This window comes from Rhinopithecus bieti, unplaced genomic scaffold (assembly GCF_001698545.2).
Source record: "Rhinopithecus bieti isolate Rb0 unplaced genomic scaffold, ASM169854v2 scaffold_19482, whole genome shotgun sequence".
Classification (NCBI taxonomy): domain Eukaryota; kingdom Metazoa; phylum Chordata; class Mammalia; order Primates; family Cercopithecidae; genus Rhinopithecus; species Rhinopithecus bieti.
In genome coordinates, this window is record NW_016809768.1 from 3,922,523 (window position 1) to 3,994,611 (window position 72,089).

The following is a 72,089-nucleotide window of genomic DNA, read 5'->3' on the forward strand; positions in this document are numbered from 1 at the left end:
GTCCCATTGAGGAGGCTTTGACACAATGAGGACATGGTTCAGTGTGTCATTGTCCAACAGAGCTTTCTAAGGTATGGTAAGGTCTTGCTACTGGGCTGGGATTCGAGTAAAAGTCCACGTTCTCTTGGGGGAGGAGTTGGGAGGAGCAGGGGAAAGCCAAACAATGCAAAGCAGAATCCCAGGCCAGGAAGTTGAGGCCCAGAGAGACCAATGAGACTACAACATGGGAAATGAGTGGCTCTGAAGATGAGAAGGCATCCAGGACTGAACCACCACAGACCAGCTGCTGAGACTTAGATGCCATCTGAACCACTCTGGATCCAAGGTAAGGGCAGAACTCAGAGAAGGAAGCCATGGAGATCTAGTGAGGCTCACAGGGATGAAAAACCACAGGCTCACTGTGGACATCATTGGATATGAAAAGTCCCCCCAAGAACCTCTTCCTTTCACAAATGCACACCAACATAACAAGGTTTCCTTGTAGAAGGATCACTCGAATGCTTGTTGCTGGAAAAATGCCAACCCTAAGACAGAATGCTCCCTTTCCTTTCCTTTTTCTTCTTATCCTTTTTTCTGACTGTGTGAGAGAACAACTCCTCTCCACCCCCATTAGTTGTGATTGAGATAATACAAAACTGTACACATCTTTTGGCTTCTAGCTGAAAGACAGTGAAGCTTCAACTGTTGGCTCATCCTTTTCATGATATTTTTAAATACATTATTTATTTCTTGAATAGATAATAAGTGCCTGTGGGCCAAAATTCAGAAAATAGCAAATATTAAACAAGGGAAAACATCTCTCTCCTTTACCTTCTCCAATACACAGGTTTTTTGTCTCCTGGTTTTCATCAGCTGCATAATTTCGACATGCCAGTAACCAGATCACTTTGGTCTTAATCCTACACCTTAATGGAGTCAGTCAGTACTCCCTGGTGGTCTTTTTACCATATTTTTTTCCAGTAAAAAATTGCCTGAATGTCATCCTCTAGTAGTTTCTTCGAAAGTGACTCATGGGAACCACACTCCCTAAGCTCTTGCATGTTCAAAGATGCTTTTCTGCTGTCTTATTTATGATGCATGGTACAGCCGGCTATAAAATACACGTTTTCTCTTTAGGACTTTATAGACTTTGCTCTACTGACTTCAAGGGTCGATTGAGGCTGTGAAGTGCTTTGAGCCAGGCTGATATTTTCCCGTTAAGAGGTAATTTGATCTCTTGATCTACCTGACCAAAAGATTCTTTCTTTCTGTCTGACGTTCAGTAACTTCACTCAGATGAGGCTCCATATCAATGGTTCTGTAAATATTTCCCTCTAAGACACACTGTTATGATCTTTCAAGTTGAAGAGCCAAGTCTTTCTTTATTTTTAGTAACTGTACTTGGATTACATCTTTATTTTTTATTTTTTGGTCGGAAGGTTGAATTTGTTTATGTGTTAATGATAGATAAAATTTACATATTAACTGTGTATGACATATGGTTGAAGTATGTACACATTGTGGAGTGACTGACTCTGGCTAATGATTCTATGCATTACCTCACATAGTTTTATCATGTTTGTGGTGAGAACACTTGACACTCTCAGCATTTTTCAAGAATACAATATATTGTTAACTACAGTCACCATTGTATATCTAGTGTATAATACAATAGATCTCTTGAACTACTTCTCTAATGAACCAGAATTCTACATCCTTTGAACAACATCTCCCCAATTTCTACCCTTAACCTTCTTAAAATATGCAGTAACATATTTGGTTATCTTCTTTGGAGACATCAATTATGGGTGTGTTTGAACTTCTTTGTCTGTCTTGCTTATTTCTCACTTTCTCTGCAATCCTCTTATGACTCTTGGCTCATATGAATTTTATTTTTCCCATCTTTCTCCATCTTATCATCCATTACCTTTGGCATTTTTGACATCAGCTCTCTGCACTGCTTCCCATCTGGCTTTCCTTCCTATAGTTGTTTTATTTCTCATCCACCCCTTTCAAGACCTCTCCCAATTCATGCTTTATCTTGTTCTCTTATCTGACCATGTCATCCCTGAGCTCCTATCTTTGGGCTCTGGTTTTCTAAAGAATTCTGTTTTTTGTTTGTTTGTTTGTTTGTTTGTTTATTAAGGCAAGATCTTGATCTGTTGCTCAGGATAGAGTGCAGTGGCGCAGTCACAGCTCACTGCAGCCTTGACCTCCTGGGCTCAAGTGATCCTCCTGCCTCAGCCTCCCAAGTAGCTAGGACTACAGGCACACACCACCACGCCTGCATATTTCTGTGTTTGTTGCAGAGATGGGGTTTTGCCATTTTGCCCAGGCTAGTCTTGAACTCCTAGGCTCAAGCAATCTGCCTACCTCAGCCTCCCGAAGTGCTGGGATTACAGGTGTGAGCCACTGTGCCTGACTTATTGTTTATAAAACTCTCTATTTCTTCACTAAGATTTTAGAAAATTCGCAGTGATTGGTTTAATCACAATGTTCATCTGACCCATGGTAACGTTTCTTCTGTGAGGCTTGCCTATCTGCTATATATGTTTCCTGTTTCTTTTCTCATTGTCTATATATTGCTGTTGTATAGATTCTGTGCTGATTCCTTCTTCATTCAGATTCATTGTTAGTGAGCTAAGCTCCTGGACAAACTATAGGGAAAGGCTGCTGGGGCCTATGGACCAGGGCCTTCTCCCAGCCTAAGGGACTTTTTCCTGGTGTCCAGTGAAGTTACTCATGATGCAGGTTTATGTGTGAGATTTTTGTTTTGTTTTAGGTTTAGTTTCCAATTTCCTTAGTCAAGAGAGATCAGCAGTTGCAAAGGAGGTCTCCATTCAGTCTTTGAACACACCTGGACATACACATAGACTGATTTTTACACAGTGCCTATCTGGCCCTCTCTCAGTCCCTTGGTTCCAGACTGGCCTTAGGGAAGATCATGTTGCTTCTCTGCATATTCCTTTCCACATTTCTAAACAGAAGTTTCGGGTTTTGCCTTTTATTGATTTAAGAGCGAAGTGTGGATAGAGTGAGGATAGGAAGGCTATCCTCAAAACAAGAGGTGAAGCCAGGATTGGTGCATTTTCTCTGTGAATGAGTTAGTTCATTTATTATTCTTTTCCCTGGAACTATGAGAACAGTTATACTTGACTGATTTTTTTTTCTTTCTACATTGTAATTCCTTCTTGCTATTCAGAAGAGTTTGCCAGACCCTGATAGGTAGGAAGATGGATGGATAGATAGATAGATGACAGATAGATCCTGAAGTTACTGGTTTATTGGGAAAATTCAGGGAAGAGACAGGAAAGTGAAGGGTAGCCTTCTTTCCACCAGAGCTCCAGGAGGAAACTGTCAAGACAGGAAGCAGCGGCCCAGGCCCTGGCTTAGAGAGGCAGGGGAGACCTTGGAAAGTATTTGCTGCCCATCCTTGTCCCAGGAAGGGCAATGAGACTCTTGTTTCTTACTTATATTTTGGTAGATTGAATAATACCTCCCTAGCCCTACACTATGAATGTGTACTTTATATGGCCAAGGGCCCCTGCAGGCGGGATTAACTTAAAGTGGAGGAAGGTAACTCTGGACAGCAACAGAGAGAGTTGATGCTGGGATTGCGTAGACACCAAAATCAAAATCATGCTATTTATGGAGCACAGTTTTAGAAATTCTCCCATGTGACTCTCTCAAAAACACTATGAAGTAATAAAGGCTCAGAGAAGTCAAATTTTTTGCTCAGAGAAATCCAGCTAAAAAGTAGCGTTGAACTGTAATTGAAATGTATGTCTGACTGTACACAAGGTCTCCCCTAGTAACTCAGCCATTTCACATCAGAGGTGGCTGACAGGAAGCAACCACCTGCAGTACTCTCTTTAATACAAAGGAGTCTCTGTAGTCCAGTGGTTTGGTGTGCGCAGAACTCGCCCGACCTGCTTCTCCCTCCTGGAGTCTGCAGGATGATAAGGACCTGTGCAGGGCATTGGGTACTCCTGCCTCCACCTTTCAACCTCTGTGTGACCTCCTGACACTGATATCTCCAAGTCTATGGTCCCATTCTCTCTTCTCACCCCATCCCTTGACAAGTCGTGGAAAACTCCAAAGTGCAATAAACTTGGTGCCAAAAGAACCTCTTACTCTTTCCCCTACCTCCACTAAACCTTTCAAAACTTCAGAAGAAATTTGAGCTTACTCCTTCTCAGAATGGAAGGAATATTAGAAGGAAACAATAAGAATGGAAAGGGGATGGAAAAACCAGCCTTGAAGAAGGGAGAACAGGAAGCCAACATTCGCTGTACATATCACATGTCATGGTTGGCGTGTGTTCATTGTTAATCCTCCCAACCCACTATGGTAGGTAGTAACATCCCACCCTACAGGTAGGCAACCTGAGGTTCAGTGAAGGTAAATAATACAACTGAAGTCAAAAGACTCTTATATAGCAAAACCACTTTCAACTCTCAATCTCCTTGGCCCACGCTCTTTGCCCCAGAGCCAGCTAACAAGTGGCGCTGTAGGTGAATCAAGCAGAAGCCCCTCTCCTCAAAAATATCTCACAGAGAGCCACATCTCTGATTGGGTGTTAACCAAGAGCCAGATTGCTAACAGCCCCCTATGTTGGCCATGCCCACTGTGCCTGCTCCCTGGAGGATAAAAGGGAAGAGACTTTGAACAAGACTGTGTGTATGTGTGTGTGTGCGTGTGTGTGTGTCTGCCTTTCTCTCTTCCTCTGTCTCCCTCTTTCCCTCTGTCTCTTTCTGTCTCTGTTCCTTTCTCTTTCTGTCTGCCTGTCCCTCTGTCTCTGTCTCTCTGTCTCTCATCACCCTCCCTCTACCCACAGACCACAAAGGTTTTCCCCTCCACTTTACCATGGGCAGAAGCATTCACGGGGTCTCTACCATACATGCATGGAGAAGTAGGAAGTCAATTTTGGACTTTGAATCATACTATAGTTTCTAATCCATCAGTCACAAAGCAGTTTTTATCCATACTTGATACTTAGGTTTCTAAATGACACAATTTAGAACTCTGAGAACAAGAGATTTAATTATTTATCCCTTTAAATCTTAACCACAAAACATGTCTTGTTATCTGCCTTATCTCCAGTGCCAAGCATAGTCCCTGGCATATAGAGCAGGCTCAATATATATGTAAAATGGTAGATATGTATATTAACACGCATGTTCCAGAAAAGTAATTGAATATGTAAATACAAGTATTGGGCACAAAATTTTATGTTAAATGTCAGCTGTGCTGCTGTTGCTTTTGCTTTCACCTACAGTCCCAGCATTTCAGAGGACTGAGATCTTACCACAGATTTCCCTAAAATATCACAAAAGGAAATGATAAGAAGCCTTCATTTCTTCAATTGTCAATCTGTCTTATTTTGACATGGTCAAAAATATTACATTTCCAAAAATATATGAACCACAGAAAAGATAACCGAACATGGAGTCTTAGTTTAAGCAACAGTTTACCTACATTAAATATACTCTGCTCTTTTGTCCCTACAGATTTTTCTTTTTTTGAGACAGAGTCTCACTCTGTCACTCAGGCTGGAGTGCAGTGGTCCAGTCTTGCCTCACTGCAGCCTCTGCCTCCCAGGTTCGAGCAATTCTCCCTGCCTGAGTCTTCTGAGTACCTGGGATTACAGACACCCACCTCCATGCCCAGCTAATTTTTGTGTTTTTAGTAGAGATGGGGTTTCACCACGTTGGCCAGGCTGATCTTGAACTCCTGACCTCAGGTGATCCGCCCACCTCGGCCTCCCAAAGTTCTTGGATTATGGACGTGAGCCTCCATGCCCAGCCATCCCTGCAGATTTTAACCTATTAGATTAAGATAAGCTATCCTTTCTCTTAGTATCTGAAGATAGATGAGCCTCTATTGCTGACTTTAAGAGCCTACCCAAGGGTCCCCTCTGTCACCTGCACACTAACTACAACTGGGACTAGACCCCACCACCAGTTTATAATAAACTGTATCCCAATTGAGCCTTCAGATGAGACACCAGCCCTGGCCAACACTTTGACTGTAGCCTATGTGAGACTTTGAAAGAGAAGATGGAAAGTTATGCTCAGGTTCCTTACCTATAGAAATTGTGAAATGGATGTGGTTTTAAGTGACTAAGTTTGTAGTGATTTGTTATATAGCAATAGATAGCTAAATACAGCACCATTTGGAAAACCTCCTTTTCTCAAACTTCTTCTATACTGTATTAGTCTCACAGAGCTTCTATAACAAAGTATCCCCAGCCCTCTATTTCTGTGGGCTCTGTATCTATGGACCTGACCAACTATGGATCAAAAATATTTGAAAGAAAAGAATGAATGCCTGCATCTGTGCTGAAGCATATACATAGTTTTTTCTTGTCATTATTCCCTGGGAAATACAGTAGAACAACTCTTTACACAGCATTTTCATTGTATTAGGTACTATTACAAGTAACCTGGAGATGATTTAAAGTATATGAGAAGATGTACCTAGGTCATATGCAAATTATACATTACTTTATATAAAAGACTTGAACATGTGTGGATGTTGGTATCCACGTGGGGTCCTGGAACCAATCCTCCAGGGATACTAAGGGATGACTGTGCCACAAACTGGGTGGCTTAAAACAACAGAGATTTATTGCTTCACAGTTTTGGAAGCTAGAAATCTGAAATGGATGTGTTGGCAGGACTGTGATTCCTCTGAAACCTGTAGAGAATACTTCCCTTTTCTGTGGTTGCTTCAGTCCTCGACAGCTCTTGGCTTACAGTTGCATTAACTCTCATCTTGCCCCTGTTGTCACATGGTTTTTCCCTGTGCAGCTCTGTCTTCACAGACCCTCTTTCCACAAAGACACCAGTCATATTGGATTAGGGGCCCACCTTAGTCCAGAATGACCTCATCTCAATTTAACCAGTCACATCTGCAGTGACCCTATTTCCAAACAAAATGACATTCTGAAGTACTAAAGGTTAGAAACTTACATATCTCTTTTTTTAGTGGGGCAATGGGAGGCAGTGAAAATTCAATTCATAGCCTCTACCAAGGATGCTTTTTACTAGCATGCTACCGTAGCCTGAGTTAAACAAGCTTAATCTGTTTTGACTACAATGTTTTCACAGGGAGTAAAGGTTTGTGTTTTTCCTGATCCATGTGAGACTGATTAAATAAAAAACGAAAAGTGAGAAGTGGCAGGGACATCCATCACTTAAAATATTTAGCCAGCACTCTCAAAACCCAATGGTGCACAACTGCAGAGTCAACGCTTCACCGGATGACCTTTCTAATATCGCCGGTCAACATGGTTATTGCTCAGTGGAGAAAGGTGACAGAGCATGAAAAAGATGGCATTTTGTTTTTCTCTCTAATGTGAGTAATAGAAGAGCTGGGAAGTTTATGGAGGTGGACGAGGACCAGTAGTTGAAGAAGAAATACAATGTTTTATATAGTTTCCAGATGAGTGTTTTATTAATGGTGACAAGACCTTACATTTAGATAATGCTCCACAATTTACACTGATCTTTCCTCCCTAGCAATGTGCCTTTTACATAGTGGTTGCCCAAAACGTGTTGGAAAACTGATCATCACAATGAGGTTGGGGTGTAGAGCAGCTCAGGTGAGAAATGTGTTGGGCAGATGTTGTTATTTTCATATTCAGATGTGTGAGTAGAACCTGGAGATATTAAGTTACTCTGTTCAAAGTCATTTCCAGATGTTATAGCAGGTTGTCTGATTTGCCGTCTAGTAACCTTTGTTTTCAGTATATTGCCTGGAACAACAACAACAATAAAAGGTGTGTTAATGAGGGAAGGAGTCTGGGGAAGAATAATGTAACCACGAAGAGGAGAGAGATAAAAGTGGATTCACCCACTCTGAAAAATGTCCCAGCCTGTGGGAGGAAGGGATGTCCACAGGCTTCCCTGGTCCTCTCCTTTCCCTGAGGAGGCACAGGCTAGAGCAGGCATGTGAGGAAGATGTCCTCAGGAGGTCAAGGCCCTTTCTGAGCGTTTCAACAGCAGTGGGCAGGAACATTCCAATCCAAAAGCAAGAACTAATTGGAGAACCAGACTCTCAATTAGCATGCCTGCCCATATCAAAACGCTAAAATGTTATTGGCCAGGCACAGGCAGGCACCTTGGTGCTTCTGCAAGCCTCAAGAAAGGTGTCAGTTTGGGCGAGGGGGCTCAAGCCTGTAATCCAAGTGCTTTGGGAGGCAAAGGACGGAGGATCACTTGAGGTCAGGAGTTTGAGACCAGCCTGGGTAACATAGCAAGACCCTATCTCTACAAAAAATTTTAAAAATTGGGTGGGCATGGTGGCAGGCGCTGTAATTCCATCTACCCTGAGGCTGAGGTGGGAGGATCATTTGAACCTAGGAGTTCCAGGCTGCGGTGAACTATGATCACGCCACAGCACCCTGGCACCCTGTCTCAAACAACAACAACAACAACAACAAACAAAATAAAACAAATAAAAAACAGAAAAACCTCATTAAGTTGGGTTATGAAGATATCATGTCCCAAACAAATGCTGCCTCCCTGACTTTACCCATTTTCCCTGAACATTAAAGATGTCTCCGAGAAGCCTGTTTATCCACCAAAGCGTTTAGAAAGGTGTGTGGAAGACCTGCTCCAGCTCGTAAGGACTGTGGACGGTGAGATGGAAAGAACTGTAGACTGTTATCAGGAGACGGGGTCCTGGTTTCCGATCTTGCTCTAAACAACCAGTGATCTTGGACAAGTCCTTCAACTTTGGCCTGTTGGACTCTGGTTTCTTGCATAAAATGAAATGTATTGAACATGATAGTATATCATACTTATGACCCTTTTGCAATAACAGGCAGCCCAAAATGACTTAAACAGTAAAGAATGCGTTGGCTCTAGAAGTGCAGGATGGGTTTGAGGCTCAATTGAACCCTGTGGCTCTGGCTCCATGTCTCTGATTCTCTCAGCTCTGCCCTCTGCCAGGCGGCAACTTCATATTCAGCTTTGTAGAGGAAGGAGAGACCCGTAAAGCAGGAAAATGTATCCAGCAGGCTCCAGCAAACTCACTCTTGCTCAACCTGGGTCTGCATGATGGACTCCTGGGCCCATTTCTGAACCAGTCACTGGAAGGAGCTGGTGTTCCCAGTGCTGGCTGAGATCCCACCACTGGCTGTGACCACATTGGCCCAGACTGTGAAAGAGACAGAAAGGATGTTGGAACAGACTTTGTGCATCTGCTGTCGAAGGTCTCTAAAGTTTCATCTAACTAAAGAGTCAACAAGTTTTGTGAAACAATTTAAAAAATTAAAACTTAGAAAAATCAAGGAAACCAGACTAGAGGCATACTATTAAAGAAACCTAATTCCAAATAATTTAGCTAAATTGTCCCAGGCCTTCTCGTGATACTGTGTGCAATTTAAGGATCAACGTCTTTTAGTTTTTCATGTACTTCAAAAGGGATGTTATATCATCCTAGCCATGACAATTTTACTAAGACAGCCTCTCTTCATGCTATATGGTGGTGTTATCTCTTCCTAAAGAAGAGACACTGGGAAGAAGATGCTAGAAGAGGAAGGCGAAGAGTTACAGTGCATCTGCTTTGCCCTTTTAGTGTGTGTGCACGTGTGCATGGGTTCATATGCATGTGTATGTACATGTGTGTATGAATGGGTGCATGTGTGCTTGTGTTTCTTTTTTAGAACCAAGGAGTGTTATTTAATAGTTATTGGCCAAAGTAAGAATGATTTTCTTATTTGATTGTACTAATCACTAATCAACTTCTTTCTAGACTAATTTTTTTTTTTTTTTTTTTGAGATGGAGTTTCGCTCTTGTTGCCCAGGCTGGAGTGCAGTGGCACAATCTCGGCTCACTGCAACCTCGCCTCCCAGGTTCAAGCGATTCTCCTGCCTCAGCCTCCTGAGTAGCTGAGTACAGGCATGCACCACCATGCCCGGCTACTTTTGTATTTTCAGTAGAGACAGAGTTTCTCCATGTTGGTCACGTTGGTCGCGAACTCCCGACCTCACGTGATCCGCGCGCCTCGGCCTCCCAAAGTGCTGGTATTACAGGCATGAAACACCGTGCCCGGCCTCTAGACTGAATTTTTAATGTCATTTTAAAAGTCTGTGTAATTTTGACCCTGAGTTAAAATTACACAGACTTTTTCTTTTATATAAGCTCATAAGAGGTCACAGGGCGCCTATAAACTTGCAATTAGTATTTGTGCCTCAGCACAATAGCTGGTTAGGTAATAATTTTGTGATTTATTATGTTGTTTCTAATTATAACCTTGAGTATCAAGATAATTGTTTATATAACAATCAAATGTTTTATTCAACTGAGAAAAGCAACGAGCTCAGCTCCTGGTACAATTGCATCTGTTTAATATAATTATGACCTTTATGATGGTTATTTTAGCGAGGGCTTAACTTATGAATACTGTCTTTGAGCACAGCACATGGAATGACTTGCCCAGGTGATGTGGTTCAGACACATTTGCCTCAGTACTTGGGAATGGATGTGCAAGTGGCCTTCACATGGGTCATTTAAACGTTAGCAGGAGGATCAAATCTTGGAAGTCTTAGAGTTTACTTAGCCCACTGTCCTTGCCCAGAATGTGTCACCAAGTTTAAGTGACTCGCAAACACTCCCAAGGAAAAAATAATTAAAAGTTAGCAAAATACAAGTGGAATCCCAGATCCCTTGACTTTGGATGGACACAGTTTTCAGTAGCTTTTCTAGGCCAACTTCTTCAAAACAAAGATGCTCAAAGCCTTCTTGAGCTAACTTTACTGCCGCAGCTGGTGGATTTATTTTATTAGGCATTAAAGAATAAGGACGGAGCTGACCCAAACCGCTTTTGTTCGTGGTACTTAAGAATAGTTTGCTCTATTTCAGAATTTGCTTTTAGAGTTGAGACCAATAAAAGAAAAGCCACAAATAAGCACATTTTTAAATACATATCTGACACCAAATTTAAGGGATGTGAGCTAATTGTGACTAAAATATATTAAATGGGTAACCCAGACAGCCTAAGTACTGGGTTGTGCCTGGTTTTCAGATGGTCGTTTTTCATGCTCACAAGGACTCATTTGAAATCATTGTTATATAAATGAATCATAGTTATTACATGTCTTGTACCAACTAGCAGAAAATAATATTTATGGAAATTATAGGCTTTGAGCAATAGGCTTCAGGCAAGAGAGGCACGTATGGTGCAAATGCAGAGGGTGTATCCCTTGACCCAGTAATTCCATCTCCAGGAAAATTTCCTAAGGAAATTGTCAGATACTCAAAATGTATGTTCAAGTGTAGTTAATTTCTTATTAGTTACTGTAGTTCAATTTTCAAATATTAAACATTTTATGATAAAGAATAGATTGGCTTCCTCATACCACAGAATAATGTTCTGCCATTAGGAAAAATGTTTGTATATTTTTTGGTGGTATTAGTTTTCTGTGACTGCCATAACAAAGTACTATGAACTGGATGGCTTAAAACAACAGACATGTATTCTCTCACAATTACGAAGGCCAGAAGTCCAAAATCAAGGTGTTGATAGGGACATGCTCCCTCCCGAGACTCTAGGAAAGGATGCTCCATGTCTTCCCCAGCTTCCGGTGGCTCCAGGTGTTCCTTGGCTTGTGGTAGTATCACTGCTACCTTTGCTTTTGTGATCACATTGCCTTCTTCTCTCTGTGTCTCTGTGCCTTCCTCTCTTATAAAGACACCTGTCCCCCAGTTAGGGCTTATCCTAAACCCAGGATGATCTCATCTCAAGATCCTTGACTGAATTATATCTGCAACGACCCTTTTCCCATCTGAGGTCACATTCACAGACTCTGTTTGAACACGTTTTTTGGGGAAGGGGAATGAAGGGACCACAAGCCAACCCACTACCATGAGTCAGAAAGGCAGTAGAAATATATTTATATATATATAACTATACACGGTCCACCTCTGCTCTGGTCCCTCCATCTCCTGGTGGCAGTTGGATCCCAGGCCTCTGTCCGTTTTCTCCATCTCAGTTTTGGATTGAACACCAATATAGTATACATTACTATACACGGTCCTCCCTCCACGGTGGAAGAACATAGAAATGTAACAGGATGCTAGGATGGGCCTGGAGAACCAAAATCACCAAAAGGACCCTGCTGCTAAGCCCATATGCAGATTTTTCAAAGGGAATGGAGGAGAACTTGTGGCCCATGGCAAGGAGCTCTTGGCAGGACCACAGATTTGCCAAGGGGTCAAAGGGAGGGAGGCTTTGGATAACAGACTGTGAAGAGATCTCTGGAGAGAATAGTTTCCTTGCTGTGGAAGCCCACCCTTGGGAAAAAGGAAGGGGATGCTAGTGCTAAGCCATAGCCTTGGAGGGAGCTTCAAGGGGACCATTGGAAGTTAGTGATACCTGGTGTTCAATCCAAAACTGAGATGGAGAAAACGGACAGAGGCCTGGGATCCAACTGGCACCAGGAGGTGAAGGGACCAGAGCAGAGCTGTACAAGGGCTTTGGAGGAAGGGCCAGGAGAGGACTGTGCTTGGAGGACCAGCCTGGCCTCCAGGGTTTATGAGGACAAACGATGCATGGGTGCTTCCTGGGACTACATGTGGGCAAGTGGGGAGCAAGCCAGTGTATTCTCTTCCGGGGGCTGCCATAACACATTATCTCAAATGCAGGCGTTTATACCAACACGTATTAATTTTTTCACAGTGCTGGAGGTCGAAAGTCTGAAATCTGGTTGCTGGCACGGTTGCTTCCTTTGGAAGTTCTGCAGGGCAATCTCTTCCATGCCTCCCTCCTAGCTCTCGGTGGCTCCAACACCCCTTGGCGTTTTCTGGCTTGTGGGCGTGCACCCCCAGTCCTGCCTCCATCATCACATGGCCTTCTTTCCTCTGCCTCGGCATCTCTGTTTTCTCTTCTTATAAGGACACCCATTATTGGATTAGAAACCACTCTAATCTAGTATGATTTCATCTTAAACAAATTTAACTAATTTAAACTTCATTAATTTCATTACAAAGACCCTATTACCAAATAATGTCACCTTCTGGGGTTCTGCATGCACATGAATTTTGGGGTGACACTATTTAACCTAGGATGAGATGGGGTCACCCTGAGTCAGTTCGCATGAGGTGTGGAGGGGTAAGAGACCCAGGGAAGGAGGGCAGGTGTGTTGCAGGTTGGCCTGGGGCTGAGCGAGGAGCTGCAGGTAATATTTGGAATGGAGCTGGGTCCACTCTGAGCCCAGGGGAAAAAACTCCAGGCAGAAGGGAGCACAGGGCATTTCTTAGGAGCCCGGAGTGGAAGGACCAGATTACCAATTGCCAGGGCCAGGGCACCAAGCTACCCAGTCCCCTGCAAACTGTCCAGTCCCCAGCCTGTGCTTGCAGGGTGAGGGTGGATAACAGAACCACCTCCTTTTCCCCTTCGCAGGTTCAGCTGCAACTGCAACTGAAAGGAAGAGGCAAGAAATGTGACAGTTGGCTTAGAGTGCTGGCTGTATCGAAGACATATGCTAACGCATTTGTACTGATATGCACTATGCCCATGTATCCTGCAACATGGCATCATCCTAATTAAAGACGTGGGTCTATTTTAGCACTGGAATTGACCACAGAGCTTTTAATTATCTGAGAGTAGCCACAGTCAGCCAGCATTCCCATTCTTGGTCAGGGGAGGATTTCCCCAACAGATTTTAAAGGGAGCACAAAAGACACAAAATGTATGTGGTGGGATTCTTGGTGAATTGATTTTTTGTTGTTGTTGTTGTTGTTTGAATCTGAAGGATCCTTTTACAATGCAATGCATTTTCTTGGAAATCTGAGTTTTGCCCCCACAGAAGCAAACCAGTGAAGAGATGAAAATGAAATGTTCCTAATACCAGGTGTGGTTTGGAATGGAAAACAGTGACCTCACCCATCCTCTGAGACACCAGGGTGGTAGACTGGGTGATGTCCCAGCAGGCCCCAGTCCGAGCGAGGGGAAGCAGGCGAGGGGAGATGGCACGTCAGGAAGAAAGGAGAGGAAGAGCAGGTTGAGAGACGCAGGAAAACGTCAGCAGCTGTAGCAGCCTGGAGAGCTCTATTTTGGAAGAAGCTGCGGCAGCTCCTGCAATTCTGTCCACAGAAGGACATGCATGTTCCAATTTAACCGTGATAATTGACTGGAACCTGGAGAAAATACCAAGCCTTGCTCTCGTAGTCACAAGCCTGGGGCCCTGGGAGCCCACGGAGCCACGGTGCTTAGCAAACTCTGCCACCGAGTGCCCCCTAGCTCAACACGCCCGGAGCAGCTGGGGAACCAACCTTGGAAACCCAGCTTTGTTTCTCTCTCCCTCCTCCTCCAGTTTATTCACAAAGCCATTAACTCCCCCGTATCCTACTTCAGAGAAAAATAAGTCTCAGATTTCCTGTCTGTTCATTAATTTTGTTTTCACTTTTGAGGTAGGTTTTATTTGGCTTTTCAGGATGCCAATTTTCTGTTGAGTGGAAGCCAAGGGAGTGTCTGTTTGGATGTCAAAAGAAAGAATGCCAGGGTCACGGGCAAAGGGAAACTTGGAATGAACCCCAGCTCCTTGTCTAATTTCATGAGCTGAAAACTTCACGCCTTCGGTCTAGGATTTAGGCAAAAGTGTGAGTGTTTAACAGGGTCCTTTAGGGTAAAATAATTCCACACTCACATCTCCACAGTTTCTGTAGCTGCATCAGACTCAGAGAACCAAGTTCTCTGGATTTCCTTATGCAGCCACTCAATGCACGTTTTTCAGAAAGGCAGGCAGGACGGCAAGGGGGGCTTGCAATCGCTGTGTAAGAAGCAAACACTGGCAACATCTGATAGCCAGAGAGGTACATCAGGCCTGCAGTGTGGCTGTCATCCCCTTTGCTTCATATCTATCCAGAGAACTGCAATTCCAATGTTTTTTTCTTTTTTTTTTTCTTTTAATAGAAGGGAGAAGACAGAAACCAGAGAGCTAAAATGTAAGTCTTGCTTTTGCCTCTTACTAGCAATGCAACAAGTTTTCTCTAAGCTATCTTTTCCTTATTGGTAAAATTGGGATAGTGATGGTAGCTACCCAGTAGGGTTGTTTTAAGAATTAAATACTATAATACATGTAAGGTTCCTGCCTGGCCTGCAACATTCAACACGTGGCAGCCATTTGGATGGTTTGTGGTGGTTGTGGTAGATTGAAAAATGCCCTCCCCACCCACAAAGATGTTCACATCCTCATCCCCAGAATCTGTGAATATGTTACTTCCGTTTTGTTTGGGCTGCCATAACCAAATACCACCGGCTGGGTGACTTAAACAGTAGAAAATTATTTTCTTACAGTTCTGGAGGCTAGAAGTCTGAGATCAAAGTGTCATCAAGTTTGGATTGTCCTGAGGCCTGTCTTCCTGGCTTGTCGATGGCTGTCTTCTCCCTGTATCTTTGCATCATGTTTCCTCTGTGTGTCTGTGTCCTAATCTCATCTTCTTATAAGGACACTGCTCATGTTGACCCACCTCTGTGAACTCGTTTTATTTTAATTTCCTCTTTAAAGGCCTTCTCTCCAAATACAGCCACATTCTGAGAAACCGGAGATTAGGACTTAAACATACGGGTTTTGGGAGACACAATTCAGTCCATAACAGTTCCGTTACATGGTAAAAGGGAAAGGTGTTATTAGGTTAAGGATCTTGAGATGAGGAGATTATTCTGGATTACCCAGGTGGACCCAATGTAACCACAAGAGCTCTTCTAAAAAGGAGAGAAGAGAGTCAGAGTCTGAGAGAAAGCTGGCCATATGATGATGGAAACCAAGGCTGGAGTTTCATATGGGGAAGACAGAGGAAGAGACCACGAGCCAAGGAATGCAGGTGGCCTCTAGAAGCTGGAAAGAACATGGAAACATTCTCCCCTGGAGCCCCCGCAGGAACCAGCCCTGCCAACACCTTGATTTTAGCCCAATGAGACCCATTGCAGATGTCTGTCTTCCAGGACTGTAAGGTAATACATTTGAATTGTGTTAATCTACTAAGTTTGTGGCAATTTGTTTAGCAGCAATAGGAAACCAATACAAGTATAACTACCAAACCCCCAACCCCAAATGTGTTACATGAATCATGACATTGGGTCAGGCTCCTTCTTTGAAAATTAATAAACTTTAATTTTCAGAGAAGTTTTAGGTTCACGGTCAAACTGAGTAGAAAGGACAGAGTTCCCGTATACTCCCTGCTACCACACATGCTCAGCCTCTCTCATGATCAGCATCCCACACCACAGTGCTGCATTTGTTACAACTGATGAACATGCATTGACACATCGTCACCCCAAATCTATAGTTTCATTAGGGTTTACTCTTAATATTGTGCATTTTGTGGGTTTGGACAAATGTATAATGACATTTTCCCACCAATATAGTATCATACAGAATAGTTTCACTGCCCTAAAAATTCCCAGTGCTCCAACTATCCATCCCTTCCTATCCCCAACCCTTCACAACCACCAATCTTTCGACTGTCTCCATAGCTTTGCATTTTCCAAAATGTCATATAGTTGGAATTGTACAGTGTGTAGTCTTTTCAGATTAGCTTCTTTCGCTTAGTAACATACATTTAAGTTTTTTTCCATGTCTTCATGACTTCATAGTCCATTTCTTTTCAGCACTGAATAATACTCCATTGTCTGGATATGCCACAGTTTATCCATTTATCTACTGAAGGACATCTTGGTTGCTTCCAGGCTTTGGCAATTATAAATAAAGCTGTTGTAAATATCCAAGTGTACATTTTCAAATCATTTGGGTAAACACCATGGAACATGATTGCTTGATCTTAGGGTACAAGTATGTTCAGCTTTGTAAGAAACCACCAAACTGTCTTCCAAAGTGGCTGTACCATTTTGCATTCCCACGGTAATGAATGAGTGTTCTTGTTATTACACATCCTCAGGAGCATTTGGAATTGTCTGTGTTTTGGTTTTTGGCCATCCTAGTAGATGTATAGTTGTATCACATTGTTGTTTTAATTTGCAATTCCTTAATGGCATGTGATGTTTAGCATTTTTTTATATGCATGTTTGCCATTTGTACACCTTTGCCATTTGTATACCTTCTTTGATGAGTTCTACTTACATCTTAAAGTTGAGTAGTATCACTCTTCTGGCTTTCTTATTGTTCTTGATTTCTGTATTTGGGGTTTTCAACATCTTTATATACACTTTAGAATCAGTATTGATATCACAAAATACCTTCCTTGGATCTTTATTGGGATGGTTTTGAATAATTCTGATTATACATTATTATATTTGATTTGTTAATATTTTGTTGAGAATTTTTGCATCTATGATCAAGAGCGATATTGGTCTATATATTTTTTATTTTCTTGTAACCTCTTTGTTTGGTTTTGGTTTTAAGTTAATGTTGGCCTCATAGAATTAGGAAGCATTTTCTTTGCTTCTAACTTCTAGAACAGACTGTAGAGAACTGGTATAATTTCTTCCTTAAATGTTTGGTAGAATTCACCAGTGAACCCGTCTGGGCTTTGAGCATTCTCTTTGGAAGGTTATTCATTACTGATTCTATTTCTTTAAAGGTATAGGCTTATTCCAATTGTCTATTTTTTAATGTGTAAGTTTTGGCAAATTGTATCCTCTAAGGAATTAGTTTGTTTCATCTAGGTTATCAAATTTGTGGACTTAGATTTATTCATAGCGTTCCTTTATTGTTCTTTTAGTGTCCATGAGATCTGTAGCGATGTTCCTTCTTTTATTGTGATATTAGTAATTTGTGTTACCTCTTTTCTGTTTTTTTTCTTTTCTTTCTTTTCTTTTTTGTTTTCTTTGTTATCCTGGCTAGAGGCTGATAAATTTTATTAATCTTTTCAAAGAACCAGCTTCTGGTTTTATTGGCTTTTCTCTGTTGAGTTCCTATCTTCAGTTTCACTGATTTCTGTGCCAATATTTATTATATTTCTTCTGCTTACTTTGGAATTAATTTTCTCTTCTTTTACTAGTTTCCTAAAGTGTAAACTTAGACTATTGATTTCAGATCTTCTTTCCTCTTTTTCACATGCATTCAATGCTAAAAAAAATTCCCCTAAGCACTGCTTTTCTAGCACACCACAAATTAAGTTGTATTTTCATTTTAATTCAGTTCAATTTTTTTTTGTAATTTCCCTTAAGATTTTCTTTGACCCATTTGTGACTTTAAAGTATGTTGTTTAATCTCTAAGTATTGGGGAATTTTTCAACTATCTTTCTGTACTAATTTCTAACTTAATTCCCCTGTGGTATGAAAGCAGACATTGTATGATTTCTATCCTTTCAAATTTGTTAAGGTGTGTTACGGCTCACAATGTGCTACATCTTGGTGAATATTCCATATGAGCTTGAGAAGAATGTGTAATATGCTGTTGTTAGATGAAGTAGTCTGTAGATGTGAATTACATCCAGTTGATTGATGGTGCTATTGAGTGCAACTATGTCCTTCGTGATTTTCTGCCTGCTGCATCTGTCATCTCTGATAGAAGAATGTTAAAATCTCCAACTATAATAGTGGATTCATCTATTTCTCCAAGCAGTATTATTGGTTTTTCTCTCACATATTTTGATGCTCTTTTATTAGGCACATACACGTTAATGATTGTTGTTTTCTTGGAGTATTAACTCCTTCATCATTATATAATCATCCTCTTTAACTCTGATAACTTTCCTCGCTCTGAATTCTGCTCTGTCTGAAATGAATACAACTATTCCTCCTTTCTTTTGATTAGTGTTAGTATGATATATCCTTTTCCATAGCTTTACTTTTATGTGTCTTTATATTTCAAGTGGGCTTTTTTAAGACAAGATGTTGGGTCATATTTTGATCCATTGAAACAACCTCTGTCTTTAATCGATGTATTAGGTTGGTGTAAAAGTAATTGCAGTTTTTGCAATTAAAAGTAATAGCAGGCCAGGCGCGGTGGCTCACACCTGTAATCCCAACACTTTGGGAGGCTGAGGTGGGCAGATCACAAGGTCAGGAGATCGAGACCAACCTGGTCAACATGGTGAAACCCCATCTCTACTAAAAATACAAAAATTAGCTGGGCATGGTGGTGCATGCCTATAATCCCAGCTACTCAGGAGGCTGAGGCAGGAGAATTGCTTGAACCCGGGAGTCGGAGGTTGCAGTGAGTTGAGATCACGCCACTACACTCCAGCCTGGCGACAGAGTGAGACTCCAGCTCAAAAAAAAAAAAAAAAAAAAAAAAAAAAAAAAAAAAGTAACAGCAAAACCCACAATTACTTTTGCATCAATCTAATATTTAGGAAATTGATGTTTAAAGTGATTATTGAGATCATTGGACTAATATCTACCAAACTTGTTACTATTTTGTTTGTTGCACTTGTTCTTTGCTCTTATTTTTGTCTTCTACACTGTTTCTGCCTTTTATTTCAATTGAGCGTTTTATATGATGCTATTTTCTCTTCATTGTTAGTATATTTTTTTTTTTCTTTCTGTACTCTTTTTAGTGACTACCTCAGAGTTTCCAACACACATTACAACTAATCCAAGTCCACTTTTAAATAACACTTTGCCATTTCATGGGTAGTGCAAGTACCTTACAATAACAAAATATTCCTAATTTATCCCTCTTCTTCCTTGTATCATTGTTGCCATTTATTTCATTTATGCATAAACATATTATATATATAAGAACACAATGTAGCTATTGTTATTCTGAACAAACTATTATCTGTTAGATCAAATAAGAATAAGAACAATAACACTTATTCCTTCTCCAATGCTCTTCATTTCTTAATGTTGATACAAGTTTCTGACCTATAACATTTTCCTTCTCATCAAACAACTTCTCTTAACACTTCTTTCAAAGGCAGGCCTACTGGCAACAAATTCTCTCAATTTTTGTCTAAGAATGTTCTTATTTCTCCTTCAGGTAAGAAGGATAATTACATGCAGCGCAAAGAAGTGGGTTTCTTCTCTCAACATTGCAGATATTTCACTCCACTCCCTCCCTGCTTGCGTGGTTTCTGAGAAAACGTCACATGTCATTGTTATCTTTGCCTCTCTATAAGTAAGTTGTTTTCTTCTTCTGGCTTCTTTCAGGACATTCTCTTTATCTTTGATTTTTCTGAAGTTTGAATATGATGTGCCTGGCCCAGGTGTATTTCTTTTGGGCGTTTATCCTGCTTGGTGTTTTTTGGGCTTCCTGGATCTGTAGTTTGGGCGTCTGACATTAGTTTGGGGAAACTATCAGTCATTGTTGCTTCAAACATTGCTTTGTTTCTTCCCCTCTTTCTTTGCCTTCTAGTATCCCCATTACACATATGTTATGCTTTTTATAGTCATCTCACAGTTTTGGGATATTCTGCTCTGTTATTTGTTTGGTTTTGTTTTTGGTTGGGGATGGGGGGTGGGATTGGTCATTTTTTTCTTTGCTTTCCAGTTTTGGAAATTTCTATTGACATATCCTCAAGCTTGGAGATTCTTTCCGTGTCTATGTCCAGTCTACTAACGAGCCCATCAACAGCATTCTTCATTTCTCTTTCAATATTTTTAATCTCTAGCCTTTCTTTTAAATTTTGTCTTAGAATATGTATCTCTCTGCTTACATTATCCATCTGCTCTTGGATATTGTCTATTTTTTTCATTAAAGCCCTTAGCATATTAATCATAGTTTTGGAGTTCGAAAATTATTCCTATACTGAAAATTCCAAAATTCCTGTCATATCTGACTCTGGTTCTGATATTTGTTCAGTCTCTTCAAACTGTAAGGTTTTTTCCCTTTTAGTATGTTTTGTAATTTTTTTATTGAAAGGTAAACATGATTCCTGGGGGTTTTTTTCTCCAATGTTCACGGTGAGGATGGTAGAGCATCTCAGGGTGAAACATAAATGTGTGGAGACTTCCTTTGAGTGCATCCCCTGGAGTTTTTCAAACTCAGACCTGTCCATCCTGAGCCTTCAGCAATTCATCAATTACAGCTCAGCTTTCCCTACCCTGGCCTTGTTTCCCCAGAGGCTTATGCTTGTAGATTTCTGCTCTGGAAAGTTGTGACTCTCTGTATTCACCCGTCTATCTCTCCAACTTTAAGATCAGCAGTTTGTCCTGTGACCTAACTTCTCTGACAAGCCTAAGAATGTAAGAATCTAAAAATCTTGATTTTTCAGTTTGTTCAGCTTTTACTTTCTGTTAAGACAGACTGGAGACTTCTAAGCATCTTATGTGATGGATAAGAAAATTCAAGATTTTTATTTTTATGAAAGGGATTTCCTCCCAGTCAATAGTCCAAGGGTTCAGTCAGGGTGAGCCTATTAGCAAGTAAAATATTGATTGAGAAACTGACCATTAAATATATTAATATAGTCACGTTCAAATAGGATGTAGAAATGAGTAGACAGCATTTGAAATAAAGGTCTGCACAACAAATAGCACAAAACAATAATGGACAGTGAAGGGAGATATTCAGCTCATTTTATTACTAACTTAAGAAAGTTAAGAAAATAAATGCTTGACACTTTGCATAAATTGGATCATAAAAGAATAATAGCCAAAGCAATCTACTACCAAGGAAGGAAAACATGGGAATCCATCACAGACATTTGGGACCCAAACCACGTCCTACATTATAAGGGCACAAAAATACCAGGAGGGAGATGTACAGACTTGAGCTGGGCAAGGAAGAGGTCAGCTCTGGGGCCCCACTCAGGGGTGGTACAGAATATCCTGGTGTGGTGGAGGGCACAGGTGAAGGTGGAATCGAAAGAGGGAACAAGAAAAGGTGGGTTTGGGGGTACTTATGCAAACTCATATATGTGCGTTTGAGAAATCTGTAGGTCTCAGACTGTGGCTTCTGTCACTGACCTATTGCTGTTCTGTGGAAATAAACGTGGTTGGAAAATCAATAAGAATGAGCAGGTTGAGGAGGTTTCTCTTTCTCTGCCTGTTGGTACCTCCAGGAAGACTGGTTCTTACCCTGGGGAGTCCTTTGGCAGGGTGATCTTGGGGGGCTGAACTGGGACTGTAGCAACTGTGAGAGTCCAGAGATGCAGCAGACACACTCCTGCTGATCTGGGGAATTGGCTAGCACTGGATCAGGAAAGTGGGGGTGAAGTTGGTCAGCAGCTAAATATGTGACCCCAGCTCTCAGAGCTCCCGTGGTCAGTGGAGTGTGTAACAGCTCTGGTGTGTCTGATGCTCCATGACTGTTATGGACTGAATTTTTGTCTCCCCCTCAAAATTCATATGTTGAAGCTCTAATCCCCGATAGGATGGGGATTATTTGGAGATGAGGTTTAGGTGAAGTCCTGAGGGTGTGGCTCCATGATGGGATTGGTGGGTATCCTTATAAGAAGAGGAAGAGGGGTCAGAGTTCATTCTCTCTCCACTGCGAGTGCACAGTGAGAAGTCAGCCACTAGCCAGAAAGAAGGCACTCACCAGGAACCAAATCTGCTGGCACCTTGGTGCTGGATTTCCTGGCCTCTAGGACTGTGAGAGCCATAAATGTCTGTTGTTTAAGCATCCCAGTCTATAGTATCTTGTGATTGCTGCCCAAGCAGACTAAGACCCTGCCATTGTTCCCTTGTCCCTGTCTAATCCTGGACGCTCCCTACAGCTCACCCCAGTTAGAGATTTCATGTGTTCCTTGGACCAGCGGCCCCAGCTACTCCCACAGCAACTGTAGCTGGGCCCCTAACTATGCAGTGCCACTCGCAGCCTGTGTTTAGACATCAGGCCTCAGCTTGGTCTGCTAAATATCTGGAAGCACCACTTTCTCACTCAAATTCTTCCTCTTGCCAAGCAGTCTGATCTGACAGGGGTCTTGAGCAAGAAAGAAAGATAGAATTTGTCATATTTGCAGTACATAACATTCTATAGAGTAATTCATAACCTGCCCCTTTCCCTCTTCTCTTACATACATCCTTTTGTGTCTACTAACATTCCAAAATCACTGAAGAAATGAAACAACATATTATGAAATGCAATATAAAATTATTCTCATGATCAAAATTAAATCCCTTGTCGCAACCTGGAAAGAAAAATAACATGGATCAGAATAGCCCTAGGAAGCTGCCTCCAAACTTGAGGAGGGCACCAGCTGACTTTCAGGCTGACACATCACCAAAGGTGACAAGAACTGACTGTCCAGCTTCTCATACACGCGGTAACCTGGGCAAGGGAGGAACAATGTGGTGTACGTGTTGGCAACAAGTCAGGCGACACTGAAACATTCCAAGGGTAGAAAACAAGACAGAACATTAAATATTTGAACTCTGGCAATTTTTAATCCCAGCTGTGAAGGGACAGGAGGGTAAACACAGTCCACTTATAAAAGGTGTGCACATTCACAGGGGCTCTAAATAATGCAACATTGTTTTGCTCGTCCGTGCTGCTGATAGTTTCATAGTGAAAAAGTCACTCCAGACAAGTTGGCTCCGGTCACACCCGCCTCTGGAGAGAGGCCAAAATTGTTCTGCTGCAAGCCTTGCAGTGGCACCCAGACATTTTAAAAGAGGGGCTTTCCACTGTTTTGTGCTGGGATTTCTACAGAGGTGAGAGCTGAGAGGGAATCCTGGCAGTGACCACATTCTGCAATCCCACATGTGGGGACAGGTGTGCTCCACTCAAAAAAAGCCACAGTTCTCTTTGTTTAACAGAAAATTAATGACGCACATGGATTCCAGTCTGAAGGAAGTAGATCATGTTTGTTTTCAGAAACAGGCTCAGCTGAGTGTGCAGAGTATGTGGGTCCCACAGCCTCCATCTGCATCTTCCATGACGTCTCTGTTGCTGCCGACAGCCATGTTCCCCACTATGTGTATTTCTATTCCTACTGGTCTGCTAATGCCCAAGGAAAGGCAGTGTTCTGAGAAGGCATACACTGAGCTGGGGCCTGGTAGCCAGGTTAATGATGGAATTGCCTGTCACAATCCCAAAGGACACCTTTCTAAAACACATGAGACAGTTCCGATGCCAGTACCCCTTACACACCCCAGCACTCTCCTGGGCCAATGACTGTGGCTAAGCAAGGATCTAACATTCCATGCCTAGTATTTGTTTGCTACTATCCTCTCTCTCCAGAAGAAAGTGAAATAAAAATGAAGAGTATTTTGCCAACTTTCCAGAAGAAAGTGGAAGAAAAGACTTGGGAAAGGTTGCTGAATTCAAAGATTGACAGATTACAAAAATATGTAAATTAATATATATTACTTTATATACAGTTAATATTCTATTCAGACCATAAAGAAAAATCACACCTGCCCTCCGTGGATGTTTAAAGATAGGTCCTTTACTAGACCAGAGTGTTGGAGGTTGTTGGGACAGGAGGCGATGCCGTGGAGAGACCATAGAGATGGAACGGACTTCACAACCCGGACACCAAAACCAAACAAAGACAGCATAGAATAAACTACAGTCGGTTCCCACTTAGGGAGCTTAGTATAAACAACCTGAATGAAACAGCGGCGTATTTACAGAGTGGTAAACCATGACCAAGTGAGGTTGTCTCAAGAAAGCAAAGATGGTTCGATAAAGTGATTTGTTAACAATTCATTCTACTTTTTTTTAATCAAGGAAGAACAAAATGAGATTATTTCAAGACATTTAGTAAAGTTAAATATACATTTATGTTGTAAGCTTTTAATAGTGGAAGAACAGATGCAACTTTAATGTGCTTAAAAATATAGACCCTCTTACACCGAAACTGACGTCAGCATTGTCCACGGTGAAACACTAAAGTGCTTTTTAGAATGCTGTCAAAGTAAGGAAGGGGACGCAGAGGAGTCTATCATCACTCTGGCATTTAGTCCTGTTGAAATAGACTCATCAAAGAAAATAGGAAAAAGAAAGAACGTTTAAAAAATGAAAAGAAGGCAAAATTAATATGATTTGAAAAAGTTATGGCTGTAATACATGGAATATTCAAGAGTGTCAGCTGAAAATCTATTAGTAACAATATGAAAAGTCAGCAGGAAGAGAGGCCAAAATCTTAATATATGTTAGTCAATTTTATATTATGAAATATGACAAAAGATCCCATTTATAACAGCAATGAAAAGAATTATAGCAATAAATAAATCTTAAGGGAAATATGCAGAACACATATGAGAAAATTCTTAATCTCCAGAGGGGCATAAAGGAAGACTTTAGCACATGGAAACGTATATTTTAGTCTTATGGAGCAAAACTCAAAAATCCAAAGATGTCATGTTTTTCTAACTTAATTTGTAAATTTGATGTAATTAATTTGATTTGAAATGCTATCAGAGTTTTCTTCATAACCTGACAAGTTGATCCTACAGTTGAAATAAAATAAGCATATGAAAATATTCAGGAAAGTTCTGGAAAAATTATAGAAGAATTTGGGTGAGATAGGGACTAGCCTTATCAGACATTTAAAAGCTGTAATGAGTAAAGCAGTTTGCTATGGAGCAGAATTAAATAGCCACATCTACACCCAGGCACAAATGACTGATAATGGCTTAGTGTGTCATGCATCCTCCAGGAAATAGTTTTCAAGGGTTCATGATGTTTTCAAGGGTTCAGCCACTGCCCTGGTAACGCACGTGGGCTTCAGTCCTAGCAGGAGACTGTGATTGGTTTGGGGGATTCTCACATCCTCAAATTCTTTCACTGCTCAATCAGCCCCAAAGCAGGCCTAGCTCCAGGAATGGAACCAATTTGGAGCACATTTCTAAGTAAGTGGCTTGGAGAACAAAAGCCCCAGTCCTCTGGACCGCTTCCTGGCAATACCTGTTTTGACAGAAAGCTCACTTTGCTATTGATTCCCTAGACTGAGAAACCTGGAGGAAAAGAAGCAACAAGGGTATTTTCATGGGGACAATGACGACTGTGATACCTCTTATTCCTAAGGCACCAGATAATTCTTTTATTAATAAACTTTATTTTTTAGACCAGAGTTAGGTTTCTTAAAAAGTTGAACAGAAAACACAGTGAGTTCTCAGATACCCCCTTTCCCCACCCTAAACCTCACACCACAGAATTTCCTCTACCATTAACATCTGGCATGAGTGTGGCGCATTAGGGTGTGCACTCTGCATTGCACATCCTCTGGGTTTCCACAGTGCATAATGTCATGCATCTCCCATTTCAGTATCATACAGAGCAGTTTCACTGTCCTGAAAGTCCCCCGAGCTCCATAGATGAATTTTCAAAATTAAAATCAGACACAGGCCGGGCGCGGTGGCTCACGCCTGTAATCCCAGCACTTTGGGAGGCCGAGGCAAGCAGATCACGAGGTCAGATCGAGACCATCCTGGCTAACACGGTGAAATCCCATGTCTACTAAAAATACAAAAAAACTAGCCGGGCACGGTGGCGGCACCTGTAGTCCCATCTACTCGAGAGGCTGAGGCGGGAGAATGGCATGAACCCGGGAGGCAGAGCTTGCCGTGAGCCGAGATCGCGCCGCTGCACTCCAGCCTGGGCGACAGAGCGAGACTCCATTTAAAAAAAAAAAAAAATCAAACATAAAGAGAAAGACAGAACTCTTCTGACACTGAGCTGCTTGCCTTTCTAATAACAAGAAATTTACAACCATTGTAAACTGACCTGAAATACACCAGTCACTTCCAGAGTCCTCAACTCCTAAAATCCTTAGCTAATACCAATCTTATTAGTTTCTTTTATTTATCAAGGAAGAACAAAATGAGATAATTCCAAGACATTTAGTAAAGTTCAATATACATTTATGTTGTAAACATAAATCGAAATTGGCTGCCACAACCCCAAAGGACACATTTCTAAAACACAAGAGACAGTTCCGATGCCAGTACCCCTTACACAGCCCAGCACTCTCCTGGGCCAATGACTGTAGCTAAGCAAGGATCTAATATTCCAGACCTAGTATTTGTTTGCTACTATTCTCTCTCTCCAGAAGAGAGTCCCATCTCTTCGATGGGAAGAGAAAAATTTCATAGTTAATGTTACTTTAAAAAAAAAACAAAAAACAAAAAACAACAACCAGGCAATGAAAGACAAAGTCTTACCAGAAAAATAAAGCATTTATTACAGATTGAAAGTGATCAGAAGAAATATCACAGAATTCACAAAATCATTCTTTGTTGGAGCTTCTCTTCCTTCCAGTGCATTTTGCTGTTAAGAGAAAAGGAGCGTGAGGGTCAGACCACCACGGCATGCATTCACAGTCCAGCTGTGGAGGCCCGGGACCCAGGACTCCTGGGCATTACTTAAAGCCAGATCCGATGATACGAGACACTAGAGCAGCTATGCGAAGCAGCAGCTTCTTGAACAAACCAAAAGGGCGAGAGACACCTACAGGAGGAAGAACAGGTGACTGGGTCTGGGGAGCAGACACACAGCCCCAGAAAGCAAGCTCAAATCTCATCAAGGGAAGAATCGAAGAGACCCCAAGCAGAGGCTGCAGCCAGATGTTGGGCCCCAGGCTGGTCTGTGAAGGTGTTTGTGGCGTGAGGTCAGAAAGGAAGGAACCAAGCCAAAGCAAAAGAGTAGGCTGTCCACAGCTGCCATCGTGAGCAGGTGTGGGGCTGGAGATCAGGATACTCCCTCCAGCCATTCATCCATTTATCAATTCATCTGTTCGATAAACACGTATGCACTGAGCATTTGCTGGGGGTTACAAAGATCAATGAGGCATAGTTTTGACCTCAAAAACCTCCCACAACCTAGTGAAGGGGGTGGAAGTAGAGTACAGCTTGGTAAATGCCAATTCCAGAGACGCCCGTGTGCAGGAAACCTGCGGAAAAGGGTTCCTGGAGAGGACACGTAAGCTGAACTCGGAGGATGAGCTGGGGTGGGGATACTGTATCCCAGCAGAGGGGGCCTGAGAGTGGAAGGGAGACCCAGACTCGGGCCCCAGGAGAACAGTCAGCTGTGTGAGGCTCTCCCATGTGACTCAGGAGACAGAAGCAGCATGCAAGGCTGGGGACAGACAGGCAGCACACTGCCAGGTGTGTGGACGAGGACTGCTAAGGCGCACACTCTGAGGGAACTCATCCCCATCCTCCAGCAGAGCAAGGTCCCAGACTCGTGATAAAACGACTCTGATGACAATGCACAGCTGCCTTTGAGGGGAACAAGACACAGCCACCAGGAAAATGCTGAACATAGCAGGCTGGAGATGCAGCTGGAACTGGAGCCAACAGTGCGGAGAGGACAGAGCTGTGAAACATTTCAGAGGAAGGATTAGCAGACCTCAGTGACCAACTGGGTGAAGTGGGAAGGAGGTCTGAGATGCATCTGCTTCAGGCCTGGGGGCCCTTGGAAGATGGGCTGGAGACACGGGGAAGAGTGATTCTCCGAGGGAAGAATTGCATTTTGAAGGTGGTGTGGAATACCCAGACGGAGGTGCCTGGCAGGCTGCCGTTGACTCAAGCTTGGAGTCCAGGCTGGAGGGACAGTGTGGAGGAGAGGGGGAAGAATCCCCAGACAGCTGGGTGTCAAAGCCCTGGGGGTGCTTGGCATCACCCAGGAGAGGGAAGGCCATGAACAGAAGGAGAGCCGAGGCTGGAATCCTGGGGAACATCGTGGTTTCAGAGGCAGCAGGAAGAAGCTGGTCTGTGAAGAGCGAGAAGTCTTGGCCTGAGAGGGGACCAAATCTCAGAGGTCAGAGGGTTTCAAGAAAGGAATGGTCATCCACATCCAACGCGGCTGTGAGGTCCAGGAGGAGAAGGGGTGGACGTGAGGATGGGACAGCAGTGAAGTGGCTACGGAGCAGGGCGGTGTCGGGTGCAGGAGGAGAGACTGCATGAGGCCCTGGGGAACTCATGCAGATGGCGTTTTTAAAAAGACAGGATGAGGAGAGATCAAGGGAGAGTAATGAGAAGTTAGGGATAAACGAGGGGCCCGAACCCGCTCTGCAGTCAATCCTCATTGGTCACAGATGCTGTATTTGTGAATTCGCCTACTCACTGCTAACTAATAGTTATTTGAAACCCCAAAATCAGTGCTCATGGTGCTATCTCATTCCTTCTCAGACAGGCACGGAGCAGCAAAAAATTGGAGTCATCCTACCCACACCTTCCCAGCTGAGGTCAAGCAAGGCAACGCTCTGCCTCCATGTCTCAGCTCTCCTGCTATCAACAAGTGTCCTTTTCGCGGTCTATTTAATGCCCCAATTTTTGCATTTTTGTGCTTTTTGTTGATGATGTCACTGTTTAAAATAGCCCTCAAGTATAGTGCTGTCAAGTGTTTCTAAGTGTAAAAAGGCTGTGATGTGCCTTACAGAGAAAATATATGTGTGTTAGAGAAGCTTCACTCAGGCATGAATTACAGCACTATTGGCCATGAGTTCATTGTTAATGAGTCAACAGTATCTATTAAATATGGATATGGCATCTAAACAGAAACACACATGAAACAAGGTTATATACTAATCGGTTGAGGAAAACATTGGGAACAGAGGCTCAGAGAACTCTAACCCTGGATTGCCTATATGAGTGATAGTTTAGTATTCACTAATTCAATGTTCGAAGCAACTTTATAGATGATAGCTGCCTCAGATAATAAGAAGCAACTCTACTTGGTGCAGCAATTAATTGAGTGTGCTGTGAATGCGAATCAGAGAAAGTGTAAATGAATACAACTGCACATCGCCATGTCTCTGCCTCTGGAGTCTCGGCTGGGTCTTTTCTGCCTTCTGTGGGGCATCTGGCTCTCTTCAATAGGGGGACTGTCACAGGAGACCGTGATGAGAAGTTGTCACGAATGAATCTGATACCTGAATGTGGAAATCACTCAGAAAGCTGGCAGAGGTGGTGCGGGTTTTAGGGACCGGTCCTCCCACATAGTTGACGATAAGCAGGTATGTTTCTAACACTTTTGATCAATTAAAGTGTTTGCCATCTAGTTGGTGACTACATTTCTAGTTTCACCCAACACATGACAAATGCTTCTTAAACAAATAAGCCTTGAAGTTTTGCCCTCTCTTCCTATTTTTTTAAAATATGGAGATATGAGAAAAACAGGAAGGAAGAGGGAAGAGGCTTTGGAAACAGACAGACATCAAGAGTTCAATCTCAATCCCAACACTATCTCTAAGGGCAGGGGCCTCTAAATGCCTCTGCTTCCTCCTCTATGAAACAGAGAGAATGATGAGAATAAAACTTCATTTGATTGTTCCAACGTTTATGCAAGGGAATGTATGAATGGGTCCAAACACAGGCCCAGGCATACTTGAGAGCTGTGATATTCATGGGCACAGAGGCCAGGCACAGAGGGGCATTTAATGAACATCTGTTGAATAAATGGATAAAATTATGAGAATGATTCTTTTTACTATGCCCTTATTGACAAAAGGCCTCAATAAAAACTGCCCCATCTGCTGCTCTTGGGCGTAGTTTAGGAACTCCACACTAAAATCAAGATTGTGACAAAGAAAATGCATCACTCACACTGCTGTGGTTTGGGTGCTGAGGGTCTTCTGGCCACTACATAATTGAAAAGTCAGAACTATTCCAGCTACAAAGATAAGAAAGTCTAAGATTCTCAAAGAGATTTTTTTCAACATGGGAGTTGGGACCTGATTTTCTACATTTCCTACCTTAGAGCAATAAATGAGAAAAAAATTCAGAGTATTTTATTTAAATATTACATTTCACTATCTACTCATATATCAAATCATTTTCTGGCAACATGAAAGAATCCTAGAACAGTGTTGAGGGCTCTGGGGATTTCATAACAAATAGCCAAAGTCTCTACCTTTAAAGAGCTCCCCAGCTGAAAAATGTCACTCACAATTTGAAAAGAGTAATTTTGTTTCTGGTCATGCATTCATTCATTCTTTCCTCCCAGTCTGATTGATTGAATTCTATACACTGTGTTAGCACTATGAAATTGATGAAGGATATTTTTAATAATTTCATATAGACATATCATTAATATTATTTTTACTTCTTGTAAAACTGAAATAATTAACAAGGAGAATGCATCCTCAAGAAGTTTATGGTCGGCATGGTGCCTCATGCCTGTAATCCCAGCACTTCGGAAAGCCAAAGTGGCTGGATCACTTGAGGTCAGGAGTTTGAGACCAGCCTGGCCAACATGGTGAAACCCCATCTCTACTAAAAATAGAAAAATTAGCTGGGCATGGTGGTGCGTACCTGCAATCCCAGCTACTCGGGAGGCTGAGGCAGGAGAATCGCTTGAACCTGGGAGGCAGAGGTTTCAGTGAACAGAGATTGTGCCACTGCACTCCAGTCTGGGCAACAGAGCAAGACTCTGTCTCAGAATGAAAAGGAAGCTTATGGTCTAGTATGGACCAAAAAAAAAAAAAAACCCAAAAAGTAATAATAAACCCTTGAAGGAATTGCATCCTGAGAGGTTAAGGAACTGGATCACCATCACAGATGGGAGAGCAGGCTCAGAATCAGGCCCATGGATTCCAAATCCTATCAGATTGGCCTCCTCACTAGACCCACTGCGCTGGCCTTACCAGCCTCATTCTGTGATTTCAGGGAACCCAGCACAGTGTAGAAACCTGTCCTGCTAAAGGTCACGGGAGGGCAGAGATATAACTGGGACTTCAGTCAAATCCCATGTTCAGGTCAGGGCTGCAGCTGTCTTTAAAAATAAATGTTTTGAGTGATCAACTTCTTCATAAAAATCAGATGATGAATTTATATTGCAATACACATGTATACACATCCAAAGTTATCATGTTACAATAAACAAAATAGAGCCAATCCACTGAGAACTCTATCCTCCCTGCCCCCAACCCATGATATTCTGTAAAGAAAAAGAAAGATATCATTTACATTTATAAAAAAGGAATATGATGTGTCTGTTTCTTCATAATGAGTAGATTCTTGATCTCAGTATGGAGCTGGTTTTTATATTTAGAGTTGTACCATACATTCAAAAGGAAACCTACCATTTGTATCTTTCATCCAAGAAGGCCTCCCTGGTGAATTTCCCTTCTATTTTAGTAAAATGTCAGTTGACTTCTTTCAAATCTCAATATGGTTAAAAATTAATTATACTATGCTTAACTTATGTTTTTGGTAAAAGAATTTCAAGAACCCAAAGTGAAGGATTTCATTCACTTAAAAAATATTTACTGAGTGCTATTTATTGAGTGTGCTGGGCTGTGTGCAGGGCACTGGGGAACAGTGGCAGTTGAAGTTCCTTGAGACCTCCCCTTGGGGAGTCTGGTGGTCAGATGGGTGACAGGAAACAACCAATTGCAGTGCCCTGTGATGAGGACACTACAGTGGCCCAAAAAGGGACATCATCTCTGATTCAGTGGTGGTGGCTTGGGTTGTCAACGTAGACCTCCAAAGGGAAGCGACAACTGAGCTGGGACCTGAACGGTGAGGCAGAGCTAGTCAGGTGGGTAGTCCCAGTAGAGGCAGAAGCTGGAGGAACTGCAAGTACCTCAGTGCCTCAGGAGCTGAGCAGCCAGGTAGGCTAGAGACGTGGGCAGACCCAGGTCATGAAGGCCATTGTGAGCTACACTGGGAGTTTGGACTTTATCCTGAAAGCACGCAGTGTTATGAAGACTGTAAAGCCCGTGAACACTCCAGCTTCATTATTAACTCGTGTGTGCACATGTGCGCATGTAAAATACCTATGCATGGAATTGGTATCTATAATTCCTTCTTGACATTCCTCTTACGTATGCCCTTCATGATAGCTACATTTGCTCCAATCCTGTCCCTAGTAACTGGGAATTTATACACATGTGAAACTCTATGAAGCTCAGTGCCAGTGTGATAAACCAGGACTCCATCTCTAGCTTTCTATAGAACTGGGGCAGATAGGCTGTTCCTCCTTTTGGCCCAGTGTCTGGCTGTTGCCCATCTCTGCTCAGTCCCACAAGTGAAGCAAGCATTAGTTTATATGGGGAACGGATCAGAGTCTCCTCCATGTTTCATGATAAACCTGAAGACAGTAAGCAAGGTAGACAGTGTGGGATCAGAACCTGAGGCAAGAATACAATCAATAGTTCATTGGTGATGGTAGTGAAGTAATGGACCAATGCCAGAGAAATGTGTGGGGGAAGTAAATAAGACCAGACCCCAATGTACATTCCAAGAAGATGAAGGATGAAGGGGAGTCAGTGATGCCCTCAAGATTTTTAGCTTGAGCAAATTAGGTGGATGGCAATGCCATCAATTAGGAAAGGGAGCTTGAGGAAGCTAGTTGAGTTTCAGGGACACCCAGGATACACAATGGCAATGCCACATAGGCAGTTGATATAAAGGCCTAGATCCGGACATAGAGTGTGGTAAGAGACAAGTGTTTGGAAATAATTATGCATCATTGATAGTTAAAGTCAAGCAAAAAGAAGAGATAAAAGAGTAATCTACAGAATAGGGGAAGAATTAAACTAAGGAGATCATACAAATGCTCACCAGTATTTAAAGTATACATCAGCCAGGCGCAGTGGCTCACACCTGTAATCCTAGCACTTTGGGAGGCTGAGGCAGGCAGATCACCTGAGCTCAGGAGTTTGAGACCAGCCTGGCTAACATGGTGAAACCCTATCTCTACTAAAAATACAAAAATTAGCTGAGCGTGGTGGCAGGAGCCTGTAATCCCAGCTACTAGAGAGGCTGAGGTGGGAGAATCGCTTGAACCCAAGAGGCAGAGGTTGCAGTGAGCCAATATCATGCCATTGCATTTCAGCATGGGCAACAAGAGCGAAACTCCCTCTCAAAAAATAAATTAATAAATAATAAATAAAGTACACATCAAGAAAAGGAAGCTAGATGATATTTCATAGATGTGAGGTGAGGAGGTTGAGGAAGAAACCAGAGACCAGAGTTGTGTCAAAAAGTTTAGCAGGGAACGAAGGATGGAGGGAAGGTAATTGCTTAGATGGATGAGATGGGCCAAAAGAAGGGGCTGTGCCCTTGTTGTTTGTTTGCTCCTCAAATGAATAGACTTGATCACATCAGTGGCAACAGATACAAATGTCATAGGAAAAAGATTGAGGGTGCATGAGATTGAAGAGGCAATTGAGGAGAAGTCTTGGGAAGGAGGTCATAGAAGCCAAAAGACAAAGATTTGAATAGCACACTGTAGATATTTGGAGGCCGGCAGTTTTAAGGCATTCACTCCACATAGCTTCTATTTCTAAATACACTTGTGTGCACCTGCATTTTCTTACCTCAAGGCTGTTACTCAAAGTCAGCATTTATTCTTGCTCTGTGCTGGTGGTTTGGGTATCTTCTGTTTCCAGGAGGCAAAACCCTTCTCATGATCTCTAAAGATAGAAAAGGGAAGCATAGGCTCTGTCAGTCACATCAAGAGCTGAGACAGTGTGGACAATGTTACTACAAATTAATGAGAAGGACTGTGACAAGCATAACCTGAACCCATCTGCCATGAGAATACCTGAGGGCGTGATAACTTCATCTTCCTTATTCCACTCTCTCTCCTTCTCCCCTGTGTTGTGTTACAGCTGGGTCCAGTGCTCATTTCTCCCCACTCTGTATTACTACATGTGATGTCTCAGCCACCATGGATGCCCTCGAGGGCAGGAACTGCCACCTTTATCTTTCAGTCCTCCATGGGATCTACCCAGTGTTTGGCACACACATTTGTTGAATTAAATTAAATCATCATGTTCAAAGCAGTCTCCAAGACAGCTGCACTTCTGTGTCAATGATGCTCCTCCAGGCCCAATGTGTTTTTAGATTTTGGCTTAGAAATCTCTTCCAAGATATATAAAAGAATTGGTCACATTAATTTATATCCATATAACATTTTTAGTCCCAAATGGCATTTGTCCAATGCAGTAATCAGTTTCCAAGATGGCTTCCTGGTATTCACACTCCTGGGCAGTCCCTTCCCACATTGGGACAGGATTGGCCTGTGTGTTTAATAATAAACTATACAGGAGTGAAGTCATATCACTTCCAAGATTAGTTTATAAAAGACTGTGTCTTCTGCCTTTGGTGCTCTTGCTTGCTCATTCTCTCTCTCTCTCTCTCTCTCTCTCTCTCTCTCTCTCTCTATTTCTCTCTCTCTCTCTATCAAATAATCATCTCTGGCGGGATCCAGCTGTCATGATTTGAGGACATTCAGAAGTCCTATGGAAAGGTTACATGGTGAGAAACTGAAGCCCTTGGTCCACCAGCCTGTGAAGAACTGAGGCTTCCTAACAACATGTGAGTGGGCTTAGAGGTGGCTCCTTCAACCCCAGTCAAGCTTCAGATGAGATCACAGCCCAGTCAACATCTTGTCTGAAACCTTTTGATAGACTCTGAGCCAGAAACACCCAGCTAAGTTTCTCCTGAGTCTTTGACCCTCAGAAACTGTGAGGTAATAAATGTGTGTTGTTTTAAGCTGCCAAATTTTGCGGTAATTTGATACATAGCAATAGATAACCAACACACCCAAGTTGATTACTAATCTGATTAATCAGATTTATTTCCAAATATCTTTTGAATATTCCCAACATCAAATCCAAGGGCAAATGTTTGCCACCAGGACAGAGATTAAAAAAAAAAAAAAAAAAAAAAAAAAAAAAGCCATGGATTCTGAAGACAATTCCAAAAGAAAAGCTCATAAAAACATGTCAGCAGTGGTCATGCTGTTATAATAACTGTATATTCTCCCAAAGTGACAACTTGGATGAAATATAAAACTGGCATTTTAAAAAAAAACAAGCATCAGGTTATAAGCTCTAGCACTTCAAATAAACTGGAGTATGCCTAATGAAGGTCAGACTTTGAGCTCACTGAAATGTTAATATCTGTGTTACTCATTTTAATGGGGAACGCTGAACATCAGGTGGATTTCGCAGCTCTTCTGGGAGGCAGCATGAAACAGGCACAGGTTTTAGATTCTGACAAATCTGATTAAAGTCCTGCATTGGCAATGTAGCCACAAGCAAATTAGGGAAACTCACTAAGCCTCAGTTAGCTCACCCACAAAATGGGAAAGAACACAGTGCTACCTCACAGAATGGTTGTGACACTGAAGAAAATTGTGTTAAGCAATTAGTACAGGGTAGGCAATTTGCATATGCCAATTAATGCCATGAGTTCTTACTGCTTTCTTCATCTATATAAGCAGGTAACACACCTGGTTGACAGGGCTATCATGAGGACCAAATGACAAAACTGATCTGTACAGGAGAGGGACAAAATAACTTTGTTTCATCCATTTGGTGAGAAGTTTGGTTGAGTATGGCAAAAAGAAGATCATTAGACACGTTTTATGCCTGCATCAAAATATCTCATGTATGCCATAAATATATATACCTCCTATGTACCCATAAAATTAAATTTTCAAATTTAAAATAGAAGATTATTAGAGTTCATGCTACTTTTTAAATGCTCCAGAGAGTGTCAGAAAAAAATGGTGAATTCTTATTTCCTGAGCCAGATTTGATATTTTGATTCTTGGTAACTTTTAAGTCAGTTAGTGCCTCAAGGCTACCTTTTTAATGATTTGCAAAGCAAGTTTATACATTACTATTCTTTTCATTTTACTTAAAATATTTTGTCTTTCAGAGATTTAACTCCTATGAAACAGGAAACAGCTATGAAATAGGATTTCTCAGGAGTCCAGATTGATCAGAAAAGGGTCTGGTGGCACAGCAGGAAAGAAACCACTTACCAAGTGACCGATCATAAAATTGTTCACTTGTGGACTCATCTGGAATGAGACCTGTAACACAGTAATAATCATAAGACAAGACTCCTCTCACTACTCCAGAATGTTCTATGACTTCATTATTAATGCCACAAATATGCTTCTTAAGCAAAGACACAGTAAGAGATCACCACTGAGTTTTATTGCTATCAGCACTAATAGGAAAAATGCCTCCTAAATCATAGAACACTAACCCAACCCACTTTGTATTAAAAGCCACACAGGAAAAGAAAGAAGGAGAGCCCTTCCTCCCTGAACCAAGACATTCAAAGAGATGATCAGATCTAGTTGTATGGCTGAAAGACGATAGAATTCAGCCTGTTTACTCCTGATCTTCCCAGTTACACATTCTTAAGGGGAAAATCAACACTGGCTCTGTTTACTTGGCAGAGATGTTGGGGCCATCAAATGGAATTATGTATGGAAAAGCTCTGTTGTGAATACAAAGGAATATCTAAATGAATAGTTGTATCATTACTACCTAGTGATAAAAAATAAGCAAAAGCAAAACAAAATGTTAATTTTCTATGACTGTAATTGTTGCAAGATTATATACTACGTATTTCTAGTTTTAAATGACTCACTAGAAAACAACTGCAATATGAAGTTATTTTAAGAAAAAAATTAAAAAGAACAAATCTTAACTTACCAAATAGATAACTGTTTCTCCATTTACGAGATCCCAACATGTCCCCAAATATCATCTAAAGAAATTCAGACATCAGGATGTTTCAACACATGAAAGAAAGAAAAAGAAAAGACACTGAAAAATGTAAATGTCATCTGGAAGACTCTGATATATGTTATAAATCCATTTTTAATGAAATAGGCAATATATTAAATAACTTTATATGGTATCAAATAACTTTATATGGTATCAAACATGTAAGTCTAAGAAAGCACATGGGGAAGAGCAACCTACGTGAAGTTTAAATTGCCCACAGATCTTTCCCCTAGACTGAGAATGTACTCCCAAACATAGTCGACCTCCAGAAAAGCAAAACCCTGTTACATAGACTTGCACATAGGCTAAGTTTAGGTCAAATTTTAGAGTTTTCTCTCTACAAAGTCACCGTAATATGTTCAGTAGGAAAAGGTGTCCACAAGAAGTTTTCATGAAACCACTAAAAGTCCACGCAATCATCGCAAAGGAAAGTGGTTGCTTGGCTCACAGTCTTTCTACCAAGAGTCTTGGTAGGCTGTCCTCCCCATCCTGAACAGTCACAGGTAGTCTCTTGGCCTCCATCACAGTAATAGGACCAGGAAGGGACACATACCAAGACAACTTAAGAGAGAAAGAGCATTCTTTTCAACAGATAGTGCTGACACTACCAGATATGCACATGCAAAAGAATCAGGTCGAACCCCTTCCTCACATCGTATGCAAAAATCAAATCAACATGGAGCATAGACCTAATGTAAGACTACAGAAACAACAAAACAAAAAATTAATAAACTGGACTTCATCAAAATTTAGTTTTGCTCTTCAAAGGGCACCATCAAGAAAGTAAAAGATAATCCACAGAGGGGGAGAAAATGTTTCAAAACAACTCAATAAAAAGACAAATAGTGCAATTAAATCATAGGCAAGGATTTGAGCAGACATTTCTTCAAAGAAGATGTATAATGGCCAATCATTAGTCATTAGAAAAATGTAAATTAAAACCACAATGAGAGCTGGGCACAGTGGCTCATGCCTGTAATCCCAGCACTTTGGGAGGCGAGGCAGGCAGAGTAGCTGAGGCCAGCAGATGGAGACCAGCCAGGCCAACATGGTGAAACCCTGTCTCTACTAAAAATACAAAAATTAGCCATGCATGGTGGCACACACATGTAGTCCCAGTTTCTTGGGAGGCTAAGGCACTACAATTGCTTGAACCCGGGAGACAAAGGTTATAGTGAGCCGAGATTATGCCACTGCACTCCAGACTGAGTGACAGAGTGAGACTCTGTCAACAACAACAAAAAAAACTACAATGAGGTACCATGTCACACTCACTAGAATGGCTAAAATAAAGACAGGCACCAACAAGTATTGACAAAAATGTATAGAAACTGAAATCCTCGTAGAGTACTGGTGGGAATGTAAAATGATACAGCTGCTATGGAAATAATGTGGCAGTTCCTCAAAAAGTTAAACATAAAGTCACTATACGGTCATTAAACATCGAGTTACTATATGATCCAGGAATTCTGTTCCCAAGAGAATTAAATATATGTGTACACAAAAACTTGCCCATGAATGCTTCTAGCATCATTATCTATGATAGCCAAAAAGGGAAAAATAAACCAAATGTTGATCAACGAATGAATGGATCAATCAAATGTGGCTCTGTAAAATGGAACAATAAAAAGGAATGAAGCACTGATGCATGCTACAACATGGATAAACCTCCAGAACATTATGCTAAGTGAAACAAGTCAGTCACAAAAAACACAGGCTGTACGATTCCATTTGTATGAAATGATCAGAATGAACAAATCCATAGACACACAAAGTAGATTAGTGGTTGCCAGGTCTTGGGAGGAATGAGGAATAGAGAACAACTGTTATTGGGGTCTCTCTTCCACGTGATGAAAGTGCTCTGGATTTAAATGGTGGTGGCAGTTGTGAATATACTAAAAAGCACTGAACTGTACACATAAAAAGGGTGAATTCTATGGTATGTAAATTACATCTCCACCAAAATGTATTTTAGAAGGGGAGTATCAAAACATCACATTGTACACAGTAAATATATAAAATTTAAAATAAATTAATAATAAAGTTATATGTATAAAAGAACAATAAAAGGGGACACCTAATCCAGGCCAGCAGGGGGAATGCTGAGAGGTTTCTCTAACTGGCAGCAGAGAGAAATGCCTCCTTTCCCTCCTAAGTACAGAGGACATAGTCTGGAGTAGATTGAGGCTTTACTTCCTGCTGCAAGGAGAAAGCCTCTCTGCAGTAACGGTGGGCGTGGAGTGCGGGAGGCACAGTGACGAGAGAGAGAGAGAGAGAGAGAGAGAGAGGAAGGAGGAGAAGATGGAGGAGGCAGAGAAGGAAGGAGAAGGAGAGGGAGAGGGAGGAGGAAAGGGAAGAAGAGAGAGAGAGAGAGAAAGGGGAATGAGGGGAAGGAGGAACAGGGAGGGGCATAGGGGAGAGGAGGCCGGGAGAGAAGGAGAAGGAGAAAAATTGTGGCACATACAGGACTGAAGGACCCTAAGTCGAGTTGTCTCTCAAGCCAACTGCTCTCCTTCCTTTCTGGGAATGTGATCCAGGGAATTACCTCTTTTTGGCTTAGACTACTTCTGGTTGAATATCTATCTCTTGAAATGAAAGGCAGTAAGTAAGTAAATGCCTGTCACCCCTCTCCTGAGCTCAGAATTCCTGTCATTATTCTTCCTCAGTTTCTCTCTCTTGGACTATTTTGGGTCTCGTGTCGGAAACCCTAGCTGACTTCATCATATCCACTCCAAATCAGAAGGATTTGTCTAAAGTCAAGCTCACTTATTAGAAACTGAAGAAAAAAAAAAAGAGAGCGCCAACCTACAACTGTACTACCTTGTACCCTTTCAGCATTGCACTCCTGATGGCGCCTGCACCAGTGTAAGACTGAGTGAGTGCTTATGCACCATATGGAAAGCTTTTCTCCTCTACACATTTCTCTTTCAGGATTGAAAAAGAAATAAAAAATACAGTAATTCACATATCTATTTAGTCAAGGATAAGAGAATATTTGCAAATTTAGAAAATTATTTTCTCAATTTTTTATTGTTACTATACTTTTAAAAATTATGTCATGGAAAGTCCAAAGATTTTATATTCAGGTCTCTCATTATGTCCTTATCAGACTTACTCTAAGTCCTTATTAGTCATAATTTGGATTTTGGGGTTTAATTGCCATGGCTTCCATTTTTCTTTATCTTAAATTCCTTACTCTGGAAATTCTTCTACATTCTCTATGTGTTTTTCAAGTGATCTTTATTTTTATTACTCTGGGAGTTTTTTTCAGTTTTGTTTCTTCTATTTCTTCCTTCCGACAATAATTTGTTTGTTCTATGACTAAATTTATCCTAATCTAATGTCTTTCATATTTATAATATCACCATTTTTTTCATGGAAAATGATTACCAGTTGTTCTCTCATTTCTTCTCTGTTTCATGCAAGAAATTCATTTCAGAGTTTCCAGGAACTACTCAAGTCTCTATCTGCTTTCTTCTTTTCTTTCAAATTGTAGAATTTTTTAATTTGAGAATTTTAAAATAAATTTGCTCAAAATGTTTATGATCACCTAAGCTTTAAGAACAAGCAACCTGGGAGTTTATTTTAAGATCTAATTTTTTACAAGGGCTAACTTAATATCTGAGTCTTCTTAGAAAACTTGAAATTGGAAGAAAAGAGAGTGGTCTTCACTATGCAATTAGAAAGCTGCAACAGATTTGTGGGCTTTGCAAACAACCAGAACCCGTTTTCCCAATGAGGGGTGGAAGAGGCGTTAACTTAGCTGGCCATTTACTAAATTCATTTTGTGTTAAAGGTCATAAAATGAACCAGAATCCATTTCTCTCAACATTCACTACTAAGCCCTAGACCCAGTTAGTATTCTCTCTCACCTCTTATTTACTTCATATTTACTCCATATTTATTCTTACCTAGTTCCAATCTGTTCATCATCTGATTCGGTTACCCTCTTCCACTCCCAACACACACACATTTAAAACGCTTTCATAACCCCCATGTCTTCAGGATAGAGCCATACATCTTGACAGGACCCTCAAAGTCCATCTTGACTGCTAGTGTTCCTCCAGCTCCACCTTGTGCCTCTCTCCTCATGTTTTTCTCATTCCTGTTGTAATAGAGTTCTGTCCATTTCAACCTACCAGTTTTCCTGGCAATTCAGGGTACTCCACATGATTTCCCCTATGCTTGAAATACCCTTCCCCCTCCACACTCTGCCCTGTTTGTTCTAACGTATACCTGCCTTCCGGATCTTGGCTGGAAGGTCAGTTCCTGGGGAAACCTGTCTGCTCCCCACGTGACCTGAATTCCTCTCACTATGTGGCCCCCAGTGCCTGCCTGACAGGGTAATTCCTGCTTAGTGGACACCTTTCCCCCAGACATGTCTATAAACTCCACAAAGGTTAGCACTGTGCTTGTCTTCCTCCCCACCGTCTTTTTGCTCATATGAACCACAGATCAAGAATAACAAAAGACTTGTGAAGTGATAAGCGTGGTCCTTGTCATTTCTGTGTTAGCTGGGCCACAGTGTATAAGGGTGTTACATCAGAATGTATTTGACTTCCTAAATATTTCAATAGGATCTAAGGAAGGAGGCCCATGGTACTTGCCCCAGCACTAAGAAACGAAGATTCTTCAACTGTGGCTCCAGGACAAGTTCAGAGATCAGCTGAGAGATGACCTTCAGAAGTTGCCAGTGTGAATGGGATCAATCAATAAGACCATGCTCAACTGAACTTTTTGTGGAGAAAGTCCTCATAAACTGTGTAAAGTTCTCTTTGTACCAATAAGGCCATCCTCTGTGATAGGAGTGTCTCAGTCATTAGTTTCATTACTTTCTAATTCTGAAATGTATTCCCAGACAAAATAGTTAAGGCGTGAGTATGTTAATTGTATGGGAAAATTAACTTTTATGTGTAATTCTTGAAGTAGAAATTTTATAATATTTTAATGTAATTTTCACTAGAGTTACATCTTGAAAACTGAACAAAATATAAAAGAAAAGAATATGTTTGACAGAATCATCCATATAATGTTGGAAATATTTTAAAAATATCTGTCAATAATATTATCCTATTACACATGAACAAATATGTCATGTTTTTATCCCTAAAGTGAAGAGATGGCCTCTTCTTATCATATTCTTGTCCATTTCTTCCCCAGTTTTCTTGCATTTGTACAACAAGTATTTAGAAAGCTGTGTCAAACATTGTGCTGCATCAAACATTGTCCTGGGCTGACAAAAACAAACATTCCCTGCCCTCATGAGACATACAGTCTAGTAAGGAAAGCAGCCAATAATTGAACACATATATAATATAATTTCAAGGAAAAAATGTATATATTATTAATATTACAGTATTATTGCAAATCACTTTCAATGCAATTGAGGAAAAATAAGGGTCCTGCCATCCATTGAGTATCCCAGTGCCAGGCCAGATCCTTCATGTCCATCAACTTATCGGATTCTCTCAACAGCCTATAAGGTGGTCTTTATGACTGCTAGCATTTAACAGATGAAGAAGCCGTGGATCATGAGGGTTAAATGAAAGTCAAGTATCCTGACCTGGACTGCAGAGCTGGGAAATAGTTTTGAACACTGATTCAACAAAAATGTCCTTCTTGATTGCACTAAACCACAGTGCCAGCGAGCCACACACTTAGATCTGAAACTTCAAAGGTTTGCTAATTGTTACTTTAAGGCCATTTCTCAGTCCCAGGGAAATCAAGTGTGTGTGTGTGTGTGTGTGTGTGTGTGTGTGTGTGTGTGTGAGAGAGAGAGAGAGAGAGAGAGAGAGAGTACAAGAGTGAAAGAATAGGCTGGGAGAAGCAGGGGATGTGGACAATGAGGCTGTAGGTGTCCAAGAGAGAATGCCACTGTGTCAGCAGACTTCTGCGTCCCCAAGCCCAGGCAATGACCCAACTACCCAGCAAACCACTCTGTTTATCAGAAACCCACACAGACCCTAAGAGGTGCGGTCTGAGAGAAGACAAGGCCCCGGTCATACCTCTTCGCTGCTGTAAGACTCAGACGTGGAGGAGGACCAGCTGCAGCGAGCATGCACGCTCTGCACCTGCTGGGCAGATACCTTCACGGTGCTTCTGCAAACAGCTGTGGGCTGGAAAAGACAAAGTGGTGAGTTCTCTCTTCAGCTGCTTGTGGAAAGGAGTAGCCTCCATCTAGTAAATCAGGAAATAATGTCAGGTTTGGCGAAATGACAAAGAAAGAAAATCTTCACAGAGGCATTTTATTTTTTCAAAATGAAAATTCCTCAAGACCGAAGCAGAAACAAATGGAATATTTAAATATCTCTTTGCTATTTGACCCGTTACAAGTCTCTAGAAAAGCAAACATGTCCCCCATGAGTACTGAGTGGGCTGCCCTGAGTCAATTTTCATTCAGACAAAAAGAAATGATGAAGAACCCCACAGGACTTCACCCTCTTCTTCTTAGACCTCAGATTTCATTAGAAATAGAAGCTTCTGACACTTTGGTATGAGTCCTTTGTAAAACAGAGTCACAGTGAGTAGTTTCATGAAACAAATAACAAATCAAACAATCCTCTTTTAAGTAACAAAACACACGAACTTGAACCTCGGAAAGCAAACACTTTGGAAAGCAAATTTTGGACTGCTGGAGTTGCCCTGTTCAGATGGGATTACTGCCCATGGATGTTGACTGAGTGTCTGTGGAAACCAAAGCTATTCCACCTTGGATGCCAATCTGCCATGTTGACTTCTGATTAACCCATTTCTGGGAATCCCTCTAAGATTTCCACTTCCACGTACATACTGTAAATCCTGGCCTTAGGTCAAATTCCCTACAGTATGTAAGCCCTGGATCTGGGAGGTAATGGCACAGGGATCCACTGTCTCACCTCCACCTAAGATACGGGTTCTGTTTGTAAGTCTCTATGAAGTGTTTCGTTTTTTTTTTTTTTTTTTTTTCTGGTAAACTGGATTTGGGAGCCTCTTTCTTCAGCCTCTCAGCTCCCTTGGCCTTTGGGGTTAGGTTTGCATGGACCTGCTCACCATGGAACAGTGCTGTACATATTCTGGTCATGAGAGACACGAAAACGAACATGCTGTGTTCCTGATCTCACTAAGCCTGAAATAGTAGGGAAGACAGGTGTCATTCAACAGTCAACGGCAAAAGAACATTACATGTGCCAGGAACAGTCAGTGTTTCATAATCCTTTGTAAGAGAATTTTAAGTGTGTCTGGGATTTGTCTCTGGTGTTATATTCACTTTACCTGATACAAATACATCCTCATGTTAAAAAGCAGGAAACTGAGGCACCAGGGATTAAGTAATTTGTCAGGATCACTCAGAATCTCAGACTCCACAGCTCAATGATCAGCCACGGAGTAACACGTCCCCCACCAGGGGACACCGTGTTCACACTGTCAGCGGTAGGGCCAGATGCTAGCCAGGCAGCGGCCAAGTTCTTTGTGTGACTCCAGGTAATGGAAGAAGTGAGGCTCTTCCTTTTGTTCATTTCTGGAAGGGGTCTTCTCCCACTTACCACATAGTAGTCCCTCTGGAAGGCACATGTAGCAGGATCTTCTCCAGAATCCCTCCTGCATGTAGTCTCCCGGATGCTGAACTCTAAATTCATGACCAAGCTGTTCTCATCTAGGACCTCAACCTTCACAAAAATAAAGTATCAGAGTGTGATCAATGCATTTCTGAAGTTTACGATGCTATAAACCATTCTTTCTGCCCCCTGAGAAAAAAATTACGGAATCATCCACCATGAAAGCAATACATTATCTTAGCAATCACCTAGTTCCATGCCTTTCTTCTCCAGACCAGAGAGGAATAGTGACTTACCAAAGTCCTACAATAGTTTAGTGACAAAAATGGAACCAGAATGTAGGTGTTCTAACTCCAAGGCCAGTATTGCTTCTAACACTTTACAGTGACAATTGATACTCACTATTTGTGGATTCCGTATTGGCGAACTCACCTACTCACTAAAATTTATGTGTAACCCCAAAATCAATACTAGTAGCACTTACTTTGGCAATCATCTATGGACAAATGCCGAACGACAAAAATCTTGAGTCACCCAACGTGCATGAAGTCACCCCCGAACCGTGACATCGTTACCACAGAAGCTAATGGCCATCATCTATCGGCACAATGCCGAACGACCAAAAACTCTTGAGTCACCAACGTGCATGTTACCAACCAGCAAGCTATGGGCATCATCTATGGACAAATGCGACGACAAAACAATCTTGGGATCACCCAACGTGCATCGTTGACCCACAGAAGCTAATGGCAATCATCTATGGACAAATGCATCCGAACGACGAAAATCCTTGAGTCACCCCAACGTGCATGCTTACCAACAGAAGCTAATGGCAACTCATCTATGGACAAATACCACACGACAAAAATCTTGCAGATCCACACCACACGTGCATGTTACCAACAGAGCTAATGGCAATCATCATCATATGGACACAAATGCGACATGACAACAAATCATTGAGTCACCCAACGTGCAAACAGAAGCTAAACAAGGAGACATTCTGCCTTCTTGTTTGAACTCTCATATTGAAAGCAGGTGTGCTTTTTATGGTCTCTTTAGTGGCTTTTTTTTTTTGGTATTTTGTGCTTTTGTTGGTAGCTTTAGTGTTTAAGATGGCCCCCAAGCCTGGTGTGGAAGACCCCACTAGTGTTCCCAAGCACAAGGCTGTGATGAACCTGACACGGAAAATATGTGAGTGAGGTAAGCTTTGTTCAGGGAGGAGTCACAGTGCTATTGGTCATGAGTTCAATATTAATGAATCAACAATATATATTAATTTAAGCATCTTCAAGCAGGAATTCACAAAAACAAGGTTAGTATTGATGGGTTGACGAAAATGTTATGACCCGAGGCTCACAGGAACTGCACCTTCTATTTCCCCTAGGAGCAATGATTCCTGTGTTTCCTAATTTGGTGTTCATGGTGATTTTATACAATATAACTACTACAAGTAAGAAGAATCCACTGTACATATTTCTAAGTGTCATTTTCCTAAAAGATTGCTCCATAATTTTTTAAATAATTCCTGAAAGAAATAATTAAGCAACAAGTGCGTCTCTGCAGTACAGACTATTCTGCAGCCCTAGCTTCCTGCTTGAGCAGTTCTGATCTGTGAATGAGTTTAAATGATTTTATTCTCCTTTCCACAAAGGAAAATCATCTAAATTCTATGACAAATCTGGGGAGTTCTGATGTCACAAAGTCCTGTGACTTCTTGAGTACTCACTGTGTGTTCAGTACCAGAGGCAGAGCAGGAAGATGCCACGTGGCTTAAATTCCAGAGGAAGTGCCACACAGTGGACACATCAAAGAAAACCATACAAGATCCTCCCAGATAGTTATGGGGCTATCAAGAAAAACAACAACATGGCAATGGGGGTGAGGGAAGGAAGCAGCTGTTTTAGAGAAAATGCCAGAAAAATCCTCCCAAGGAAGGCAAATTTAAACCGAGCCTTGAAGGATGGAAAGAAGCTCTTCCTGTGAATAGAAAGCAAAGCCAATGCCCTGGGGCGGACAAGTCCGGCTCTTGTGGCTGGAGCAACCTGACCAAGGCATGAACCACACACTACAACTTTGGAGAGATGGCGCGTGTCAGACAAGGTATGGTCTTGGAGCTCACGGGAAGGTGTTTAGATTTCATTGTCACTGCAGCGAGATGCTATCACAGGGTTTTAAGAGCTGCACCTGAATCACTGTGGCTGCTGCAAGGTAAACAGTTTAGGGCAGGAACGAGGCGGCAGCAGGAAGTCAGTGGGGAGCCCACCATGGTCCAGTACCTGACAACACCCCCAGGATCCAAGTCACTTCTTCCCTCTTAGTTTCTGAACCTACCTTGCAGCAAATTGAAGTCAGCAACACATTGAACATACTACCCAGGAAGGAGAGAGATGGAGGTAGCGCTCTTTCTGTGAGAGCGAGAACTATTTTTTTTTTAATTAATTTACATTTATTTTTAATTAATTGATTAACATTAATTAACACAGAATTCATAAATAATTCAAAGTGATAGCTGTCTGCTCATTACTTATGCTTTTTTGTTTATCTTTTTTTTTATTATACTTTAAGTTCTAGGGTACATGTGCATAACGTGCAGGTTTGTTACATATGGTATACTTGTGCCATGCTTGGTGTGCTGGCCCACCCATCAACTTGTCAGCCCACCCATCAATTCGTCATTTTATCAGCGCTATAACTCCAATGCAATCCCTCCCCCTTCCCCCTCCCCATGATAGGGCCCCGATGGTGTGGATGTTTCCCCTCCCGAGTCCAAGGTGATGCTCACTGTTCAGTTCCCACTATGGAGCTGGAGACATGAGCGGGTTTGGTTTTCTGTTCTTGTGATAGGTGTTGCTAAAGAATGATGGTTTCCAGCTGCATCCATGTCCCTACAAAAGGACACAAACTCATCCTTTTTTATGGCTTGCATAATATTCCATGGTGTATATGTGCACTTTTCTTAATCCAGTCTGTCACAGATGACATTTTAGGTTGATTCCAAGTCTCCTTGCTATTGTGAATAGTGGCCGCAATAAACAGGTGCGTGTGCATGTGTCTTTATAGCAGCATGATTTATAATCCTTTTGGTATATACCCAGGTAGTGGGGATGGCTGGTCATATGGTACTACCTAGTTCTAGATCCTTGAGGAATCGGACATACTGTTTTCCATTAATGTTGAACTAGTTTACAATCCCACCAACAGTGTAAAGTGTTCCTTTTTCTCCACATCCTCTCCAGCCTGTTGTTCCTGACTTTTGAATGATTGCCATTCTAACTGGTGTGAGATGGTTATCTCATTGCGGTTTTGATTTGCATCTCTCTGATGGCCAGTGATGATGAGCATTTTTTCATGTGTCTGTTGGCTGTATGAATGTCTTCTCTTGTTTCAAAGAGAATAAAATACCTAGGAATCAACTACAAGGGATATAAAGGACCTCTTCAAGGAGAACTACAAAACCAAGTGCTCAGTGAAATAAAAAGAGGACACTAACAAATGGAAGAACATACCATGCTCTATGGATACGAAGAACATCAATATCGTGAAAATTGGGCCATACTGCCCAAGGTTATTTTATAGATTCAATGCCATCCCCATCAAGCTACCAATGAGTTTCTTCCACAGAATTGGAAAAAAAGCTTTAAAGTTCATATGAACAAAAAAGAGCCCGCATTGCCAAGAGACAATCCTAAGTCATAAGAACAAAGCTGGAGGGCATCCCACCGCTACCTGACTTCAAACTACACTACAAGGCCTACAGTAACCAAAACAGCATGGGTACTGGTACCAAAACAGAGATATAGACCAATGGACAGACAGAGTCCTCAGAAATGATACCACACATCTACAGCATCTGATCTTTGACAAACTGAGAGAAACCAAGAAATGGGGGAAAGGATTTCCTATTTTAATAAGTGGTGCTGGGAAAATTGGCTTAGCCAAGTAGAAAGCTGAAAACTGATCACTTTCCTTACTCCTTATATGAAAATTAATTCAAGATGGATTAGGAGACTTAATGTTAGACCTAATACCATAAAAACCCTAGAAGAAAACCTAGGTTAGTACATTCAGGACATAGGCCAAATGGGCAAGGACCTTCATGTCAAAACACCAAAAAGGCAACGGCAGCAAAGCCAAATTGACAAATGGGATCCATTAAACTAAAGAGCTTTGCACAGCAAAAGAAACTACCATCAGAGTGAACAGGCAACCTACAGAATGGGAGAAAATTTTTGCATCTGCTCAATCTGACCAAAGGGCTAATATCAGAATCTACAAAGAACTCAAACAAATTTTACAAGAAAAAACAAACAACCCCATCAAAAAAGTGGGCAAAAGGATATGAACAGACATTTCTCAAAAGAGCGAGAGCTATTTACAAGTAGGGAATAATAGGCACATGCAGAACATTTTGTTTTGGAAAAAAAGTAGCAAAACTCCAAGCTTAGGATGAGGATCTTTATGTCTTCTAACATAGGACACATAATGAGTGCTGATAAAAGTAGAATTTTCTGAAAACAAGTAGAAATAAAAACTCAACCTCACTGTGAATTACTGCCTCAAATATTTATAATTTTAATATATTGAATGTTAAATCTGAGTCTCATTAAAAAATTAAAAAATAAAAACCTCTCCCATCAACTGAAGTCCATTGTTTGGGGCCCTCCACTGCAGAGCATGCTTCAGCAATTCACCGGAAAGCAATTTCATGGGAGCAAACTGGCAACACGAAAGCTTAGCTGAAAAGATGAAAATGCGGGTTTTTGGGGGGTACAGATCATTTTATTGAGCTGTGAGATAATTTTGCAACCTCTTTTGCATCTTGAAGGGGTCTTTCAAGAATAGGGAGAAACACCTAACATTTTTGCTGTTTCCTTTGAACTCACTTTCTGCCAGTAAATTTCTATTCTGTGTAATTCAAAAAATGTGGGACAGCCTAAATGCTCAACAATAAGGAATCAACTGGAGAAAATTAAAAACCCAGCATTACTGCTGAAATAAACTATGGTAATTTACAATCAGTATTACAATACGGTCCTATTTTTCTTTAAAAATGCATTTTATACCTTCGTATGAATTAAAAAACCTCAAAAGGATAGCCTCTCATGGGTTTACAGTGAGTGTTTCTCACAGAAATGGACAATGAATGTTATTTTTCATTTTCCCTTCCTTGTATTTTCTGACTTTTTGTAATAATTACATTTTGGTTTTATTTTGAAAGAAATACAAATATAAAAATAATAGATCCATAGCAATTCCATTTGACAATTGTGACGGTTAATTTTATAGTGTCAACTTGACTGAACCATGGTGCCCAGATATTTGGTCAACATTATTCTGAATGTTTCTCTGAAGTTATTCTTTGAATGGGATTAATATTTACATTAGTGGACTTTGAGTAAAGCAGATGACCCTCCATTATGTGGGTGGGCCTCATCCAATCAGTTGAAGGCCTTAATAGAATAAAGTCAGAAATCTTCCCATCAGAAAGGAACTCTGCCAGCAGACTGCCTTTGGATTCAAACTATAAGTTGTCCCTGAATCTCCAGCCTGCTGGCCTACCTCATCAGATTTTGTTTTTTCCTTTTGGACTTGCCAGCCTTTGAAATTGTATGAGGCAATTCCTTATAATAAATCTCTCTCTCTCTCTCTCTCTCTCTCTCTCTCTCTCCCCCCACCATATATTCATATGCTTGCATTTATATATGCATACATGTCATATCGGTTCTGTTTCTCTGGAGAACCCTCACTAATAGGGCATCACTGGTCACTTAGGTTATTCAAATGAATCCCTTATTAATGGACAAAAAGGAAAGATCAGAAATGACTAGCTGAGAATAATTTAGAAAGCCAAAAACCAAAAAATGCAAAGAGGTTGAAAGGTAAAATGGACACACACAAAAAGGGCTTGGAGACCTCAGGGATCCCAAACCTCCATGGCTTTGCCTCCAAACGTACCTCAAATTTATCTGCTCCCCGCATCCTCCCTGCCCTGACTTGAGACCCCACACCAGTATCTCACCATGCTCAGTTTCTCCCCCACCCCCACTCCACACGACAGCTAGAGAGATTGCAATGGACTGTTTGTCCCCCGCCCCAATCCGTATATTGAAACTCTAATCCCTGATGTGGTATTTGGAGGTTGGGCTTTTGGGAGGTTATTAGGTCTTCAAGATAGAGCTCTTGTAAGTGGGATTAGCATCCTTATAAGAAGAGGCTGGAGAGTTAGCTAGCTCTCTTTCTGCCATGTGAGGATATAACAGGAAATCAGCAGTCTGCAGCCCAGAAGAGGGCCCTCACCAGAATCGGACCGTGCTGGCACCCTTACCCCGGATCTCAGCCTCCTGAACTCTGAGAAATAAGTTGGTGCTGTTTATGCATCACCTAGTCCATGGTTTGTTATGTGTTCTTGGTACTTTGTTACTGTGGCCCAAGCTAAGCAGAGATGGTTTGCAAATGCAGATGTCCCCAGGGGTTACCCATTGCCCTTAAAACAGACCCCAATCTCCTCAAAATCATGACCTAGCCATGTCCTACTCATGCCCACCTCTCTGACCTCTCTCCACTCCCACCTTTCTCTTCCAGGCTCACTTGGCTCTAGCCAGCCTCCCTCTCAAGGCCTTTTGTCCTTCAGGGCTCTCCCACTGACTCTGCCGGCTCACCCCAATATTTCCTCAAAAGGTCTTTCCATGGTGGGAATTTCCTGTCACTGGAGCGAGTCTTAGCTCAAACATGCAGCCTCAGAGGACACCTTTGCCCCATCTGACTGCTGCCCCAGACCGGGCCTGTCATGTTAACCTGCTTACCCTCCTCTATGGTACTCTCCACTATTGGAAATGAATTTGGTTTATTTAACTGTGTCCTCTTCCTCTTCCCCTTTCTTCCCCTTCCCTTCCCTCCCCATCTCCCTTCCCTCTCTTTCCCTGGTAGAAACTGCTCCCTATGAAACCACAGCCTGACTTGTCCTCTTTGCTTCCCCCTCCCCAGCACAGGGCCGGTGCCCACCTTTCTTTGCTTGTGTCCACTGAGGGAACAGTCCAAGTGAGCCTAATGTCAAGGTTGGAGCAAGAAAACCATCAATGCTAAAGTCATGTGGTTTTATCTTTTCTCATCCTTTTTCAAATTTGGAGCCCAGGAGGTGAGTAACTTGAAATCAATTACAAGAATATTTGATCCAGGTTTGTTGTTAATACCCAGTGGTTCTTCACTCAGACCACACATTAGAATGAGCAGGAGAACATTGAAGAATATGAGCCCTGCCCTCAGAGACTGGGGTTTAAGGAGTCAACCATGCCTCCTGGACATCAGAAATAATTAAATATTTAAACGTCATCCCACGCGATGATGATGTGCAGTCTGAGTAGAGAATCAGTGGGCTTGGTAAGCAAATGTGGGGGCAAAGCAGAAGGGCCCAACCCTTCTCCCTACAACCATTGAACCGTACCCCCAAATACTCATGACTAAACCACTTACTTGCTTTGAACATATTCTTAGAAGTGAAACTATGCAATTGAAAGTTTTAAATATTTACTAATTTTAACGTTTAACATGCTAGTGAATATGTTTAACACATATTTCCAACTTGTTTTTCAAATATAATTTTACCAAATTACAAACTCTCAAGCAGTAGTTGTGTTTTTTTCACCCTGTTATTCTTCTACCTTGTTATTCTTCTTTTTCACATTGCTATTTTCATTCTGCACTTTTCTTCTGTTAGAGAGGTTGAATACTTTTCCAGATCTTTCTTAGTCTTTTGTATTTCGTCTTTTGAGAATTGTTTGTAGCCCTAGTGCTAGTGATCTATTCACTCAACTCTCTCCTGAGGGCTTTGCCTCTTAGTGTATCTCTCGTGTCTGCTAGTGTAGAGAGAATTGGTATGTTTGGAGCCATCTATAGGGTGTTTATAGAAGACGTGGTTAATACACACAACATAAATCAAAATATGAAACACTCCCAATAGGAAAAAATATCACCAGGAGAGATGAAAGGAAGAGAATCTCCTTTCCAGTGGGAGAAGAAATAGAGTTCTCACAAGAGGGCACGGTGACTGTAGCTTGACCAATGAATTTGAATAATCAGAAAAGGGTAGGGAGAGACAAGAACAGGCAGACCTCCAGGTAAAGGAGCAGTTTACTTGAGGTGGAGAGGCAACATTTTTCGTGTGCTCATCAAGGGTCACACACATCACATATAAGTGTGTCTATTTTTAGGTGCATGTGTGTCTGGGCTCAAGTCTGGGTGACCATACCAAGATGGTGCATGAGCCAGAACACGCTCTGGTGGCTGTATCTTACAATAGCTCATCTCCACAGGCCAGATTTCCATGGTGTAAGTAATTGGTTCTCTTGGGATCTGTCTTCATGCTCTTATTCATCTAATACACTGCTAACTTTCTTCTGTAGTGAGCAATAGCTAAATCAAAAGTAAATTTAAACTGTTCATCTGCAAGGTTGGTAACAAGATCCCGATTCCACACCACCACAAGTGGATTTCATTAAGTGCCCATGGAAACTGGCATTTGAAAGACAATACAAGCAAGGAAGAGGGTTCTGTATTCTGATCCAGGAGCAACTCAACCTTTGGTGTGGCAGCTGACCAGTGCCTTCACACAACATCTCTGGATATTGCAAGTGACCCCCACTCTGGCCATGATTCTGGAATGGCACCTAAAAAAAAACACAGCTCATAGTCTTCATGAACTATAACCAAACTAGAAAAGAAAACTGGGTCCATTTGATTCATTTCCTTGAAATTTGGAAAAGAGAAACTGGGAGCCAGGCTCTGAAGAAGATCAAGCTGAATATGTTGTATTTGGAGACTAGAACTAGGAAACCATGAGCCATGTGCTCTACAGAGTAGCAGAGGGAACAAGCTAAGAGGCAGTCCAGGAGGGATGGGGGAAGGCAGCAGGCAGACAGAGAGAAATCAACGCCCATCTGATCCCTGCTGCCTGGACCTTCGGCCGTGTCTTCATTCTCATTCCCATGCTGCCTGGCTGCACAGAGCCTTCATTCCTAAGACGTGCAACGTTATAGAACCTCTCTACCTCCCGCCTTAACCTAAATTTGCTTGAAAATATGTTCATTCCTACCTCCAAATGAGCTCCATGAAGATGATAATAAGGCCGTGAAATTACCTGGGGAACAGGAAGACGGCAGATGACTTGCTGCTCATGTTTCTCATTTCCTTTGAAGGATATTTTTACATTTCTTTCCTTGCATATCACAGACTTAGTCACTGGAAGCCCAAGTGATTACTCTTTCTCTAGCTCCCAAGGCTAAGAGGAAACAGAACTGCTGAATTTGAAAGGAGGCTCATTTCCAACAAATGAGAAGTTCTTAATAAAACACCTCAGAAAGAACCACGAGGACTTCAAGTACAAAAGCAAGATGCAGGAAACCAGAAGACAAGGTTAGAGAGGAGAATACATCAGAAGAATCAGTTATCAAGAGTGGCTTGGAGAGCCTCATGACAAAAATTGTAATTAAATCCTTTCTCTGTCAAAGAAAAGAGACAGTATGAAAGACATGACTAGCTACTATCATTTTTAAACTGGAGAACATTTCTTAAAAGTATATCCAGTGAACTGGCAAAAGGCAGACAGCATTGGAAGGAGGAGTAGAGAAGACTTCATTGTGCACTTACTCTTTTTAATGAGCTTCTGAATGCCCGAAACAGATACGAACTCAGTGACTGGGAATTCACTTTTGCCACAGAGGCACTGAGGGCGTCCCTCAAGGAGGATGGATCGTAGTCGTACACTGGGAAACCTGGACATACAAGCACATGGGGCACAGTGAGACAAGACACAGGCACCAGCGTGGCTCTGCATCATCCAGAGCAGGTGGCCAGGTTGAGCCTTACCTGAGCAAGACCAGTAGTTCGTTCCAAGAGCAAACATAATCAATATCTTCATCACCATCATCATCTTCTCCATTCTGGAAATAATGATTGTAATCGAAAGACAGAGAGAGTGTCTCTCTATGTGTTTGGAGATGACAGTTCTTTCTAAGAGGAGCTGTCTTTATCAAACACTGGCTGCTGATTTTGACTGCAGCAATCTGTAACTTAAACAGAAACAATTGATCCTGGGGTCAATATTTTCTGCTGACTTTTCCTATGGAAATGTTCCAGTTTGAGGACACTTTTGAAGTTTGCAACTCACCAGGGAACTTTAGCCCAAAGCAAAAGGCATCAAGAGGCTCAGGATTCCACGTGTGCTGTTTATTTTGCTCTATTTTAATTTCATTCTTTTGGGGGAGGGGATATAATCTTATATTCAACAAAATGGTTAATCTTAAATTGTTGTGTATTGAGATCCCCTCATGGTTCTAAAGATTTTGCAGTTGACTGCTTATGAAAATTGTGTGTGTATAAGATCTTCTTGGAAATTATAACCTTGGAGAAGATAATTTTATATAGGGTTCCTAAATACTCAGAGCAAGTACAAGTGCGGTAAAAAACTGGGACACACCATCCTATTAACCAACCTTCTGTGCTACTGGACACTTTTGCACATCACCTGGATAATAAGGTATTTACATATTGATAATTTCCATGCACTGTAAGATCCTGAGGTAGTTTTTGAATGATTAAAAAGGAGAGCTACTTTATTGGAAGTACAGTTTGTGTTGTATGTAGGTCATTATGTTCTTATTTGTGGATTTCATGCATAAGAAGCTGTGTTTTGGCTCAGAAAGACCTGGACTGAGATCTTGGCTCTACCATGTACCAGGTGTATACCCTTGGGCATGGCACTCAACACCTCTGAACCTCAATTTTCTCATCTATAAAATGGGCGTAAATCGTTAGATGTCAGGTGTGTTATTAGTCAGGGTTCTCCAGATAGGAGAACCAAAATATACAGGGAAAGAGAAAGAGAGATTTTTTTATACATATACTTTAAGTTCTGGGGTACATGTACAGAACCTTCAGGTTTGTTACATAGGTATACATGTGCCATGGTTGTTTGCTGCACCCATTAACCCATCATCTACGTTAGGTATTTCTGCTAATGCTATCCCTCCCCCAGTTCCCCACACCCCAACAGGCCCCAGTGGGTGATGTTCTCCTCCCTGTGTCCATTTGTTCTCATTGTTCAACTCCCACTTACGAGTGAGAACATATGGTGTTTGGTTTTCTTTTCTTGTGTTAGTTTGCTGAGAATGATGGTTTCCAGCTTCATCCATGTCCCTACAAAGGATATGAACTCATCCTTTTTTATGGCTGCATAGTATTCCATGGTGTATATGTGCCACATTTTCTTTATCCAGTCTATCATTGATGGGCATTTGGGTTGGCTTCAAGTCTTTGCTATTGTGAACAGTACTGCAATAAACATAGGTGTGCATGTGTCTTTATAGTGAAATGATTTATAATCCTTTGGGTATATATCCAGTAATGGGATGGCTGGGTCAAATGGTATTTGTAGTTCTAGATCCTTGAGGAATCACCACACTGTCTTCCACAATGGTTGAACTAATTTACACTCCCATCAACAGTGTAAAAAGTGTTTCTATTTCTCCACATCCTCTCCAGCATCTGTTGTTTCCTGACTTTTTAAGGATTGCCATTCTAACTGGCATGAGATGGTATCTCATGGTGGTTTTGATTTGCATTTATCTAATGACCAGTCATGATGAGCATTTTTTCGTATGTGTGTTGGCTGCATAAATGTCTTCTTTTGAGAAGTGTCTGTTCATATCCCTTGCCCACTTTTTGATGGGGTTGGTTTTTTCTTGTAGCTAGCCATATGCAGAAAGCTGAAACTAGATCCCTTCTTTATACCTTATACAAAAATTAACTCAAGATGGTTTAAAGACTTAAACATAAAACCTAAAACCATAAAAACCCTAGAAGAAAACCTAGGCAACACCATTCAGTACCTAGGCATGGGCAAAGACTTTGTGACTAAAACAACAAAAACAATGGCAACAAAAGCCAAAATAGACAAATGGGCTCTAATTAAACTAAAGAACTTCTGCACAGCAAAAGAAACTGTCATCAGAGAGAACAAGCAACCTACAGAATGGGAGAAAAGTTTTGCAATCTATCCGTCTGACAAAGGGCTAATACCTAGAATCTGTAAAGAACTTAAACAAATTTACAAGAAAGAGAGATTTTAAGGAGTTTGCTCACACGATTGTGGAAGCTGGCAAGCCCAAAGTGTGTGGTGTAGGCTGGGAGGCTGGAGCCCCAGTGAAGAGTTGCTGTTTCAGCCAATGGCAATTGACTGGCAGAATGTCTGCCTGCTCAGGTGACATCAGTCTTTTTCTATTCAGGCCTTTGACTGATTGGATGAGGCCCACCCACATAAGGAACGGTAACCTACTTTACATGAAGTCTGTCAATTTAAACGTTAATCTCATTTTTAAAAATACCTTCTCAGAAACGTCTAAAATAGTGTTTGACAAAATGTCTGAGTACCGTGGCCTAACCAAGTTGACACATTAAATTAGTCATCATAAACAGATTAAATAACAACCTCTCAGAAGAGTACTTGGCAATTAATTGCTCAACAAAAGGTAACCACTAGTAAGAATTCAATTCAATAGATACTTTTAGTATCTGCTATGTGTAAGGCAACAGGTCCAGAGAATATCTGAAATGAACTAATAATCCAGCCTATCCTTCATAAACAGTGCAAATGTGGGTGCCATCACAGGAAGTACAAATCCTTGGAGGAATTCAGAGAGAAGCTGAAGAAAGACTTCTTGGAGATGGTGGAAACATTGGCAGTTTGTGTTCTTCTCTCAAGCTAAGTGCCCAGGAGATCATTTGTCTCTTTGACCTTGGCCTTGATGGATGCAAACTCATTTAACAGGAGAGAAGGAGCCTCAGCCCAGGACAAAAGACCAGAAAAGGGAACAGTGGGAATGAGACAGCAGGCATTTGCCAAGAGATGTGGTGGGGAGCAGGGATGTTCTTTAAAGGCAGGCCAGGCACAGTTACCAACCAGGAGGATGAGGAGACCTAAACACAATAGATGTGCCCTGTAGGAAGGCAGGGATACAAAGTTTAAATTACTGCTACCATTATATAAAGCAACTTTATGAATCAAAGTATTGCCTCAGTTTTGCCTGCACTCTTCACCAAGGGACAAAAGTATGCTTCTGATGAGTTTACATACTGACCAGGTCATGATGCTCTCATGAGTATTTACTGCCCTGACCCAAAAGACGTTCTTGCTACAAGTCTTACTCATCAGCACTTTGGCACAAAGGCATGTTTAAAATCCCTGGATAATCTCAGGTTCTAAGTGCTCATTCATCTCACTCACGCACAACTCTGGATCCAACAGGTTCTGGCCACTCTCCAGCCTTATCTCGAGCCATCCTCCGTTCCCCACTAGGTGTCCTTGAGTTCCTTGGGGACACCAAATGACTTCCATCCCAAGGCCTTTCTACATGCTATTCACTGCATCAGACAATAATGACATTCCTCTTACATGCCCCCAAATCAGCTTCTCTCTACTGCTCAAGTCTCAGCTTAAAGAGCACTTCCTCAGAGAGCTTCCCTTGATCAAGCCCTGACCTAAACCAGTCTACCGTCTACTCCTCCATGCCAGTTCCATGCTTCCCTCGTTCCTAGCACTTACTGCAAATGCATAATGATCTTGCTGGTTTGCTTGATGTTGTCTTTCTCCTCTAGTAGACTCTAAGCTCCATGACACAGAAACTATGATTGTCTTATTTATGGTATCCTGAAGCACCCAGATAGGAATACGATTAAATATTTGCTGAATGAATGAGTGAGTGAATGAGCACACTTGGTCTCTCCGAACTTTAACCCAAGTCTTTCTGTTTGAAACCAGCACTAATTTCTGGTATGTAACAGGTACACAGAGCAGTGTGCTGTGAAGTGATGACCATTAAAATTTGTAATTCTATTACTTTTAACCTGCTTTGAACTCAATTCCATTAGAGTCTTCCAGATTTAACTAATGGCACCATCTGGCACCAAACTCCATGGTCTCATTAAATGAGCAGTAGTAATAAAACTAATTGCAGAAGAGTAGAGGAGATTAAGGAGACAACAATAAAATAATGTTTCCAGCACAGGGCTATTGATTTTGTTTGTAGCTTGCTGGTGTGGAGAGAGATTCTTTCATTTCTCAGATTCTCTTGGCTACAATTAAACGTTGGCACCACACATGCGGGGCAGGCACTGATTAGTGCTGAAAAGTGATGATCTAAAAATGCCTCTGCAGACTTCTGTCATGTCTAGTAAACCTAGAAGATTAAATACAAGACATCTAGTACATTTCAGGCCATAATGATCTATTTTATTCGTCTTTTTCCCATCTGCAGAAATGTGTACAGCATTAATGCCTCCCCAGTTTTGTGCTGCTCCAACACAAATTATTTAGGTAAGGTATTACAAATTATGTGGCACTAAGTGAAAAGAGTTGTGTACAATAGCTTTTTTTTTAACATAGCCTCTGGAAATTTATATAAAATTTACCTCAGAAAGCTTGACAAGAGCCATTGGAAGCCTATCAAATAAAGACGGGTGGGCATGCACATTATAGACTAATAGGTTTCATCACTATCATCTTTATTCATCTTGGTCATCTCTGTTATTTGAGAAAAATCACCTCATTTAGAGCAAATGTAAACCAAATCTTCATCTAATGCATAAACCATAGTTTTTGGAGCTGCCTTCCAATTTCATGTAATGGCATGATTTCTAAATTCCTGAACTCCACTGTCAAGATTTACCTTGATGGCCTGTAGTTCACAACCCTTCCATGTTCAATGCTATTGTTACATTTATTTGGTAGGAACCACAGGTTTATCTGCTAAGGAAAGTAGTACAGATCAGCAGGTCTCACAGTGTAGGCCCCAGACCAGCAGCTTCAGCACCTCCTAGGAACTTGCAAACTCCCAAGCCTTATCCCAGACCTGCTAAATCAGGAACTCTAGGGAGAAGATCCAGCCATCTATGCGTGTACAGGTCTCCCCATTATTCTGACTTACACTCAAGTCTGAGATGCACTGGTACAGAGCAATGGTTCTCAAAAGGGATGATTTTTGCCCATTAGGGACCCTTCGCAATGTCTGAAGTCACTACCAATCGCCACAACCAGAGGAGAGGGTTCTACTGACATCTAGTCGGTAGTAGATGGAGATACTACTGAACATGATTAATAGAGTTCACGGGACATATGCCCACAAGAAAGAAATATCTGGTTCAGAATATGAATAGTGCCAAAGTTGAAAAACCCTGGTATAGGAAAGGACAAAGAGGAGTGAGCCCCATCCCTTTAAGGACACTTCCCAAAGCTCACACACATTGATGTTTGCATCTCATTGGCCAGAAATAAGTTACAGAGCTAACCTACTGTGAGGGACAGTAGGAAATGTAATCCACTCACTGAGAGGATAGATGTTGGAATAGTAAGCAAGACTTTGCCAACTTGAGTTGCAGAAACCAGGGAATTTATGCTGCATAGTATAGAGATGAAGGGCATTTCCAGGAAGACAGTTGTGCAAGAGGCTAGAGAGCAATCCTTGGTTGGAAAGTCCTCAAGAAAAGATGAAATTAATAGAGTCCTTGATCAACAATATTCAGAAGAGATTTATATGTCTGATGGAGGGTTTTAGAGTTTAATTTCTGATAAGTACAGAGAAAATCAAGTTTTTTCAATGAGGTGCTGTTATTTTCAGGAAAAAAATAAACATTTATTCAAGAAATGTTTACCAGTTGGGAATGTCTTGGTTATAGTGTGGTAACAAACATTTCCAAAGTTGCAGTAGCTGGAAACAATAAGGTTTCATTTTTTGCTTATACTACATATCCACCACGGGTTGAATGAGGCGTTTTGTTCATCATAGTTACAAATGGAGGCAAGGTAATGAAGCAACTATTTATTATTATGATGATGATAAATAACACATAGCAGAAAATCTGCTCTCTTAACAAACGTTAAGTGTACAATACAATATTGTCAACTACAAGTACAATGTCACAAAGCAGATCCCTTGAACCTTTACATCTTGCACAAATGAAACTACACCCATTGAACAACTCCCTTTCCTCCTTCCCCAAACCCCTATTCTCTAGCAACCACCATTATATTTTCTATTTCTGTGAGTTTGGTTACTTGAGAAACCTCATATAAATGGAATCATGCAGTATTTGTCCTTTTGTGATTGGCTTATTTAACTTAGTGTAATGTCCTAGCACAATGTTCATCCATGACATAGCATATGACAGGCTTATTTTTATAGCTAAATCGTATTCCATTCTATGTACATACCACATTTTCCTTATCCACTCATCCATCAATGAACATTTAGGCTATTTCCACCTCTTGGCCCTTGTGAACAATGCTACAATAACCATGGGAGTGCATATATCTCTTCAAAAACATGATTTCAGTTCTTTTGGATAAATTCCCAGAAGTGGGATTGTGAATCACAAGGTAGTTATTTTTAAGTTTTTGAAGAATCACCATAGAGTTTTCTATAGCAGCTGCACCATTTTGCACTCACGTAAACAGTGTTCAAGACTTCCAACTGCTACACATGTTCACCAACACTTGTTATTTTCTGATTTTTGGATAATAACCATTCTAACAAGTGTGAGGTGACATATCATTGTAATTTTGATTTGCTTTTCTCTGATGACTAGTGATGTTGAATATCTTTTCACATACCCATTGGCCATTTATATGTCTTCTTTGGAGAAATGTCTATTCAATCTTTTGCCCATTTTTTCATTGGGTTATTTGTGGCTTTTGGCCATTAGGTTGTAGAAGTTTCTTATATATTTCACACATTAATCTCTTATCAGATGTACAATTTGCAAATATTTTCTGCCGTTTTGGAGGTTTTCTGTTCACCCTATTGGTTGTTTACTTCACTGTGCAGAAGTCTTTTCGTTTGATTAATCCTACTTGTCTATTTTTGTTTTAGTTGCCTGGCTTTTGGTATCATGTCCAAGAAGCCTGGCTTTTGGTATCATGTCCAAGAAGTCATTGCCAAGACCAATATCATGAAGATTTTCCCTTATGTTTTCTTCTAGGAGTTCTACAGTTTTAAGTCTTCTGTTTAACTTTTTAATCCATTTTGAGTTGATTTTTGTGTATGGAGCAAGATTAGGATCCAATCTCTTTTACACATGGATATCCAGCTTTTCCAATACCATTCATTGAAGACACTAATGTTTCCCCACTGTTTACTCTGGGCTCCCTTGGCAAAGAGCAATTGATCAGTTTTTGTACAGATTAATTTCTGGACTCTCTATTCTGTTCTATGGGTCTATATGCCTATCTTTAGGCAAGAACCACAGTGTTTTCATTACTATAGCTATATTTTGAAATCAAATAGTATAACACCTCCAGTTTTGTTCTTTCTGAAGATTGGTCTGGAGTCTTTTGTGGTTCCATATAAATTATAGAATCGCTTTCTTTTCTATTTCAATTAAAATGCCGTTAGAATTTTGATAGAACTTGCAATGAATCTTTAGATTTCTTTGGGTAGCATGAACGTTTTCAGAATAGTATTTCTTGCAATTCATAAAACATAAGTTGCCTTTCTATTTATCTGTGTCTTCTTTGACTTCTTTCCACAATGTTTCGTAGTTTTCAATGTAAAAGTCTTTTGCATCTTTGGTTAAATTTATTTCTAGGTATTTAATTCACCTTGATGCTATTGTACATAAATTGTTTTCTTAATTTCTTTTTTGGATTGTTTGTTGTTAGTATATAGAAATGCAACTGATTTTTGTGTGTTGATTTTGTATTCTGCAACTTTGCTGAATTCATTTATTAGTTCTAACAGAATTTTGTGAAATCTTTAGGATTTTCCACATATAACATCATATCATCTGTGAACAGAGATACTTTTACTGCTTCTTTTTCAATTCAGATGCCTGTTATTTATTTTTCTTGCCTATTAACCTGACTAGAACTTCTAGTACAATGCTGAATAGAAGTGGGAACGTGGACATCCTTGCCTTCTTCTTGATCTTAGAGGAAAAGCTTTCAGTTTTTCACCATTGAGTATGATGTATAGCTAACAGTATGATGTTAGCTATGGGCTTTATATATATGGCCTTTATTATGTTGAGGTAATTTCCTTCTCTTCCTACTTTGCTGAATGTTTTTATCATGAAAGGGTGATAATTTTCTTAAATGCTTTTCCTGCATATATGGAGATAATTGTGTGATTCTTATACTCTGTTCTGTTAATGTGCTATGTCACATTGATGGATTTCTGTATGTTCAACCATTCTTGAATCCCAGAAATGAATCCACTTAGTCATGGTGTATGATTCTGCTAATGTGCTGTTGGATTTATTTGGCTAGTATTTTGTTAAGGATGTTTGCACCTATATTCATCAGGGACGTTAGCCCATAATTTCTTTTCTTATAGTTTCTATTTGTGTGTAACTCTGGTCTTATATAATGAGTTTGAAAATGTTCCTTCTTTTCAATTTTTTTTTTTTGAAGAGTTTAAGGATTGGCATCAATTCTTTAAATGTTTGGTAGAATTCACCAGCGACATCATCTGGTCCTGGGCTCTTCTCTGTTGGGAAGCTTTTGATTACTATTTAATCTCCTTACTTATACATGTGTTGAGATTTTCTATTTCTTCATTATTAGGTCTTTATGGGTTGTGTGTATACTTAAAATGTAAGAGAGAAGATCTCTCGTTATATGTTATTTACCAGAAAAACCTGGGTTTTCCAATGCATTGGTGTGTAATTGTTCATAGTAGTCTCTTAGAATTCTTCTTATTTCTTTGGCATTAGTTGTAATGCCTCCTCTTTTATTTCTTATTTTATTTATTTGGATCTTTTAGTCTAGTTAAAATTGTCAATTTTATTGATCTTTTCAAAATAAACTCTTAGTTTGGCTTTTTTTAATTGTTTGTCTATCCTCTATTTTACTTCTGTTAGAATCTATATAGTTTTATTCATTCTGCTAACTGTGGGTTTAGTTTATTGTTCTTTATTCTAGTTCCTTGAGGTGTACATTTAGGCTGTTTATTTGGCATCTTTCTTTTTTTTAGTGTAAGCATTTACCACTTCCCTCTTAGTACTGTGATTTTTGTATCAAGTAAGTTTTAGTATGTTATTTGTTCTCACTTGTATCAATATTTTCTGATTTCCCTTTTACTTCCTCTTTGTCCCATTAGGTATTTAGGAAAATGTCATTTAATTTCTACATATTTGCAAATATTAGTTTTCCTTCTGCTATTGATTTCTAGTTTTATTCCATTGTGGTTGAAAAAGACTTGGTGTGATTGCAATCATTTTAAATCTATTAAGACTTGTTTTGTGACCTAACATGTGTTCTGTCTTAAAGAATCTTCTGTGTCCTTGAGAAAAACATGTATTCTTCTGCTCTTGGGTGGGATGTTCTGTGTATGTCCATTAGGTCCATTCAGTCTGTAGTGTTGTCCAAGTCTGCTGCTTCCTTATTGATCTGTTATCTGGATTTTCTATCCGTTATTGAAAGTAGAGTATTGAAATATCTTACTATTATTGTGTTGCTGGCTATTTCCCCCTTTCGGTTCTATCAATATTTGCTTTACATATTTTGGTGCTCTGATGTTGTGTGCATATATATTTATATTTATCTTCCTAGTGAATTGACTCTTTTATCACGATACGATGTCCTTCCTTGTCTCTTGTGACAGTTTTGACTTCATATCTATTTTCATTGATATAAGAATGGTCACCCATGCTCTCTTTTCGTTACCATTTTCATGGAATATGTTTCCATTCTTTAACTTTCAGCCTATGTGTGTCCTTAATTCTAAAGACAGTATTTTGTATGCAGTGTACAGTTGGATCTTGTTTTTTTAAGTATATTCCCCACTCAATAGCTTTTGATTGAGATGTTTAATCCATTTACATTTAAAGTAATTATTGATAAAGGAGTTACTATAGCCAATTTTAATTGATTTTGTCTTTTTTTGTAGTTATTTCATCCTCTTTTCTTGTTGTCTTTCTTTGTGTTTTATGGATTTTTTTGTAGTGACATGTTTTGATTTTTTAAAATATTTTCGTATATCTTCTGTCGGTATTTTCTTTGTATTTACCACAAGGCTTTCATAAGACATCTTGTAACAATCTATTTTAAGTTCATTGCATCTTAATTTCAATTGCACACAAAAGCTCTACACTTTAATTTCTCCATGAAATACTTTATATTATTTATTAAAGAAGGATGCTTAGATTCATTTTAATTTTATTGATATACAATATTTGTACATTTTTATGAGGGTACATGTGTCATTTTGATACATGCATAGAATGTCTAATGATCAAGTCAGGGTATTCAAGGGATCCAGCTGAAGGTACTTATCATTTATAAGTGTTAGGGACTTTTTAAGCCGTTTCTTCTTGCTATTTTGAAATACACAATATATTGTTGTTAACTGTAGTCACCTTACTCTGTTGTCTAATGATGGAACTTATTTCTTCTATCTAACTGTATGTTTGTACCCATTAAACAACCTCATTTCATTTCACCCCTCACACACACAAGCCCTTCCCATCCTCTGGTAACTGTCATTCTATTATCTACCTCCATGAGATCAATTCTTTTAGCTCCCACATATGAGTGAGAACATATAATATTTGTCCTTCTATGCTTGGCTTGTTCTACCTAACATAATGACCTCCAGTTCCACATATGTTGTTGCAAATGAGAGAATTTCATTCTGTTTTTAATGGCCAAGTAGTATTCCTTTGGTTATGTGTACCACGTTTTCTCTATTCATTCAAATCTCGATGTACACTTAGGCTGATTTCATATCTTTGGTATTGTGAATAGTGCCGTAAGAAACATGGGGGTCCAGGTTTCCCTTGGATGTACTGATTTTCTTTCCTTTGAATAAATACCCAGTAGTGGGATTGCTGGATTTTATGGTAGTACTATTATTAGTTTTTTGAGAAATTTTCATGCTGTTTTCCATAATGGCTATACTAATTTACATTCTCACCAACGATGGATAACAGTTCTCTTTTCTCCACATCCTTGCCAGCATTGGCTACTTTTTTGTCTTTTAAATAATAGTTATTCAAACTGAAATAAAAGGATAACTCGCTATAACCTCAAACTCCTGGGCTCAAGTGATCCTTCTTTTTTTTTTTCTTTTTTTAATTATACTTTAAGTTCTATGGTACATGTGCACAACATGCAGGTTTGTTACATATGTATACATGTGCCATGTTCATGTGCTGCACCCATTAACTCATCATTTACATTAGGCATATCTCCTAATGCTATCCTTCCCCCCTCCCCTCACCCCACGACAGGCCCTGGTGTGTGATGTTCCCCTTCCTGTGTCCCCCAGTTGGCTCATTATTCAATTCCCACCTATGAGTAGAACCATGCGGTGTCTGCTTTTTGTCCTGCAATAGTTTGCCTGAGAACTGATGTTTCCAGCTCATCCATGCCCTACAAAGGACATGAACTCATCCTTCTTTATGGACTGCATAGTATTCCATGGTGTATATGGCCACATTTTCTTAATCCAGTCCTATCATTGATGGACATTTTGGTTGGTTCCAAGTCTTTGCTATTGGTGAATAGTGCTGCAATAAATATACATGTGCACGTGTCTTTATAGCAGCATGATTTATAATCCTTTGGGTATATACCCAGTAATGGGATGGCTGGGTCAAGTGGTATTTCTAGTTCTAGATCCTTGAGGAATCGCCACTCAAGTGATCCTTCTTAAGAGACTTATTATTACTGATTCAATTGTGTTACTTGCTATTGGTCTGTTCAGGTTTTATATTTATTTATGGTTCAATATTGGCAGAGTTTATGTGTCCAGCAACTTACCCATTTCCAATAGGCTTTCCAGTTTGTTAGTGCATGGTTGTTCATAACAGTCTCTGATGATCTTTTGAATTTCTGTGGCATCAGTTGTTATGTCTGTTTTTTTATTTCAGATTAGGTTTATTAGGATCTTCTCTTTTTTTCTTGCTTAGTCTAGTTAGTGATTTATCAATTCTATCTTTTCAGATAAGCAATTTTTCATTTTGTTGGTCCTTTGTATTTTTATAGTCTCCATTTTATATAGTTCTGCTCTGATCTTTATAATTTATTTCCTTCTACTACTTTTTGGTTTGGTTTGTTCTTACTTTTGTAGTTCTTTGAGGTGCATCATCAGATCATTTATTTGAAATCTTTCTCTTTTTTGATGTAAGCACTTATTGGTATAAACTTCCCTTGTAGCACTCCTTTTCCTGTATCCCATGGGTTTTTGGTATGCTGTGTTTCTATCTTCGTTTGTTTCAAGGATGTTTTTAAATTTTCTCCTAAATTTCTTCATTGATCCAGTGGTCTTTCAGGAGCACATTGTATAATTTCCATGTATTTGAACAGTTTCCAAAGTTCCTCTTGTTATTAATTTTCCATTTTATTCTACTGTGCTCTGAGAAGATACTTGGTATGATTTCATTTTTTTAAAAATTGTGGAGATATTTTGTGGTCTGACATATGATCTATCCTGGACAATGTTCCATGTGCTGACTAGAAGAATGTGTATTTTGCAGCTGTTGGATAAATGTTCTGTAGATGTCTGTTAGGTGAATTTTGTCTAAAGCACAGTTTGAATTCAATGTTTCTTTGTTGATTAGATGTCTACATGATCTGTATAATGCTAAGAGTGGGGTGTTGAAGTCCTTAACTATTTAATATTATCATATTGGAATCTATCTTTTCCTCTAGCTCTAATAATAATTACTTTATATATCTGGATACTCAGGTGTTGGATGCTTATACATTTAGAATTGTTATATCTTCTTGCTGAATTGATCCCTTTATCATTATATGACTTTCTGTGTCTCTCATTACTGTTTTGGACTTGAAGTCCATTTTATCTGACTTAAGTATAACTAGTCCTGCTTGCTTTTCATTTCTGTTTTTGTGAAATTTATCTTACTATCTCATTTTCAGTCCGTGAGTGTCTTTACTGATGGAACAAGTTTCTTACAGACAGCATACAGTTAGGTCATTTTTAAAAATTCATTCAGCCAGTCTATCTCTTTTAAGTGGAAAATGTAACTCATTTCTATTCAAGTTTATTACTGATATGTGAGGATTTATTCCCGTCATTTTGTTTATTGTTTTCCGGTTGCTTTGTATATCTTTTGATCCTTTCTTTCTCTCTTATTGTTTATCATTGCAGTTTTGTGGCTTCTACAGTGGTAACATTTGAGTCTTTTCTCTTCCTCATATGTGTATTTGCTCTCTCAGTGAGCTTTATGCTTTCATGTGTTTTCATGAATGTCGATATTATCCTTTGTATTCCAGGTTTGGGACTCCCTTAAGCATTTCTTGTAGAACCAGTCTGTTGGTGATGAGTTCCTTCAGTTTTTGCTTTATTAGGACTTTATTTCTCCCTCATTTATGAAAGATTTTTTTTTTAGGTATACTATTCTTGGATGATGATTTTTTTTCTTTCTGAGACGGAGTCTCCCTCTGTCGCCCAGGCTGGAGTGCAGTGGCCGGATCTCAGCTCACTGCAAGCTCAGCCTCCCAGGTTCATGCCATTCTCCTGCCTCAGCCTCCCGAGTAGCTGGGACTACAGGCGCCCGCCACCTCGCCCGGCTAGTTTTTTGTATTTTTTAGTAGAGACGGGGTTTCACCAGGTTAGCCAGGATGGTCTCGATCTCCTGACCTCGTGATCCGCCCGTCTCGGCCTCCCAAAGTGCTGGGATTACAGGCTTGAGCCACCGCGCCCGGCCGATTTTTTTCTTTTAGCACTTTGAATATATCATCCCGTTCTGTCCTGGGCTGTAAGGTTTCTACTGAGAAATCCTCTTTTAGTCCAGTGGGGATTCCCTTATATGTGGCCAGACTCCTTTACTGTTTCTACAATTCTCTGTCTTTGACTTTACACAGTTTGATGTAACATGCTGTGGAGACTTTTTGGATTGTATCAATTTGGGGATCCCTGAGTTTCCTGGATCTGGATATCTAAACCTCTTGCTAGACTTAGGAAGTTTTCAGCTACTGTTTTGTTAAGGAAGTTTTCTATGCCTTTGGCCATCTCTTCACCTTCTGGAACACCCAGAATTCATATATTGGGTCTCTTTGTGGTGTCCATATGCCACATCTGCTTTATTCATTCTTTTTTCTTTTCTTCTTCTTCCTCTTCTTTTTCCTTTTGGCCTGGCTGGGTTATCTTTAAAGGCCTGTCTTCAAGTTCTGAGACTCTTCTACTCGCTTTCGTCTATTATTAATGCTCTTGAACAAATATTTTATCTTTTTCATTTAATTATTTAGTTCCAAAATTTCCGGGTTTTTTTTGTTGTTTTGTTTATGATATTGATATCGTTGGTGAATTTCTTGTTGATATCCTGAATGGTTTTCCTGGTTTCTTTGCCTTGTCATCTATGTTCTCTTTTATCTCACTCAGCTTTTTTAATGTCATTTTTTGAACACTTTTCCTGGCATTTTATACATTTTTTTTCATTGGAATATATTGCTAAAGAATTATTGTATTCCTTTAGAGGCTTCCCATTTCCATGTTTGTTCCTGTTTCTTATATTTTTAAGTTGATATTTGTGCGTCTAGTACCATGGTCACTTCTTCTAATTTTTAAAAATGGCTTTTATGGGGAAAGACCTTCTCCTGAAGATGAATCTACGGTGTTCGTTGGATAGGACGTTTCAGCTTTTATTCTGGATGTGTGCAGAAGTATCGTCTTGTATTATTTATTTGGCTGTAACCAGCAATAGTGGTGTCTGATTTCTTCAGTGGCTTGGGCTGCAGTTATTAGTGGAGGCTATTGTGAGGTTTTGCTGGTAGCAGGGACACCAAGTGAACCAGTCTTTGGGCCCCATTGGTGGCAGTGGTTAGCTGGATGGGTCTTTCCTCAGGCCCCCAGGAGAAGTGCACAGAAACTAGAGGTGATGGACAGGGCAGGGTAATTCCAGGGCCCCCGGGGATGTGCTTGGGTACTGGGATGTTGGGGGGTACATGTGCATTGCCAGGCCAGGTAGGTCTGGCCTAAGGGCTCCTGGTGGTGTGCTTGGGTGCTGGCTATGGAAGGCAAAGAGAGCTGATCCCCAGGCCCTCCTCAGCAGAGTGCTTGGCTGCCTACAGCAGTGAGAGCAGTGGTTGCAGGGAGCCTGTCCTAGGGGCATGTGCAAGTGCATTATGACCCTGTTGCTGGAGGAAGCGTGGCTGCTGACAGTGGCTGCAGCTGCAGGTAAGCAGTTCTCAGGCCCCAGGGAACACATGCTGCAGCTCTGCTGCTGAGGAGGCAGGGTTAATGTCAGTGGCATGCACTTCAGCCTCCACGGGCAACAGAAGTGGCTACAATGGATGGTGGCTGAGTCTGTTCTCAGGGTGTATGTACAGCAGCCCTAATGCTAGAGGAGGCTGGAGTTGCTCTCTGTGGTAGCCACCCCATGTAGGCAGTTCTCAGGCTTTAGGAAGCACAAGCTTTGGCTCTCTTTGTCCCATGGGCAGCCTCCACAGTGTCCTCCACTGTCTATTCCCTCAGGTGCGAGATACTGCGTGTGCTAGAATGCTGGGGACCCTGCTGCTCCACTGAGTCCAGCTGGCATTGTGCTGATGCAGTCCTCTTCGTGCATGCAGTGGAATGTTAGTGTGCCCTCAGAAATGTGTAAATGTAGGGGCTGCTGCATCCCAGGGCAAGATGCAGTCTGGCAAGGGCTGAGCTCTCAAAATGGTGCCTTGCTACAGCTGCTTAGGATTGGGGAAAGGGGGCTGGTTGTGGAACCCAGTGTGAGGCTCCTTTCTGGAATGGTCTTCAGGCAGCTCCCTATGCTATCGTAGGTCCCACGAGGGTTGAAAGGTTCTCCCATGGCTAGGGTTGCAGGAGTTCGTGGTGGGAATGTGCACAGCTGAGGATCTTTTACCCTTTCTTTAGACTGGGGAGCTTCTCCAGACTCCCAGCCAATCCCAGTGAACTGCCTGCCTTGCTTCTCTCTCCTTCCATGCCTGTGGTGTTTTCTGTCACTTCTCTGTTAAATTCCAGTGTTCTCTCTCAGATGCTCTATTCAAAGTGTGATTATCTACTTGCTATTTTGATTTTTCGTGGAGGAGGCAAGCATCAGATGCCGCTAGTTGGCTATCTTGAAGGTCCTCCTCGCACTCTATGTTGATGATGTCACATTTCTTTATACTTTGTATCCATTAACATATTTTTATAGTTATAGTTATTTTTAATACTTTGTGTTTTAACTTCTATACCTGCATTTATACACCACCATTGCAGTATTATAGTATTCTGTATTTATCTATATACTCAATTTTATCAGCAAACTTCATACTTTCATATGCTTTTGTGTTGCCATTCCATCTTTCGTTTTAATTTGAAGAACCTGTTTTATCATTTCTTATAAGGCTGGTCTAGTTATGATGGCCTCCCTCGGCTTTTGTTTATCTGGAAAAGTCTTCTTTCCTTCATTTTTGAAGAACCATGAAGCCAGATATAGTATTTTAGTTGGCAAATTTTACTTTCAGCACTTTGAATATATCATCCCAATTCCCTGATATCTTAAGGAGTTTTCTTCTATGCCTTTCTCTTGATGTCTTCAGAACTCCCTCTTTGTCTCTGACTTTTGATCATTTGATTGTTATGGTCCTCTGTATGGACTTCTTTCGATTCATCCTATTTGGAGACCATTGGGCTTCTTGAATCTGGATGTGCATTTTCCTTCCCAATTTTTAGAAAGTTATAACCATTGTTTTCTTAAATAAGCCTTGTGCTTATTTTCCTTCTCTTCTGAAACTCACATGATCATGACCTTGCTTACTTGATGACGTTCCATAAGTCCCTTAGACTTTCTTTACTCTTTTGTATTCTTTTATTTCTTTTTGCTCCTCTGACAGGGTAATTTCAAATGATCTGTCTTTGAGTTAGCTGATTCTTCTGCTTAATAAAGTCTACTGTTGAACTTCTCAAATGAATTTTTTAGTTCACTTATATTCTTTAGTTCCAAAATTTCTCTTTGTTTTCGTATTTTTTATTCATTTATTGAAATTCACATTTCATTCAGACACTGTTTTCTTGAGCTCACTGAATACTGTTATGATGGTTACTTTGAATTCTTTGTTGGGTGTTTTGTATACCTACACTTACTTTGGGTCAATTTCTGTACATTTATTCTGTTTCTTTGATTAGGCTTTATTTTCCAGTTTCTTTATGTTTCTGTAGCTTCGAGTGGATATCTGCAAATTCGAAGGAACAGGCACCTTTCTCATTCTTCACAGACTGGCTTCATACAGGGAAAGACCTTTGCCAGTCAACACAGGTAGAAAATCTGGGGGTCTC

General features: G+C 40.7%; 1 protein-coding gene across 2 annotated transcripts; it reads right to left on the reverse strand.

Moving 5' to 3' along the window:
* Positions 1–26,947: 26,947 nt before the first annotated feature.
* SPP2 (secreted phosphoprotein 2) lies at positions 26,948–54,859 on the reverse strand. 2 transcript variants are annotated; one of them, XM_017890398.1, is made up of 8 exons: positions 54,673–54,859; positions 54,454–54,578; positions 44,797–44,919; positions 43,279–43,389; positions 37,199–37,253; positions 36,514–36,564; positions 34,055–34,150; positions 26,948–27,057 (listed from the first exon to the last, which is right to left on the reverse strand). In XM_017890398.1, the coding sequence occupies exons 1-7, from the start codon at positions 54,743–54,745 to the stop codon at positions 34,065–34,067; spliced, it is 624 nt and encodes a 207-aa protein (XP_017745887.1). In that variant the 5' UTR covers positions 54,746–54,859; the 3' UTR covers positions 26,948–27,057; positions 34,055–34,064. The 2 variants fall into 2 exon arrangements, with proteins under 2 accessions (XP_017745887.1, XP_017745886.1); XM_017890397.1 differs by having other exon boundaries at positions 26,948–27,237.
* Between the last annotated feature and the right edge of the window lie 17,230 nt (positions 54,860–72,089).

Excerpts from the sequence above, each read along its gene's own strand:
- SPP2 (XM_017890398.1), bottom strand. The coding sequence starts at position 54,745 with ATGGAGAAGATGATGATGGTGATGAAGATATTGATTATGTTTGCTCTT. Across the intron at positions 44,920-54,453 it reads TCAGAAGCTCATTAAAAAGA|GTTGAGGTCCTAGATGAGAA; the intron begins GTAAGTGCACAA and ends ATTTTTGTGAAG. Across the intron at positions 43,390-44,796 it reads TCCAGAGGGACTACTATGTG|CCCACAGCTGTTTGCAGAAG; the intron begins GTAAGTGGGAGA and ends TGTCTTTTCCAG.